At 43.1% G+C, this 72089-nt stretch overlaps 2 protein-coding genes across 3 annotated transcripts; both read left to right on the top strand.

Annotated features, from left to right (window-relative positions):
* The first annotated feature begins 20503 nt into the window (after positions 1-20503).
* On the top strand, positions 20504-43503 carry MSRB2 (methionine sulfoxide reductase B2). 2 transcript variants are annotated; one of them, XM_030761785.2, is made up of 6 exons: positions 20504-21032; positions 30626-30726; positions 35968-36044; positions 41718-41865; positions 41950-42228; positions 42751-43503. In XM_030761785.2, the coding sequence occupies exons 1-6, from the start codon at positions 20768-20770 to the stop codon at positions 42853-42855; spliced, it is 975 nt and encodes a 324-aa protein (XP_030617645.2). In that variant the 5' UTR covers positions 20504-20767; the 3' UTR covers positions 42856-43503. The 2 variants fall into 2 exon arrangements, with proteins under 2 accessions (XP_030617645.2, XP_022436196.1); XM_022580488.3 differs by lacking the exon at positions 41950-42228 and having other exon boundaries at positions 20863-21032.
* Positions 43504-57278: 13775 nt separating this feature from the next.
* LOC111177953 (cytochrome c oxidase subunit 6C) lies at positions 57279-58381 on the top strand. Its single transcript, XM_022580206.2, has one exon. The coding sequence runs from the start codon at positions 57331-57333 to the stop codon at positions 57556-57558; it is 228 nt and encodes a 75-aa protein (XP_022435914.1). The 5' UTR covers positions 57279-57330; the 3' UTR covers positions 57559-58381.
* Positions 58382-72089: the final 13708 nt, after the last annotated feature.

The following is a 72089-nucleotide window of genomic DNA, read 5'->3' as shown; positions in this document are numbered from 1 at the left end:
GAATCCGCCTGCCAATGCAAAGGACACGGGTTCGAGCCCTGGTCCAGGAAGATCCCACGTGCTGCAGAGCAACTAAGCCCGTGCGCCACAACTACTGAGCCTGCACTCTAGAGCCCGTGAGCCACAACTACTGAGCTCGTGTGCCACAACTACTGAAGCCCGCGCGCCTAGAGCCCATGCTCTGCAACAGGAGAAGCCACCGCGATGAGAAGCCTGCACTCAGCAACGAAGAGTAGCCCCTGCTCGCCGCAACTAGAGAAAGCCCGTGCGCATCGACGAAGACCGAACGCAGCCATAAATAAATAAATAATTTGCAAGAAAAAAATATATTATTAAAATTAAAAAAAAAGAAAGAGGGACTTCCCTGGTGGCACAGTGGTTAAGACTCTGCGTTCCCAATGCTGGGGGCCTGGGTTCAATCCCTGGTCCGGGAACTAGACCCCACATGCGTGCTGCAACTAAGAGTTCGCATGCCATAACTAAGGAGCTGGCGAGCTGCAACTAAGGAGGCCATGTGCCGCAACTAAGGAGCTGGCAAGCCACAACTAAGACCTGACGCAACCAAATAAATAAATAAATTTTTTTAAAAAAAAAGAAAGAAGTAATTTGCCAGACAAGATCTGGTTGTTTGTCACCTGTCAGAATGGCTATCATCAAAAAGAACAGAAATAACACGTGTTGGAGAGGAGGTGGAGAAAAGGGAACCCTCGCACACTGTTAGTGGGAATGTAAATTGGTGCAACTACTGTGGAAAACAGTATGGAGGTTTCTCAAAAACCTAAGACTAGAACTATGATATGACTCAGCAATTCCACTTCTGAAAAAAACAAAAACACTATTTCGAAAAGATACATGCACCCCAGTGTTGTAGCAGCATTATTTACAGTAGCCAAGGTATGGAAGCAACCTAAGTGTCCCTCAACAGAAGACATGAATGGATAAAAAAAGATGTGAGATATATAGATAGATAGATAGATAGATAGATAGATAGATACACACAATAGAATACTACTCAGTCATAAAAAAAATGAAATGTTGCTATTTGCAGCAACATGGATGGACGTGGAGGGCATTATGCTAAGTGAAATAAGTCGGACAGAGAAAGACAAATACTGTATGGTATCACTTATATGTGGAATCTAAAAAAATACAACAAAGTAGTGAATATAACAAAAAAGAAGCAGACTCACAGATATAAAGAACTAGTGGTCACCAGTGGGGAGAGGGGAGGGGGGAGGGGCAATATAGGGGTAGGGGATTAGGAGGCACAAACTATTATGTATAAAATAAGCTACAAATAAAATAAGGATATATTATACAACACAGGGAATATAGCCAATATTTTATAATGACTATAAATGGAGTATAACCTCTAAAAATTGCGAACCACTATATAGTACACCTGTAACTTACAAAATACTTTACAGCAACCATACTTCAATTTTTAAAAAAAAGATTTTGTTCTTTATCGCTGATGTGCCCTTGGTCATGCTTGGGGAATTAGCTGTGGGATGTGCCCACATTTAGGCATCTCTCCAGAATACTGGCTACAAACCACTTTAAAAGAAAAGTAATCCTTTATGTTCCATTCATTAACTACTACTACTTTGCATTGGCCAAACCTGGACATACTCCAGTGCACGAAGGGAAAGTGAGTTCACTGCTCTCATAGCAGGATTCGATTACAAGCACTTGTTCTCACTCTAGACTCAGAGCAGTGGTCTCAAACTTCAGTGGCATCAGAATCACCTGTGATCTGGCGATTACTGGGCCTCACTCTCAAAGTTCCTCATTCAGTAGTTTTTGGGTAAAACGTGAGCATCTGCATTTGCAACAGGCTCCAGGTTGTACTGATTCTGCTGGTCTGGGGCCACCCTTTGGAAACCACTGACCTAGAACCAGAAGAAATCTCCCACTTAGGCTAGGCTGACTCTCTCCCAATATATGGAAACACAGCAGATGCTACTCACTTCTGAAAAGTTAACTACCATTTTGACTTATAAATGAAGGAGACAGGCAGTTTTGAGAATTTCTAAATTAAAGTCTTTTCGTTAATAACCCATGGGGATTTCAATTTTAATCTTCTTCATGCCCTGGAAAGACTGTCATTAGAAACAAGGAAAACACTACATTCAGAAATGGGTCACAGCTGCCACCACACTGAGGGCATCTGAGCCAAATAAAGGTACACAACTACTTTTTCCCCTATTCTTCACATCAAATATATCCGAAGAATACTGATATATTCTATAGCAGTAGAATCTCTAAGATGTCTAGGACTAAGAAGGAAAAGTAAAGAGTTAAGATCTAAATGCAACAATTCAAGAGCAAGGAAAGAGATTCAGAAGCACCCAACAGCTTTATCATTTTTTAAACTGCCCATTTTAGCACAGGATTTTTAAATTGGAAAAGAGATAGCAAATTCTACCTATAACTGCATCACAGTGACTCTTCATTCACTCCTTGGCCCTCAGCTTTGCAGATTTGTAGATTGATGATGTAAATGGGCTATTGTTTAATTATATGCATAACTAATGAGTAACTATATGCTCAGGGTGCAGCTTTAGCTGAGTCCTTTGTATCAGGAAGATGCGTTCAACCATGAACTCTGCAGTCAGGGTTCTGAAGGTTTGGCAACCTCAGCAAAGAGCTTAGCCCCAATCCATGTTCATTCATTGATAATTTCCATTGGCATAGTTAATGATGGTGACAATATACCAAAGACCACCTCTATAACTGCCTAGATGGGACCCGGTGATTGGATTGTTTAAAAAAAATGACAGAATGAACACATCCAAATTCAGCTGGAGGCGTAAGTTCCAGTGTGTTAAAAATTCTGTCAAACTATTCAATACTTCACAGTGAAACGTTATATTGTTTCACATATTTAATTACATCGTTGCTATATTCACATGGTGAGACTGGGTTTTTAGGGAGGAATGGCCATGTTTGCCTTGAGTTTCAAGACTGTATGTCATGGGCTAGTGAGATTATGAAGTCTGGGGTCCTGCTCTTCAGAACTGAGAGGAGGAAGAGGAAAGAAGAAATCGTAAGAGCATGGCGCTCCGAGCTGGGCGTTTTCACAGGTGCAGGCAGGAACTGGGAGCAGAAGATGGAAGGGCATGGAAATCCACAGATGAAACAACTCTGGGTGTTCCTTCCCCACGTAAGGTGGTTATTTGGAAAGGCCAGACTTACACCTCTTCCCAGCAGGAATTTTCTCAGTATTGAAGGGAACAATGCTTCCTGTCTGAACCCAAGGAACATGAGCCCATCTCTAGGCACCCCCAGCAGTTTATACAGCACTCAATAAAAAGCAGTTGTTATAATGAAACTTTTGCCAGGAACTGATGCTCCAGTGCTTTGCAACATAGCTGAATATAGCTGGATATTCATCCAAGTTCAATAGATGGGGTAGATGTTGTTTTCCAGGACTCAGAATGATGGCGCTGGGGCTTCCCTGGTAGCGCAGTGGTTAAGAATCCACCTGCCAATGCAGGGGACACGGGTTCGAGCCCTGGTCCGGGAAGATCCCACATGCCACGGAGCAACCAAGCCTGTGTGCCACAACTACTGAGCCTGTGCTCTAGAGCCTGTGAGCCACAACTACTGAGCCCATGTGCCACAACTACTGAGCCCGCACTCTAGAACCCGTGCTCCACAACAAGAGAAGCCACCACAATGAGAAGCCTGCGCACCGCAACGAAGAGTAGCCCCCACTCGCCACAACTAGAGAAAGCCCGTGCACAGCAACGAAGACCCAATGCAGCCAAAAATAAATTAATCAAAAAAAAAAAAGAACGATGGCTCTGCCTCCAGAAACCTAAAGCTGTCAAATGCCACAAATTTGCTTTTTGTTGTTGTTGATATATTTATAACCTACCTTGTTCCACAAATAATTTGAAGAGGCATATGCATGCCACCTTAAAATACGAAAGTGTGAATAAAAAAGGTGAGGAATAATATAGATAGAATGGAAAGACATGATCAGAAGGCCTCATGCAATCTCCAAAATTGAAGACTAGGCCAGAAATTGGGCTCTGAGCTTTTCAGCAGCCAAAATAATTACAATAATAATAGAAATGCAAAATTCATATTGTCTATCAAAAGGAAACATAACAATTCAACTGAAGAAAGGCTTTTTCCCAATTCTTGGGTTGAAAGTACATTCCTATAGGAGATGGCCTGGTCATGGTGCATTAACCTCACCCTTCCAGTCAAGCCCATCAGGGAAAGGACACTGGAACTGATGTCAGAAAACCTGCGTCTGAGTGGCTGTTCCAGTTGATCTTGGGTTAGTCACTTGCCTCTTATAAAGCAGCAAAACATACTCCACAGCTGGCATGAGAATTAAGATCTTGAGATAAACAAAAATCACAAAGTGCTGTTCAAGAAGAAAACATTTTAAAATCATGTTTCTTTATTACTCTTTTAGTTTCCCTTGCCATACGGTCAAGCATACCCCACACACATCCTCCTGGGTCTATGAGGTCCACAGGTGCATCTCTGGATTCAAAACCAGCCTACATCCTGGAGAGCTGATTTACTTCGGGGGCTTGCTCTCCATAATCAGTAACTGTGAACAGTTCCTGATTTATTACAGCCCTTCTCAAGTTCAATCTCTTGACCAGCAAGTCAGAGATTAATCTGAAAAAACTGTTCTGTGTTCATTTGTCACAGTTTCTACTTTTTGCCCAGCTCACTCCATCGTCCTTTCTCACCATTCTTTCTTCACGGTGAAGAACTAACACACATCCCAGGAAGCCTCTGCACTTACATAAAATCTAAGGCAGAACATTGGCAATGACTACAATTTTATTTTGTATATTCATTTCTTTAAAAGTCATTACCCTTTGTTCCTAAAGTCACAAAAGAGATGACATCAATTGCTTAATTTGAAAGATTCAATATAATGAAAGATTGTCTTTAATCCCAAATTCTCAAATACCAAAGATAAAATACGAACTATAGAAAAAGTGTTACAAAGCCAAGATGAAAATTTTACCAAATGACCATTAAAACAGAGGCTCAGACTTTTAACTAGTATGCTAACATTATGGGAATTTGTCTATTTTTACTTTGGTATTGGTGGTGGTGACTGGACCTCTTAAGATGATAAAATCTCTTTACTCAAAGCAAAGGAACTCATACAAAAGGAGAATGGTTATCCATTTCTTGTTATGTAATTTTTTAACAGTTCTGCTTCCTCTTTCTCATGACATATGGGGACAGGTCCTCCAGGTGAGAGAGATTCAATGGCTCAAATTTGTAAGATGCATGAGTGCATTTTATCTATGAGGTCACCATGTGGAAAACTGCTGTTTCAAGGCACTAATCACAGGTGAATGAATAAAAGTGGTACTTTCTTCATACTTAAAGAGATAAGATGTCTTCTAATTAAGGAATTTATTTCATTTATGACAATATCCATCCCAGAGTCCAGTAATTTCCCTGTATTTTATTTTTTAAGACAAGGGATGAAATAAGAAGTATATTAATACTTTATCTGAAAAAAATGTTGGTAACTCATAAATTAATTTTCTAGATAGAGTAACCTTGCTTCTTTAAAATCCCAAACTTAGAAAGAAATCTGCCACCTTGGATGGCAATCTTTCTAAAATGAATTATATATGTAAATGATTTACTAAGGAATTTCAATTCTTTGAGAATGTAAAGGCAGCATTTTCCCCTCAGTCCCGACTTTCAGTGGTGCTATGTCAAATGAGTTTTTCCATTCTCCTAATGATGTCTTAGGCAGAATCTATAATTTCTGGTTACTATCAGTTATTAGAACCTAGCTAAATTCAAAGCTCCCTCTGTACCGACACAGGCTAGGTTTGGGGGCCAAGAGCCAGGAGTGGGGTCTGGGCCATGGTTTGCTTATTCATTCTTTCTCCCACCCTAGCATGTTGATTTGGTAGATGATGGAGGGGGATGCTGGGTCCAGCTGCTCTCCGGTAGGAAGGTAGAGGAAGGACAAGGGAAGTACCATTGAAACACTGTGCTCACAGCACTTAATAAGCAGCAGTTGTTATGATAATAAAATGTTTTTCAGGAACTGATGTTTGAATGTATACAGCTGGATATTTATCCAAGTGCAAGTGAACAGATGGGTTTGACATGCTGTTTTATAGAACTCAGAACGGCGGCCCTCTGGCTTGCCTTTGGTTTGGTCTAATAGTTGGTGACTTAGACTGATGGGGTAGACTCCTCATAGGTGGCTTCTCCCCTTTAGTTGGGTGGTGTTCAGCTCCATCTCAGCCCCCTCTGTCACTGAAGACCACTCAGAGCAATAGTCTAAGCTCCCTCTCTGCCTCTCTAGTAGTCCACACATCCAACCCTTTCTCAGGATGGACCACACCATCATTTGACTTGGGGGTCTCCTGGGAAGCCCCACAGCTCTTACCCTTTCTCTGGGTTCCATACTCCTTCATGTGGAGCCATGGGTATGACTAGGATACTTTTCCCTTCTCTCAGGGGGCAGAGAGAGTTTGGTTGGGGTGGAGCTGTATCCTACTTCTTCCAGGCCACTACCACGGTTCAAGACTTGCTGGTACAGAGTACTCCACTGGGCACTCCTGACCAAAAACTGACGACAGCTCCCTTGTGCTTGTATGCCCCCAATTCCAGAGAATTCACATCAAGTACTCTTAAGAATTCTCTCACCACCCTCTGCTCTAACTTGTTAAGCCTCCAGCCAGGGGATCAGAAGCAAGTCTCTTGCAAGTACTGCAATTTCTATAAGTAATTATCCTGGGGAAAAGGAGAGAATTAAGTTAAAGAAAAGATAAAGGAGTCAGAGTTTGCTTAAGTCCTCTTCTGGAATACGTTTGACTGGATCAAGAAGTGGAATAGAACTACAGTCCTCAGGGAAAGAACTAGAATGTTGTTTCACTTCTCTTAGAAAGAGTAACTCCTAAAAAGTTCACTATACAGAAGAAAAAGAGACACTTGTGATCTTCAGATTTCCACTATTTATCATAAGGTACGTGCTGTGGTTTTCTCTTTCATTGTCTCTTAGCCCTAGAGAAAAGTTCTTTATGCATCATGTCGTATGACACAGGAAAATATTGCCTAATGGCCCAAAGAGAACCTTCAACTACCTTGACTTGTCAGGCATTAGTATGTCAGGATTGATGGAGTGTTCCTCAGGGGGAAATTAATGAATATGCATTCGTGACTAAAGCTGTTCATTAGTTCTCTCTCTCTCTCTCTCTCTCTCTCTCTCTCTCTCTCTCTGTGTGTGTGTGGTGGTGGTTTAAAAACTCTGACTTATACAGTTTGGTCAATGACTCAAGTCAAGTTAGAAAGCTAAATAACAGAACTTTCCACTGAAGAGATGGCCCAACAAACCAAAGTTAATGCAAGCATTTTATATCAACTACTAAATATATATACCTCTCTCAGTATAGGGTGGCACCCCAAAAATGTTGCTGACATTATTAGTCCACATGGATACTCTTATCTTATACTTTCTTAAAGAAAAAGGCTTTTTACTCTTGTATGTATGTACTAGGAAAATTTTACTTCCATGAGTAAATATCCACAACTTTGGTGGATTAAAGTATTAACCAATGTATTGCCTTTTGGAGATTAATTAAATACCGGTTAGTATGTTGATATTATTTGCTGGCAATCTCATTAACCTCAGATATCCCATCTGAAAGCTTAATGTTCTTTGTTTATATGTAATGTGACACATCTGCAGAATACAGGTAGAAATTCAGATGTGATCACATCTCAGGTTTTATTCTTTATCGTAACAGTAGAATTCTGTAGAATTCTGCTGAAGCCAAACTTTGGCTGCAAAGGACTTCTGACCACCTAATCAGAAGATATGATTTCCAACACATATTAACCTAGATGTAAATTTGTACAGTAAACTAGAAATTTAATGCCAGCAAAAGGATTTTTCGTGCAGCAGGTCCAACCAATGGTTTTTCTTTTTTATCGAAGTACAGGTGATTTACAATATTATAATAGTTTCAGGTGTACAACATAGTAATTCAATATTTTTACAACTAGTGGGGTTTGATGAGGGTTTTCCTTCATGCCTGTAATGCTCATTACTCCTTCAACTTGACTTCTTCAAGACCTGTTTCAAGTCTCACCTCTTCTACGAAATGGAAATTAGAAATTCAAAATTGGAAGCTGTAATAATCATGGTTATGATAAAACTTTATCCACAACTAAACAGTAATCTTAAAATAATGCAGGGCAGAGGGCAGAGCTAAGGCTGGAAACTGGAGTGAAGCTGAATTTAAGGCACTTCCCGTTGAGTGGAAACTGAAATATACTATTAAATGGGTGTAAATCTTCACAACCTTCTGGTTTGCAAGGCAAGTGAAAGCATACAGGGTTAGTGTTGTTTGCAAAATCCTAAATCAGAATCAGTCCCACAGTCTCACACAGTTAATAAGAATAGATACTTGACTGCTATTATATCCAATCCCCCTTGTGGAAGCAGTATGAGAGCACAATGGTTAAGAAGAGCACAGGAAGTAGAGCCAGGCATTCAGACCATCAAATTCCCACACCCCTCCCCCCCCACCACTGGCTGTAGAGCCTGCAGCACATCACTTCTATCTGTGAACTTCAATTTCTTCATCTATGAAAGAGGGGCAGGAATGATATCCATTTCCTACAGAAGTCAGTTAACGACTAATGCCTCATCCTTGGGGAAGTTAAACGAGATAGCATGTACAGGGACGGGTAGAGTGCTTGGTTCTGTGTCTGTTTGCTGTGCTACTCTTGCTTTGAATGTTTTCCTTCCAGCTTCCAAATTCTCTCTCCATACCTACTTCAATCTCACTGCTATAAAACTATCCCTGACTTTCCCAGCTTCTCCACAAGGATGTTTCCATTCATGTGGGTTGGTTGACTGCCCAGTTTGGTTAGAGGCATCATGAAGACAGAAATACTATCAAGTCCTTTATTTTATGACTTTTCACAAGCACTTACTAAAGACTTGTTGACTTAAGTCCTTAAACGAGGTAGCAGTTATAGTATTGAGCGTCTACACACGATGCCTCTTAAATCATAATGTGAACACATAAAGTTCTAGAAAATTATAAATACTAAGGAATCAAGAAGTAAATGATTTTTATTCAAGGGAAGATTATTTATTTACAAAGGCATAAAAATAGATGACACCCTGTGTGGATAATTATGAGATTTGTGTGAACTTGGCTTTCAGAGAAATGGTGTGTGATGTTCTGCTTTTTAATTTTCAATTCAGTTATCCGAAAGCCCAGACAGATCTGGGTAAGCAGAGAGAAGCAAGATAAAATGTAGTGAAAATAGCCTGCAATGGCCTGCTTATTCAGCTGTGAAGATATGCAGTAAAATGGATACTTTAAATAAAATGTATGCATTCGTTATAACAAAAATGAGTATGTTCAATTAAAACATGGGCCTTTAAAACACTACACCAAGAATTAAGAAGGTTAAAAAGCATCAAGATAGTCAAGACAAAATAGATATGATCATCTGAGTCATTTCTATTTCATCATGGCTGTCTACAGAGTTCTCCAGTGAATAGAACTTATTGAAAATCAGATCTACCTCTGATAAGACAAGGGAACCAGAATAGGTCAATCTTTCATTTGCATAGTGAAACATAAAAGAGTCTACACTATAAAAACACAATCTGTCAGTCTGCTTTTGATCCCACAGAAGAAGAGGAAAGAAGGAGACTGAGGCAGAAAAAAACATTAGAAGACATAATGGCTGAAAAATGTGGAAAATTTTCAACCCAATGGTTCAAGAATCTCAACAAACATCAAGTAGAATAAACATAGCGATAACTACATCTAGGCACATCACTGTCAAAATGCTGAACGCCAAACCTTAACATCAGCTGATGGGGATGGCAGGAGGATTACATTAGAGGTAGGAGAATAAAAATTACCACTGACTTCTCATAAGACCCAATGAAGCCAGAGTAAACAGGATGACATTTTTACTGTGCTGGTGTTTAGTGAGGGGGGCTGGAGGGACTGTCAACCTAAAATTCTATAACTAGCAGAAATATCTTTCAAAAATGAAGGGGGGGAGGGATAAATTAGGAGTCTGGGATTAGCAGATACAATTACTATATATAAAATATTTAGATAAACAACAAGGTCCTCCTGTATAGCATAGGGAACTATATTCAATATCTTGTAATAAACTATAACGGAAAAGAATATGAAAATATATATACGTATAACCAGATCACTTTGCTTTACACTAGAAACAAACACAACATTGTAAATTATACTTCAACTTTTTTAAATTCTTAAAAAAAAAAGAAATCTAATTCTTCAAAAAAAATGAAGGTGAAAAAAGATTTAAAAAAGAAAAAGTGATTTTGTTGCCAGCAGGTCTGTACTACAATAAATATTAAAGAATGTTCTTCAGGCTGAGGGAACTAATATCAGTTGGAAACTCAAATCTACACAAAGGAATGAAGAACACCAGAAATGATACATTTAGAAACTTTTTTTGGTTGTTTTTAAAATTTTTACTTACAGGTTAATTGACCATTTAGAGCAAAAATAAAACAATGTGCTGTGGAGTTTATAGTTTATGCTGAAGATGTATAACAACAATAGCACAAAGTGAAAGGGTAGTAAGTGGATGTGTATGGTTTAAGATTTTATCTGGGAGGGACTTCCCTGGTGGTGCAGTGATTAAGAATCTGCCTGCCAATACAGGGGACATGGGTTCAAGCCCTGGTCTGGGAAGGTCCCACATACCGCGGAGCAACTAAGCCTGTGCACCACAACTACTAGGCCTGCGCTCTAGAGTCCGTGAGCCACAGCAACAAAGACCCAATGCAGCCAAAAATAAATTAATTAATTTTTTTAAAAAATGATTTTATCTGGGAATTGGTATAATGGGCTGTGATAAGTTAAGGATGTATGTGGTAATCCCTAGGGCAACCATTAAAAAAATAAATAAAACAAAGAGGTATAACTTAAAAAGCCAACAGAAAGGGGAAAATGGAATACCAAAAAACTCAATCCAAAAAAATTCACGGACAAAAACAGATGGAGCAATTAGAAAACAAAAGCAAATAATGCCCCAGGCCAAGTGTAATGGTTCTTGGGGGTAGCTCAGTTTCTGTGGGAAAAGACCTTACAAATCTGTTATATTCACTAAATCACATAAGCATAGCTGCACACAAAATCAATCGTGATATCTATGATTACTTATACATATTAAATTAGTATGAATGGGTCCTTAATAATTCCCACTGACTATATTGCACTCAAGAGAAATTTTTAGGACCTTGTTTCCTAGCAGTTTCAACAAGAAGCTTGGAAATCTGCCTTGTGTCAGATAATACATCTTAGAACTAAGAACAATTTCCCCAATCATCGAGGTATTTCTGATTCTATGACTGGGAGTTCCAGTGGTTGCTTGAGACAAAAGGCTTTGGGTATCACCTTTTATTTAAGCTGCCAGGCTTAGCGATTCTGATGTTCCAGCCTCCTGAAGGGAGCAGAGGAAGATATTAAACTTGGGAGCCAAACAGACCTGCAGCTAGGGTGTTGAACAGTCGCCTGCATGAACTCAGGTCACCCAGCAGTGGCGCTGGAAAGACAATGGGCCAGGTGCAAATGTCCTCAGTGAATGTGGGAGAGTGACCTGAAGGTTGACAGATGGCAGGACTGAGGACCAGGTCACGGGTGTTGTAGACATAAGTAACGTGAGCCTCACAGCAGGGGCTTGTTTATGGTAGAAAGAGTTCCAGAGGGCACATTGGAAGAGCTTATGTGGAAGGGGAGCCAGGGGAGGGAGGGGGAGTCTGGGTACAGTGAAATCAGATTGTGGGAGATGATGGGTGAATGGAGGAAGCATTCTGTTCCAATGAGGGAACAGAATTCTCTGTTCCTTCTGATTTTCCTTCTGCATTTCTCACATTCTTTAGAAACTGCCCTTCTGCCTGAGCTGTGCTAAGGGGAGCCCAACACGTTCTTTTGTTGTTGTTTACAGCAGAGCAAGACAAAGCGGGCAGGCCACATCCAACGGGACAAAACTGAGACCCATGTGTGGGCTCGCTCCAGGTTGGGAGATATCATTTCTACAGCTCTTCTCTGTCAAAACACTTAGAGGGCTTCTGGTTTCATATAACGAGGCAAATTCTTCCGTTACAGATAATGTCTTGGATTTAATCCCGTCACTGCTATCGTAATGTGAACACGAACAACTTAACATCCACATGCTTTGTAATCTCCAACTATAAACCGTGGAATAGGAGAATGACAATGTTCCCAACTGGTGGGGAGTCTCATGACACAAAGTCATTACAAACACTTGTGTGTCATGTGTGATAAAACAGAATTAGAAATCCATTTCTCCAGCTTTTAAAAACAATGTGTAATGAAGTCAATGCACCATTTTACAATGACTAATAAAATCTAATTTAAATACACACTTTAGTAATTTATAAAATTGACAGAAATGCCAAGGACTTACTAAGCTTTTTTTTACTTTAGTCCAAACACACGAACACTGTTTTCTTGTTCTCTCATGACCTGTTGATAGTCATAAACGCCAAGCTATTACCTACATCAAAAATGCTGTACGTTTCTTAAAGTGTCCGGAGGTGATTTTTTACTCCATCATCTTGGTAGTGTATCTAAAGAGGCATTAAATACAAGGATTATCCTCTCCTTCATCTGCTTTGTAACTCTGAATTCCTTGTTTTTCCGGTGGAATTTAAGAAGCTTCATTTTTTTAACCTCGCAATAGCCATCAGATTAAAGAAAAGCATATATTCAACACCTAATTTTTTTTGAGTAGAACTTTCTTTTTGGTACTGCAGTATAACTTGGACTTTTATGATTTGTTGAAGGTGCTCTCGGTTTCCATTGCAGAGCTGTCCCTATGACAAGCTCTGGAAACATCTTGTTTCAGATTGCCCCAGACTAGAGGCCAATCAAGCAGGAAAAGGCGAGCCCAGCTATGTGATTACTTCCCATATCCAATATTTTGATGCTTTCGTTTTGCTTTAAGTGTGGCCAATTCCAAATGCCTCTGGACTCATGAGCAAAATCAAAATAAATACACACACTGACGCAGAACAGTGGGCAACCTCTCTCACACTCAGATATAACACAACTCAATCAGACTCAGCTGTCTTCATGGCAAAGGTCCTCAAAGAAGGGCTCTGCACAAAGCTTTTGAGGTTGAGAAACCCAGAGCTATGTGGAATAATTTGCTCTTACTTTTTTTTCCATGGTTCTGATTTTTAAGTGTAGGGGATTATCCATTGCCTGTAGCTCATTAATCATTGTAGCTTTTTTTTTTCTGGCTGTGTTGGGTCTTCGTTGCTGTGCGCGGGCTTTCTCTAGTTGTGAGCGGGGGCTACTCTTCGTTGCGGCGTGTGGGCTTCTCATTGCGGTGGCTTCTCTTGTTGCAGAGCACGAGCTCTAGGCTCGCAGGCTTCAGTAGTTGTGGCATGCAGGCTCAGTAGTTGTGGCTCAAGTGCTTAGTTGCTCCGTGGCATGTGGGATCTCCCTGGACCAGGGCTCGAACCCATGTACCCTGCATTGGCAGGCGGATTCTTAACCACTGTGCCACCAGGGAAGCCCCTCATGGTACCTATTTGATTATGAAAAGTGCAATCCAAAAGACAGTACTCTGAGGACTTGGCAGAGAAGTTCTATGCCCATCCCTGAAATATGTCAGAACACCCTGCACTCTGCCAACTGTGATTACACTTGGCATTAATTGAAGATGCTGAGAGCTATAAGCCTTCCTGAGTTTAGCCACCTGGAGCAGATTAAAATCTGGGTCCTGCTGGTGAGGAGCTTTGAGGGATTGGGAATACAAGGCTGTTTTAATCTTTTCCAAGTCAGGCTGTTTAGAAATATCCATACATCAAATGTTCATGGATCTCATATAATTTCCTTCTCGCAGGAGAATTCAATCACCAGTAACACTAAGTGGGATTAACTTGTGGTGGAGAGCCATCTGGAGAGAGTGAATTCACCTTCCCCTGTAATTATGTTCAGAGATTTACCACCATGGTTTTGAAAAAGTTGCTGAAGGTGCTCAAAGCTACAAATGATGTTTCCTCTGAAAGCCTTGTTCAGTTGACCCAGTGAAATTAAAACGCAACTGAAGGAAAATCTAGTCCTTCCTTTGTGCTTTAATATTCCTCCGCCGCAGGAGGGTGATACCAGGATTGCAAGGACTGGCTTGAGGTCTTGCAAAGATATGACGAAAAGCCAGTGGAAACTGTCCTGAAACTGTATTGCCTAGATAGAAAGGCTCATGAAAAGGAAAGTGAGCAGAGGGAGGGACTAACAGGGAAATTACTATGAGTCAGAATTCAGCTCTCTGGATCATGCTAGAGATAAGGCCTGCTCCCTTGAAGAACCCAGAAACAAATATAGATTAGTCTTAGAAAGTAGAGGATCCAGAGAAGCACAGAAGGCAGAGAAAGCCTTTATATTTTAATGGGAGAAAATGAATTAGCATAGTCTGAGGATAGAGAGAAGATGGCCCAGGAGGTCAAAGGCCAACCTCAAGTTCCCTGGGCCAACCCACGTCATCTGAAATGATGCCAGTCTTCAGAGCCATAAGAATGTCAGTCCTCTGGAAGAGGAGCTGAACCTCAGTGAAAAAAGTAAGTGCCAGCCATACCAATCTGACCTCAAAACCTCTGTGATATGGGGGCAAAATCAGATCAGGAAAATAACAGATTATTTAAAAATTGGTTTTATTAAATACTTACTATCTTCACTATTAAAATTACTGACAAACTAGATACATAGTATCTTCTTCAATTTGTAAGTCTATTATGATACAAACAATAGTGAAGCCATTAAAATTATGATACACTGATTGATTTTGAACAATATCCATAAGCCTCTAGACTCATTTGGTGAGGCTAGCATAAGTTTCATATTTAAACCAGGCAATGGCACCATGAGAAAGGAAAATTATAAAGTCAACTCAGTTTTGAATATAAATGTGAAAATCATAAACTAAATATTGGCAAACTGTCTAAAAATGTGTAAAAAAATACATAATGACTAAGTTGGGTTGATCTCAAGATTTCAGTGATGGCTTAACATTAGTAGAAAGTCTATTAATGTAATGCTCTACACTAACATAGTGAAAGAGAAAGGACATACGGTCATCTCACTAGATACTGGAAAGCCAACAAATAAATTTCAACACTCATTCATGACAAAAACTCTTAGTAAACTAGGAATGGGAGGGAACATCTACATCCTCGTAAAGATTACCAAAAATCTACAATAAATATCATGCATACTGGAGAAATGTTAGAAGCATTTCCTTTAGAGTCAGGAACAAAAAAAGGATGCCTGCTTTCACTACATCTATTCGAAGTTTATGGGAAGTCCAAGTCAGCACAATAAGAAATAAAAGATATAAGGACTGAAAAGAAAGAAAGATGATCTAATGATAAGATTTTTTTCATAAAAAATTCAAGAAACTCTTCAAGAAAAACTGTGGAATATAAGAGGAGAATTTGTCAAGATTACTGGATAAAGTATCAATGTACTAAAATAGCATTCAAATAGACAAGCAACGAATAATTAGAAATTAGAACATGAAATGAAACACACACAATAGCAACAAAAGTTACAAGTTTTCTACCAATAAATCTAACAAAAGATGGGCAACTCCTTTCTCAATAATAACATAAAACTGAAGAAAAATATAAAATAAAACCTAAATAAATGAAAAGCTACATTACTTTAATAAATATTATCAAAAATAGAAATTGCTCTTTAACTTGTAAATTCAATAATTCAACGCAATTTCAACCAACACTTCAATAGAGGCTTGTTTTTCTTCTTCTCCTTTTTTGGCCACGCTGCATGGCATGGGGGACCTTAGTTCCCTGACCAGGGATTGAACCCATGCCCCCTGCAGTGGAAGCACGGAGTCTCAACCACTGGACAGCCAGGGAAGTCCCATCAATAGAGTTGTTTTTATGCAACTAAATTTCACATGTAAGGTGAAATTTATTTCATTTAGATGAATGAAGAGCCAAGAAAAGCCAATACATTATTGAAGAAGGGAGAATTATATTTGCCAGATAGTAAGGTTTAATATAAAATTATAGTATTAAAACAGTGTGGTTTTGGTACAGGGATAGACAAAGAGGCTAATGGAACAGAGCAGACTTTTAAATAAATAGTTTAATATATGAACATTTAATAAATGGTTCTGACAACTGTCTCTCCATGTAGAAAAAGACAAAATTAGACCCTTACCTCAAACTATACACAAAAATTAATTTCAGGGGGACTAAAAACTTAAAAGTGAAAATAAAAACTGTAAGCTTTAGAAAATAACACAAGAGAATATCATTATTATGTAAAATCCATTAAAAGAAATAAAATAGATTTTAAAAATCCATACAGGTAAAATGTTAAAACAGGGCTTCCCTGGTGGAACAGTGGTTAAGAATCCACCTGCCAGTGCAGGGGACACGGGTTCGAGCCCTGGTCCGGGAAGATCCCACATGCCGCGGAGCAACTAAGCCCGTGCACCACAACTACTGAGCCTGCACTCTAGAGCCCATGAACCACAACCACGGAAGTTCGTGAGCCTAGAGCCCATGCTCCGCAACAAGAGAAGCCACTGCAATGAGAAGCCCGTGCACCGCAACGAAGAGTAGCTCCCGCTCACCACAGCTAGAAAAACCCTGCACACAGCGACGAAAGACAGAACACAGCCAAAAATAAATAAAAACCAAAAAATTTTTAAATGAATAAAATCTATCTTTAAAAAATTAAGTGGGGCTTCCCTGGTGGTGCAGTGGTTGAGAGTCCGCCTGCCGATGCAGGGGACACGGGTTTGTGCCCCAGTCCGGGAAGATCCCACATGCCGCGGAGCGGCTGGGCCCGTGAGCCATGGCCGCTGAGCCTGCGCGTCCGGAGCCTGTGCTCCGCAACGGAAGAGGCCACAACAGTGAGAGGCATGCGTACCACAAAAAAAAATAATAATAATAAATGAAATAAAATAAAATGTTAAAACAAAATATTGAGTAAGAAAAGCAAGTTGGAAAGAATGCATACATTTTGATGATAATAGTATGTACTGTTTGTACAAAATTATAAACACACACATATGGGAACAAACACAGTAAAAGAACATAAGCAAACTGTAAGGGTAGATAAATCTGACTACTTAAAAATTAAAACTTCTGTACAAAAGATATCATGAGCAAAGTAAAAATCAAATTCACATAATGGGAGAAAATAATGAAAACCCATACAATCATCAAATAATTGGTATGCATAATAATAAAGAATTCCAACACAGCTGTAACAAAAAGAGAAACAATCTAAAAGAAAAAGAGACACGAATGCATACAATTCACAAAAAGTGTAAATTGGTGGCTATTAAGCATCTGAAAAGATTCTCAACCCCATTAACAATCAGGGAAATGAAAATTAGAAATCAATGAAACCTTATTTTGCATCCATCATATTGGCAAGAATTAGTAAATCTCATAACATCAAATATTGGTGAAGATGTGGGGAAATGGACTCATGCACATTGTAGGTACCACCACTTTGAAGAGCAACTGATGAAGTCCTAGGAAAGCTGAAGATGCATTATTCTTTGATCCAGTAGTTCCACTTCTACATGTCTATTCTAAAGTAAACTTGGGTGAACAAGGAGGTTTGTACAAAGTCGTTCATTTGTAGAATGGTAACATGGTTTGTAACAGCTGAAGAATGAAAACATCCTACTGTCTCTAAGTAGAATAATGGATATCCTCAGGTTTGTCAATACAATGCATTCTACACAGCAGTTAACATGAATGAAGTAGATCTAAACTTGTCTGTCTATCTATCTACGGCAATAAATCTTTAAAAACCAAAATACTGAATAATAAAATCAAGTTGTAAAAACATACAGATTTTAAAACACACTAAACAACACCTAAACTGTTTTAGGATACAGTCATCTGTATCCTATCAGTGATTCCCCCCAGGTGACATTTGGCAATGTCACAACTGGAGGAGGATGCTACTGGCATCTAGTGGGTAGAAGCCAGAAATGCTGCTAAACATCCTGCAAAGCATTACCTAACCATCCCCCCACCCTCAATACATATAAAGAATTATCTGACTCCAAATGTCTAAAGGACTGAGTTTGAGAAATCTTGCTCTAGAGCCATCCTATCCAAATTATATAAATGAGAATGCGGGATTGAGGCAGGAGTGTTATTCTTCAAAAAAAAAGAAAGAGTATATAGTTCAGGGAAAGGGGAAGTAATTAAAACATATCAACTACAGTATGTGTGAAAAAGATTGAAAGAATACACATCAAAATATTCTCAGTAATGATTTCTGAGATAGTGTTCAAGAATTGTGTTGTGGGGCTTCCCTGGTGGCGCAGTGGTTGAGAGTCCACCTGCCGATGCAGGGGATACGGGTTCGTGCCCCGGTCAGGGAGGATCCCACATGCCGTGGAGCGGCTGGGCCTGTGAGCCATGGCCGCTGAGCCTGCGCATCCCGAGCCTGTGCTCCGCAACGGGAGAGGCCACAACAGTGAGAGGCCCGCGTACAGAAAAAAAAAAAAAAAAAAGAATTGTGTTGTGTATACTTCTATTTTCTAATTTATCTAAAAGGAATACGAAGCATTGGTGAAATTAAAAATCATTTGGAGAGAAAAATACAAAAAAACATCTTTCATCAAAAAAGTTTTCTTCTAAAATTTTATGCTTCAGGTCAGTTTCATAGCGCATATTTTTACGTTATTTTTCTTAAGTATTAACTATTTTGTGTTCTACTTTTTCCCATTGGCATTATTTCATATAGATCATTACATAAATCCAGATAATCTTTATATTTGAAGTTTTAATGGCTATATGATGTTTCATTGTATTACTTTGTCAAGAGTTACTTAGCCATTTCCTAGCTGCTAATGATTTTGGATCCTTCTATTATTATGAAAAGTATAAACATCTTTGCAAAAATTGAGTGTTTCTCTTTATTGAATTCTTTCCCTGGGATTTGCTCCCAGGAGCAGATTTGCCACATGGAAGGATATAATGAATTCTGTGATGCTTGGTACATGTTGTCAGATTTCTTTCCAGAAAAATTATTCCATTATTTCTACAAGCAATGCATGAGTATACTTGAGTCTCCAAAGCACTGTTAACTTCGGTTTTAAAAAAAAAAACCTATCATTAATTTAACATGTAGGAGGTAGTATACTGGACTCTTTTAATTTCCAATTCTTTAATTATTAGGGAAGCTAAATATTTTCCCAAGTGATTGTACACTATTTGTAGTTTCCCTTGTGCAAACCATCTCCTCATATCCTTTAACCATCTGTCCAGTCAGACTTGAGTATTGTCCAAATAGATAATATTAATTTTCCTTAAATTCATAATAGTAAATGTTTGTAGGTTATTACAGTGTTCCCCCTGTTGTTTTCCTATTTATTTATCCAATTTGGGACTGTGATGGTTAATTTTACAGGTCAACTTGACTGGGCCACCAGATACTCAGATAACTGGTTAAACGTTATTTGGAGGTATCTGTGAGGGTGTTTCTGGAAGAGAGGAGCATTGGTGGATTCTGTAAAGCTGGTGGTCCTCCCCAGAATGGAAGGGGAAACAACCACTTTGGAAAACATTTTGGTAGTTTTAAAAAGTTACACTTACCTTATGACCTAGCCACTCCATTTCCAGTTATTTACCCAAGAGAAAGAAATCACATGTCCATATAAAAATGAGGCAGGCTGGGACCTGGGACCCTTTGCTGTAGTGCTTGCACCTGGACAAACTTTCTCCTCCAGAAACAAAATACAAAGAAACTATAAGGGAGTAAAATTAACTGTGAGTTGGGGCAAATTATGAACAACACATACAAAAAGACCAAAAATACAACTGCCACTTCTGAGGAGCTGGAAGCAAAACCAGGGTCCTGCACAGGCATCCTGCGCACAGCACCACCAAAGGGGTGGCCAGACCACCCAAGCCACCCCTCCAGCACAGCCCCTGGACCCGCCACCTACCCTCACCCCATGTAAGGAAAAAGCTTGCCCTGCCCCGGGAAGCGAGCAAGGGAACCTGTTACTTGTTTTCGCTCCCTCAAGTTGCAGTATGAGTGCCAATAAAGCCTTGCGTGAATTTCTTGTCTGGCCTCTTATCAATTTCTATTGACTGAGGAGTCCAAGAACTCTGGTCGGTGACACACAGATTTGCACTGAAATGTTGCCAGCAGGTTTACTTCTAATAAGGAAAAATTGGGAATGATAATGTCTATCAACAGGTGACTAGGTAAACACATTGTTGTATATCTATAAATGGAATAGTACTCAGCACCAACAAGGAATGAACAGTTGTTACATGCAAGAACAGGAAGGGCTGTCAAAATAGTTATTCTGAGTGAAAGAAGCCAGACAAAATAAAAAATGGTTCCACTTATGTGCAACTCAAGAAAAAGCAAACTAATCTATAGTTCCATTTAGAAACAATTCTAGAAAATGCAAACAAACTAAAACAGATCAGTGGGGTGGGGGAAGAGGGTGTGGGGAGTAGAGTGGGAATGGGTGCTGTGGGGTGGGACCAGGGGAAGAGCCTGCAAGGAGAGAGGCAGGTTTGGGGGAGCAGCACAGGGAGGTAAGCGGTACATGGGCCGAGGGGGCCAAAGAAGGCCCAGCGGAGACGGTAGGGGCAGGAGCAAGAAGCGGTTAGGAGAAGGAAAGCGGGAAGGGCAAGAGTGGGGTAAGGAGCAGAGCGCGGTGCGGTGCTTGGAGACCGGACAGGATGGGAGGTGGGAGGAGGCCGGGCGGAGTGGAGCATCGAAGACGTGGGCGGGTCCTGCGGGCGTGGGCGGGTCCTGTGGACGTGGGCGGGTCCTGCGGACGTGGGCGGGTCCTGCGGCCTGGGCCCCAAAGGGTCGTGTACAGCGTCATGGCGCGCTTCCTCTGCGCGCTTAGGAGCCTTCCCTTCCGAGAAGTGCCCGGGTGGGCGGTCCGGGGCCGAGCGAACCGGGGCGGCCTCGGCGCGAGTACCGGACCTGAGGACGCAGGTAGGAGGCGGGCCTCGCAGGCCCCGCCGCCACTTCCCAGCTTTCGGTTTCCCTTCACTTGCCAGGACTTGGGAGCCCGACAGCTGGTTCTGGACTTGGCGCTTACTTTCTCGGAAAGCTCCTTCGGGACGCCCCTGCCCGCCCACCTCCTGCCTTCTGCGACAGCTGGTTGTATATTATTAGGGGCGGGGGGGGGGTCACTGAACCCTATGAGGATTTGTGTAAAGGTACAGATCCTCTCTCCAAACGTGCACACACTTCTTTTTTTTTTTGCATAAAATGTTACGCTCTAGAGCCGGGCCTCAAGGTGTTGGGTCAGCAGCCCACCCCGCGCGCTCTCTGCTGCAGTGGCCCCTGCTCTGTTACACTGTCCACCTTCTCCAGTTATGTATGCTGCTTTTCGCGTCTGAGAAGCAGGCGGTTCAGACTTTGCATGCCTGTGGATCTGCTCCCTGACCTGCTCTATTTCTGTGTTTCCAGGACCCAGGGAAACGTGTGGACTAATACCATACCTCCTTTAACCTGATAACCATCGTTAGTCAATGGCTGTGATACAGACTAGGGAAAAGTGTGTCTATTTTCTACAAAATGCCTTTGGCTGCTCTGTGGGACTGGGGCACGTTTACATTTCATCCTTTAGTACGGAATCACTTGTGGAGACATGCGTTAGCTGGCACTGTATTTCAGGCCTATTTCAGGGGAATCTAGTGCCTCGTGTACATTGGCTTTATGGGCAGATGCCTAGCCATCCAGTCTCTGAATCCATTTGTTATGTGTCCACTGAAGACTTTTAAAGCTACCTATCTGTGCTGAAAATGTACCCAGTCACTTGGAATTCTTTTTATCCCCTGAAGTTTTCAAAATGATGTGTTAAATAAAAGCCCTGGCAGTGTGCAGTGGGAGCTGATCCAACATGACTTGGGGCCATGGCCTTCAGAACCTCTTGGTGTCTCTAGTCAGCCAATCTGATTTATTTGTTCTGTGCCTACTGTGTGCCAAGCATTGGTTTCCTGAGAACCACAGGTGATGGAAACATCACAGCTGTGGGCTGGAGCTCTTCTCATTCCCGTTTATAGGGTGGCGGTTTCAGCAGAAATTTGTCCCATGTTTGTACTTGGTGCTGTCAAAAACAGCCTAATGAATTGCCCTGGAATCTGAGGTTCTTCAGCAACGTTAAAATTTGGCCAGGGCTTCCCTGGTGGCACAGTGGTTGAGAGTCCGCCTGCCGATGCAGGGGACATGGGTTCGTGCCCCGGTCCGGGAAGATCCCACATGCCGCGGAGCAGCTGGGCCCGTAAGCCATGGCCGCTGAGCCTGCGCGTCCGGAGCCTGTGCTCCGCAACAGGAGAGGCCACAACAGTGAGAGGCCCGCGTACCGCAAAAAAAAAAAAAAAAAAAATTTGGCCAGACACCGATACAGGAACTGCTAACTTATCAGACACCCTCTCCTGGGAATTCCTTCTAAGGAAATAATTCTAAAGAAGAACAAAGTTATATGTGCACAGATGTCTTTAACAGAACTACTCTTAAGAACTAGAAACTGGCTCTAACCCAAACATCCATCAGTTAAGGAATGCTTAAGTAAACCATGAAAGTTCAATTCAACAGCTAGTAGGCAACCACTGAGAATGATGGGCAGGTAATAGTTCTGTGGTTAAGGGGTTTTCAGAGTCGACAGTGTCAATCACTGACCCTGTGTCTTTGGGCACGTCTTGAACTTGGTACGCTGAAGCCTGTTTTTTTCTTCTGTAAGGATAGTGATAATGGTAGGGTTGTTTTACAGAATAAATGAAAAACAAACCTAAAAATGTTTTATCACAATATTGGTACTTAGTAGGCATACAGTAAGCATTAGTTATAATTACATAAAAAATGGAAAGGTTAAAAGTGCAGCTGCATTCAACCCTGTGTTGTGGACTTGGGGCCTTGTTTATATATTGGCCTAGTTATCCATGTTGTGGGGAGGACTAGTGAGACATAAACAAGTACAGAGGTTTGCTGACGGGGAAACATTTTATAGGCTATACATTTTATCACTTATAGCCAATTATCACACAAGCATTGTACATGTGCTTTTAGCAGTAAACTTAAAGCCAGCAGTGACACACCTCATAAGTCATTATACTCTGTGATAACTAGGCAATTTTTTCCATCCCAAGCACTGGGGTCAAATATGTGGTTGAAAGCAAAACAGTAACTTTCCACTAGAATTCTTCAAATTTCTTACCCAGTTCAGCAGTATGATCTGAAAGTTATCGTATGTTTTCCATATAATTTAACATACTAAATAATCCTAGTTACTTTAATATTTCTTCTGAGATGTCTAGGGGCCCTTTGGAATACTCGAAGTTAGCTTGAGAAAGAAACTTACTGTTATCAAAAGCACCTCAATATTCCTGAAAAATTTTGTTCTCTTAACAGGGAGAAAGAAAACCTAATTCCAGTTTTGTACCAGCTTACTATTAATAACAAAGTTCATTTACCTAATTAAATCCAATCTAATCTTTTTTTTTTTTTTTGGCTGCATTGGGTCTTTGTTGCTGTGCGTGGGCTTTCTCTAGTTTCAGCGAGCGGGGGCTACTCTTTGCTGCAATGCGCGACCTTCTCATTGCAGTGGCTTCTTTTGTGGCAGAGCAGGGGCTCTAGGCGCGCAGGCTTCAGTAGTTGTGGCACACAGGCTCCAGAGCGCACGCTCAGTAGTTGTGGTGCACAGGCTTAGTTGCTCCGCGGCATGTGGGATCTTCCCGGACCAGGGCTTAAACCGTGTCCCCTGCATTGGCAGACGGATTCTTAACCACTGCGCTACCAGGGAAGCCTGCAATCTAATTTTTTTTTTTTTTTTTTTTTTTTTTGTGGTACGCGGGCCTCTCACTGTTGTGGCCTCTCCCGTTGCGGAGCACAGGCTCCGGACGTGCAGGCTCAGCAGCCATGGCTCACGGACCTAGCAGCTCCGCAGCATGTGGGATCTTCCCGGACCGGGGCACGAACCCGTGTTCCCTGCATCGGCAGGCGGACTCTCAACCACTGCGCCACCAGGGAAGCCCCCGCAATCTAATCTTAATCACTCCTTCAATGTACAAAATTCTTTTCTCAAAATTCCCTTTTTTCGCAAACCTTTTATCACTTTTTGTATCCATATGATTTGTCCCTTTTCTTTGCCCATCCAAAAACAACCAACTGTAGGACAAATTATTATCCTCATTTTTCCTCAACAAATATATCTCCATTCTTTATACTTTCTCTCGCCGACAACACATATCCTACTTGCTTTCCACACTGAAATGCTTCCCTTATCATTTTTAGTAGCTTTAATTACATATTACAATTTTTAACCCTTAAAAGCCTTAACAAAACCAAGAAACAAGTAATTGAACTGTTATACCAGCATTTACTGATTGGCAAACTTAAGAACATAAGAACATACTCCATAACCTCTAAAAACTTACATTTTTCTCATAGCATAATTTCTCTTTAATGTGGTACAAGATGTGTGTTTAATAAACCCAAACATCTTTTGAAGTTTTACTATTTAACCCAAGGCTGAAGTCTCAGGCAAAGTGGGCTGTGTTTGTATTTCAAGGACATGATAAGAGTTAACATCAAGCTTTCTCCTATGCATATTTTGGTTCTCTCAGGGTCAGAATTCTGAAAACAGTATTTTATCAAGTCAGCTTTCTCTAACTGCATATGCAAAAAGAATCGGTTTTGGAATTTCAAAAGAGTTTCATCTTATCCATTCTTTTCCAAAGTATAAAGAATACTGTTGTCATATATTGTTTAAAAAATTATCTTCCTTTTTCTTTAGTCGTAATCTCATAGCTAAAATTTTTCTAATGAATTGAACCTGACCTTACCATTTTACAAAAGACAGCAAAGATACCAATCACACAAATGAAATACACACTCACATACCAGAAGACACAACTGTCACAATCCTCCAAGACAGTGACCCATGTGGAGTCCCAAACACTTCCCCAACACAAAGGGTCCTCGACAGTAGACACACGGCAGAACCAACTGGCAAAATGCCCAAATGACACACTCAGTGCTCACAAACAGCCCTCAATGTCAGACACGTCAGAACCAATTGGCAAAATACGCAGATAGCACTTCGTGCTCAAAAGAGAAGTTTGGCCGGCTGCACACCCGTGGACTTACTCGGTCATCGAGCTCGTCAGTTTGTCCAGCATGTTTCCGTTCCACCAAGGAAAATCGTGCGCTGACAGCCAGTGCCGAGCAGGGGAGAAACAGGGAGGATCCCCCAAACACACGGTTTCGGCAGCTGCTAGGAGCGTCCCCCCAAACCCCCTTCCCGGGGCCAGCGAGCCTCGAGCAGCGGCTCCTCACAGCCATCCCGGCGCGTCATCATGGCGGCTCAGCTCGGGAAAACCGCGGGAGCAGATATCGCGAGAGTGCAGCAGCCCCAGGTTGGGAGCCAGAAACTGTAACCGAAAATGGGGTCGGGCTCGCCGCTCTAAAGCCAATAAAGAGGCCAGGTTGGTGGGAAGGAAAGTTTGCTTTATTTCAGAGGCCGGCAGCCTGGCGGGGGAGGGGGCAGAGGCCTGTCCAAAGGCCGACTCCCCCCACTGACAATCAGTGGGCAAGAGCTTTTATAGATGCTGGGAGCGGGCTACACGCAGAAACAGCGCAGTCAGCTCTGACAGTCATCTTGACGTTGGCCATCGGTGGTCTGATCAGCGTCATCTTGATTGTTTTAAGTGCAGTTAATCTTCAGTTCCAGGGTCAATTTGTTCCATTTCTTTAAGGCCAGCTCTCAGAATTGTGACTGCTTATGTCGTGGCTATAGCCTGGTCATCATGTAACTTCTTCCACCTTGCGGGGTTTCAGTATCTGTAAGACAACTCACAGGGTATGGCTCAGAATATTACCTATAGCCCTTGAGGAGGAACTAAAAGTCCTTGACTTTGCTTAATGACCAACCTATTATTATTTGGTCTTGTTGGACTGTTTTCCTTTGTTTCTGCATTTTCTCACTTCTCTGATTAAACTTATTCTTTGGCTAAAGTTTTTCCACAGACAAAAGGCAGCCTGAGGACATGGGGGGCAAGCACCATAGGGTCCTGCTCCATTTCACTAGCACACTGCATTCTTGTGGTTTCCTTCCCACCTCTCTGCTTGTCCCCATTTCTTCAACGTGTATATTGTGGAGAGCCTCAGAGTCCAGTCCTCAGGCCTCTCTCTCTGTTCTGTCTACACTCACTGACTTGGGGATCTTCCAGTCCAAGATAAATAACATCTAAAGGCTGAGGAGTCAAAAAGTTATATTTTCATCCTAGACCTCTCTTGGAACTCTAAATCCATATATCCAACTGCCTAGTTGACATCTCCACTTGAATATCTGATTGGCATTTTTAAAGTTAACAAATTCAAAACTAAGTTCCCAAACCTACTCCTCCTGTAGTCTTCCCCCATCTCTCAGAGCCCAGAAGCTGTGGAGTATGACCCTTGGCCCTTTGCTTTCTCTTACCTCCACATCTGACCCATCGGCAGATCCCCCGGCTCTACCATCAGACTGTGTCCAGCGTCTCACTACTTAGCCACTCTCCTGCTGCCACCCTGATCCAGGTTTCCACCTCTCAGCCAGATTAAAGTAGCCTCTGTAATGGTTCCCCTGCTTCAGACTTCACCCTGCTTCAAATATTTTTTTAGTATATCTACCACTGATCCTTTTAAAATATGATAGATCATGTTATGCCTCAGCTAACCTTCCAATGACTTCCAGACTCACTCAGAATATAAGCCAGTGTCCTTACAACAGCCTTCAGGGCCCTAAATGATCTGGCCCCCATCATCTGTCTGCTGCCACTTCTACTAACCTTCCCTGCTGACTCCACCTCCGTTGCTCTGGCCTCCTTGCTGTTCATCAGATGCGCCAGCCACACCCAGCCTGGTGCTTCTCTTGCCTGCAGTGCGCTTCTTCTAGGTATTCATGTTGTGTGTTTGTTCATTTCCTTCAACTCTTTGCTGAAATGTCGCCTTCTTTATAAGGCCTTCCCTCATTATTTTAAATTGTGTGTGTGCATATGCACACATAAATACGTACACAAACATCCTCACACTAATATCCTTTGTGATTTTTGAAAAAATCATCTAAAGTTTTACATTCTTAGTTACTTTACCTCAACTCCATAAGGGCGGTGACTCTTGTCTGTTTTCTTTACGTCTGTATCCCCAGCATCTAGAATAGTGTCTGGCATATAGTAGGTGCTCTATAAATATGACCAAATGAATGAAGAAATGAATATCAAATGCCAAGGCACTGATAAATAGGGGTACACTGAACAAAGACACAGTTTTTTCAGACTTTCAGCTTCTAGTTGAATGAGACATCCAGACAAATTAACCTGCGATTGTCGTGTCTATCATGGAAGCACTGAGGGCCGTGAGAACCCAGAGGAGGAGCTTGCAACCCAGACTTAGGGGGTCAGGGAATATTTCTTGGAGAAGATAACATGTAAACTGAGACCAGAGATTGGAGACTTCGGTTTCTGTCCTGGCACGTAAGGATCTTAGAAGTCTTCACTCCATCTTAACAACAAGTAAAAAGCTAAACAAACTATGATGTCTTCTGGGGGAACTCAGAGGACCACAGTTGAGAGGGCCTGGAGCATAGTAGAAGGGAGAAGTTGGAAGTGGTAAGCAGGGCCAACCATGAAGAGCCTTGGAAGTCACATCAAGGAGTTTGGAATTTATCTTGAGGGTATTATGTCACATTGAACAGTTTTGGGCAGTGAGGAAAAAGAAGTGGTTGGAATAGGGGAGGGCATACAAATTAGAAAAAAATCTGTAATATTCTGTGCTGGAGGTAATGGTGGCCTGATCCAAGGTAGTTGCAGAGGGGTGAGAATGAGCAGATCCTAGAGTTATTTAGGAAGTAGAACCAACGGGCTTGGCGCAAGGGCAAGGGAAGAGTCATGGATGGTGGCCTGGCTTTCTGGTTTGAAACATGGAGTTGATGAGCTGGAGCACATGAGAGGAGGACCAGATTTGGGTTGGGGTGGAGGAGATACATGAAATTCTCTTGTTTGGGACGGGCTTAGTGGAGATATCCAGGTGTGGATTGTGTATGGATCCAGTACTCAGCAGAGAGATCTAGGATGGAGGGAAAAAACAGGTTGGGCGTCTCATCATGTAGATGGTACTTTAAGGATAAAATCTCCCAGGGTGGGGGAGGGGGTGTGGAGGAATGATAGAAGAAAGCCTAAGACAGACAGACTCCTCTAAAGAACACCAGTATTCAAGGATGGCTAGAGGAAGGGGAACTGAGAAAGGTTGCTGAGAGGGAGGAACTGGAGAGATGGGAGGATTTGGTGTCATGCAAGCTGAGGGAGTAGACTGTACCAGGAAGAGAGAATGTCTAGTGTCACTTCTATGGAGAAGTAGATGGGATGAGGATGAAGTGTTCCTGGGTGTCCCTAAGAAGTCCTGGTGAGCTCTCTGAGAGCAGACTCAGTGCAGCGCGTCCCACCCACAGACACATGATGTCAGCTGGCCCCACCGTCAGTGATGCTAACCTTGCTTACTTGGTTGAGGTGGTGATTTCTAGACTTTTCCATTGTAAAGGTACATTTTCTTACTTGTAAAATTGATAATTTGAGGGATCATATTTTGAAAATGTGTAACTATTCCATTCTTCAACAGTCTTTTCACCCAAGGGTTTTAGAATTCCCTGATGATTCTTGCTTGAATCCGTCTATTATTTTAGTGATTGCAAAAATGGTGATTTTAAAAATTTCATCATTCCTTCTCCCTTTATTACTTGGCATTCTGCATAATAACTCTGAAAGTCACTAAGCAGTAATAATGATCACATGAATACATTTTGCTTTGCTCCCCAGGAGCTGAGTTCCTGAAAAATTTGTGTGTAACTGAGCAATATTTCCATAGGAGTATTTCAGAGGTATATTTCCACTGGAAAAAAGAAATCCCCGTGGCCTTATAAAAAGTATTCAAGAAAGGACACCTTCTAATATATTTAACAGATAAAAACCCTTAAATAAAATGTAGACAACCATAGCAGTCAATAATATATACCACTGAAAATACCATGTTGTGCAGTGTTGTGAACTCGTGATGAAGATACAAGTCTTCTCTTGCTGAAGGATTATTTACGACTCTCTTTTTTGTAACCAAAAATGAAATTCAGCTACGATTTTCTGACATGTTTGTTATGTGGGTGGTGACATCACAGGTAGTTAACATTTCATCGTCAGTGCTGTGGTCAAGTCACTAACCCTTTGGGCCTTATCTTCTCCTTTGTAAGTTGAGGTGTAAGCAGATGGTAAGGTCCTCTCATATTCTTAACGCTGGATGATTAAAACGTTTATTTATTATAATATACATTAGGCTTCCTACTTCTCTTTGGCTAAAGTTATTATGTTTACACTCACTGGAAAAAAAAGTTGTAAAAAAGAAGCTGGGGCTTCCCCAGTGATGCAGTGGTTGAGAGTCCTCCTGCCGATGCAGGGGACACGGGTTCGTGCCCTGGTCCGGGAAGATCCCACATGCCGCCGAGCGGCTGGGCCCGTGAGCCATGGCCGCTGAGCCTGCGTGTCCGGAGCCTGTGCTCCACAACGGGAGAGGCCACAACAGTGAGAGGCCCGCGTACCGCAAAAAAAAAAAAAAAAAAAAAAAAAGAAGCTGAAGGGAGCAGAAGAAAGGAAGACAAAAGTGGAAAAAAACCATGAAGCATGATAATAGATTATGGTAGGTCTCAGTTTCCCGTTCAGGAGTATGTGCTATAGGAGTCTCTTATTTTTTCCACACAAAAGAATTTTTAATGAGACCTCCCTTGACAAACAAAATCAGAGATATCTTTATAAACCAGCAAGGAGGAGGGGTTTAATAACCCACTGGCTCCATGATCTTTTCTCTCCAATCACTCAGCTACTCCCAGCTTTATCCTGACAGGAAACACTCCTTTGAACGTAGTAATAGAAGAAAGATGAATTTCTACCCTTAGTAACCCAAGGAGAATTTATTCTACCTTATTTCGTATTTCAGCTGCCTCTTATCTTCTGTGCCCCAGCAGGACTGGAAAACTGGCTCTCTACTTATTACTCATTTCTTATTAAACTAATGAGTCAGTTACAGTATTTTGTACCTGAGCTTTCTGGTCTCTGTGAAGAAGGAAGGGGTGGAAGGGGGAGGGGAAGGGATGGCGTGTTTTGCTGGGAGATGGTGCACTTTAGGAGAGAGGCTAGGGAAGAAAAGGTCATTGTGCCTTACTGGTTTTTTTCCAAGCAAAATATATTTTAATAATATAGAAAATATAAAAGTCCTTAACTTGATCACAGACATCATTTGAAAGTCAGTAGCACCCATCTTATAATTTGCAATTTGTCAACCATTGCTATTAAAGTAAATAAATTCTTATACAGTCGTTATTTTGAGATCCCGAACAATGCAATGAAATACGAAAAACAATTAAAAATATAAATATTTGTAGTAAAGGCATGACTGTAATTCTTTGGGTAGATAACTAAATTTTCTTAGACAAATCCAAGGAAGTCAACCTCAGCATTCTGGGCCTTGCTGTCTTAATTTTTTTTAATCCCTATTTAACGACACAGGGTCCCTTACAAAGCGGAAGCCAGTTCTCTCCAAGAGTGAGTGGCAGAAGAAGCTGACTCCAGAGCAGTTCCATGTCACGAGAGAAAAAGGGACGGAACCGGTAAGCTACACCGACTGACAGTTTCTGAGTAGGTGTGTTGGGAGCAGGGCAGGACGGGTTGGAATCGATCTCGCTACGAAACCTGACTCATCACCTGCTCTGCGAATCTGGTGCCTTTCATTGCTCTGCTTCTTCGGCCATGAATATCTACCCAGTTGTGCAAACCAGAATCCTTCCTCTGGACACACTGCCCTCCGTCGCCTCGCCCACCCATTCTGCCTCCTAAAGAACCTTCCCATACTCGGCTTCCCTCCGCTGCTCTCACCTGCAGGCTGGTCCAGGCTCCCCCCAGCCCTGGCTTGCGTGCATTTGCCTCCAGCTGCTCTCCTCACAGCTGCCCTCCTCACAGCTGCCATTCTCTTTTGGAAACAGATCTGACCACATCACCCCCTGCTTGAAATTCTTCAGCGGCTTCCCACTGCTTTCAAAGTAAAAGAAAAGTTGAAAAGTGGCTAATGAGGCCGTAAAGGCTCTAGCCCCTACCTCCACCCCCTGTCCTCAGATCTGGCCACATTTCCCCCTGGTCGCTGCACTCCGGCCACACTATCCTCTTTCAGCTCTCAGACCCTGGGCTTCCCCTCCATTCGGGCCTTTACACCCTGTGTCCTCCCCCACCACCAACAACCCGACCCATTCAAACCTACCTTCCAGCTCTCAGCTGCACTCTCACTCCCACAGGGAAGCCTTTCCTCAGCCCCGATGGGTTTGCTTTTACCAGTACTTTCTCTTCTTAGCACTTGCCATCCTTGGTATATACCCCAGCACATAGCATGGTGCCTGCAGATAACAGGCGCTCAAAAACTAAACCGTGGTGACTGTCACATGACTGCAGGCCATGAGAAGGACACATTATTGAAGCTGCCTTCAGTAATCTCAGCTTTCTTTCATTTCCTGAGAGAACAGCCCTCAGTGGCTCCTCATTATAGTATGCACCCTGTTTGCTGTGCTGCATAGTCCCAAATATGACCACTGGAGTATAGTTACTGAACCAGGTTATTAGATATTTTCATTGGTGAAGCAGACCCCACGGAGGGGACCACAGTGCAGCGGTTTCAAAAGCTGTATAATATTTATATCTTTGAATTTAGCAGTCCCTGCAAAATTCAGGTAAGCTGTCCATGTGCTATGACCGTGTAACCGTGGTCTCACCCTCAACTTCGCCACCGATGCTAAAGCCGTTAGACAGGCCAGCAGATCCCAATAGATTCTGGTGAAATACTGGTATTTTTGAAAACTTCCTGTGGGTGGGATTTTAATAAAGGCTTCACTGGGAAAGAGACTACATTAGCCATAGTGCAGATAGCACAGGGGAGCCACACGTGATTCCCTGTGCAGTTGTGTGCATTCCCATAGCATTGTAAGCCGGCCCTATTCTGAGGGACAGAGCCACGCAGGGTGTGGAGCTGGAGACGGCAGCCTGGAGATGAGCTGCCAGATGTTTAGGAGAATAAATATGTGGGATTTTCAAACAAATGGTATAATATACTCTGTGCATTTGGCCGTTTGACAAAATGAGCATCATCTATTATTTTAAGTAATGCTATAAATCCCTTTCAGTTGATCCATTTCCACAGTTAACTTTTTAGAACGTTGCAGAACTATAAGCCTTAGTTAGCTCCATGAGGGTCAGGAAAGAGAAGTAAAACACCTCAGCTTTCTATTTGGTGACTCAAAATTAAAATTCAGTTGCGCATGCTTTTTATTGGACAGCAGTAATTTGCTAGCACTCTGCTAGGTACGACGAAGGGGTTTACAGCCTGGTCAAGCAATAACTAAAAGTCAAATATCAATAGAAGGTAGGTTTTATGCAGGTCATTCTTTGCCTTCCAGATCCGCTATCCACATGCCTCACTCTGCTCTGAGTTCTGGGAAGACTAACCAGCTCCCTTGCCCTCTGACTCCTGATTGGGTTGGCCCCTGGGAGATGCCAGCAAGATCAGAGGGCACAGTGGAGAAACAGGCATCCAGGGTCCCCCTAGGACTGTGTTCCTCCCACGCAGGTTGCAGCTTCTGCAGGCAGCCCTCCCCTCCAGCTGCAGCCTCACGGGTCCTGCCCGCTCTGTGTCCCACAGGCCAGTAGCGTGTTCTCAGTCACTGGCCCGGGGGTGCTTCACCTTCCCTGTTGGTCTCCATCGGCCCTGTCCCCACCTTTGTAAATAGTGCTGTGTGAAATTATCTGCAAATCATTCCTTTTGAGTGCGTCATCTGTTTCCAACAGGTATGTATTCATAGTATGGAAAAGATAAAAGAAGAGAGAACTCGCATTGGTGCAGACAGACTGTGTTAGCACGGGCTGCTGTAGCAGGATGCCACAGACTGGGCTGCTTAAACAACATTCATTCATTTCTCAGGGTTCTGGAGGCTGAGAAATCCCAGATCAAGGTGCCAGCCAATTCAGTTCCTGATAAGGACTCTCGTCCTGGTTTGCAGATGGCCACCTTCTTGCCATGTCCTCACGTGGTGGAGAAAGAGGTCAGCTCTCTCGTGTCTCTTCTTATAAGGGCACTAATCCCATTCTTGAGGGCTCCACCCTCATGTCCTCATCACCTCCCAAAGGCCCCAACCCCTAACACCATCACATTGCGGGTCAGGGCTTAAACTTGAATTTGGTGGGGGCAGTACACAAATACTCAGTCCTTAGGACAGACTTTGAAAACCCAGGGGAAGGCATATCTTGAAAGTCATTATGTCTCTGACTCTGATAGTCACACATTTCAGTTCTCTCTTCTAAATAATTCTTGAATCTATTCTAGTCTTTTTATTTCCACTGCTCCTGCCAGTTAAATCTAGGCTTGAACTGGTGGCCGTTTGACTGTCCTTTGCCTCCAGTGTCTTCCTGCCCCGACTCCAATCCATTCTTCATGTGCATGTCAAGTACTCCTTCTGTTGATAAAAACCAGTTCTGATCGTGTGCACACCCACTTTAAAAGTTTCCAACGGCTTTCCATTTTCAGTGGGATGGCACAAAAACTCTTTAGCGTGGTCTGACAAAGCCACTATGATCTGGCCCTCCCCACCTTTGCAGCAACCTCTTCTCCCTTCTCCACCTTGCCCTGTTCTGTCACGTGGGCCCAGCCCAGGCTGCTTGTCTGTCTGAAATACTCTTCCATTTCTTCATCTGATTAACTTTTACTCATCCTTCAGAACTCAGTTTAGTGTCTTGGCATTTCCTGTAGTAAACACCGATCAGCCATGCAATGAAAAATAATGATGATAGAAGATTAAAGAAAAAGAAAACCCTGATCTCAGACATCTCAGACGTTACCTGGTCCAGAAAGCCTTGGTGAAAACTCCCCTAGTAGTAAAGGGCCTAGTGCTATCCTCACTCCCTACTAACCTCTCCATCAGAGCTCCTGTCATGTGGTGTGACAGCTGCCAGCTCACGTGTCTCTTCCCAACTTGGTAGCAGATTCCAAGTGCAGGAACTGTGGGTTGGTTTGGTTTCATTTTGTTTTTCCATCTCTGCAGCCTTAGTACCCAGTCCAGCATTGGATACACACTAGGTTTTCAAGTAAATACTGGAATGAACAAGCGAGAAGCCCTAAATAAGTGATAGGACTTGTATAAAACTGGGGAGGAAGGGTGAGAGGGCAGACAGAGGAAATCAGGTGAGGAGGCGGAGGAGAGATGTCATTTCATAAAATACGTCGGCTAAAGATTCTTTTATGTTTGATTTTTTTTTTTTAACTTACTGTGCTACCAGTTCCCTGTCACTTCCTCTGCCCAACTGTCCCTGCAATGACAGAATTTAATTTTGAATATTATCAGGCTGTCCAGATCGCATGAGTAGGCTTCTCTAGATCACCTTCAGGTCTGGGTAGCCCTATGGCATGTGTGTCTCATCAGCCCAGGTGGGCGGGATGCGAAACTTCCTTTTCATTCCAGATGCCCATTCGTGCCAGCGTTGGGTACAGGCCTTCGAGGGGACGGGCCAGAAAAAGACCAGCTCACCACTGTTCGGATGTCTGCAGCCAAGTTCAGGGTTTTTAAAGAGGGAAAACATCCAAGTGTGCTGAGATGGTGGGCTCAGTAGGTTAATTTGAAATTGTCCATTATGCAGCTCCCTGAAAATGTGCTGTTAATCCTACCACGAGGAATGTGAATGTTTGACCTGTGGACTTGTCGAGGTGGGACGTCTCGAGAGGACCAAGGGGGCTGCTTGTTTCCTGAGTCAGCTCTGGGACTCAGTGACCCACCCTGTGCCTCAGCTTCTCTCCATAAAATGGGACGGCGTCTGCCACTAGCCACTGCTTGTAGATTTTCACACTAGGCTCATTCAAGAGTTTCTTTTTTTTTTTTTTTTTTGCAGTACGCGGGCCTCTCACTGTTGTGGCCTCTCCCGTTGTGGAGCACAGGCTCCGGATGCGCGGGCTCAGCGGCCATGGCTCACGGGCCCGGCCACTCCGCGGCATGTGGGATCCTCCTGGACCGGGGCACGAACCTGTGTCCCCTGCATCGGCAGGCGAACTCTCAACCACTGCACCACCAGGGAAGCCCAAGAGTTTCTTTTTTTTAACATTCCTTTGACAGGAGATGACGAAAGGAACTGGGCAAAAATAGTCTTTTTTTTTTTTTTCAAACAATGAGATCAGTTTACAAAATAACATTAAAAAAAATTACTCTTGGCTCATTCATTGCCTCAAGTCTCCTTGTGTTCCTCTCGGAACCTGCAAACTCCTTAAGCCACAATTAACATGGTAATTTCATCTAAGTAGTAACTTAGGCCCTGCGAGTATCTAGCTCATTATTTAGCATTTATTAAGTATGCAGTGTCCTAAACACCACGTGAAGCATATTAAAGGCACAAGCTAATCTCACTGAGCTTTGCTTTTTATGATCTATATCCTGTCTTTAATTGGAGATTTCAAAGTGTTTTAGACAGTGGACTAGATTCTTGTTGTATTAACTCTTTTGAAATGGTGACTGAGATCTTACACAATCCAGAGGTGCGGTTCTCTTGCTTTTTCACAGGCTTTGATGTTCTTGGGTGAAACGTGCTATATAAATACAAAGCATTATTAATGTCATAATTTGAATATTTGGCACAATAAAGGCCGGTCGTAAACAAGCCTGTAGGCTTCTTCACTGGGCGCACTGTAATTTTCTCTCCAGTGATATTTGCACTTTGTCAAATTAGTACAAAAATTCCTTTATTGGGAGACTTAATCTTGGATCTGGATCTGCTGTATTGTGTCCTGCTGGCTGAGAAACCTGAAGGTGATGTAACTCATTTACTTTCAGCCTTTCAGTGGGATCTACCTGAATAACAAGGAATCAGGAATGTATCACTGTGTGTGCTGTGACAGCCCGCTTTTCAGGTGAGATAAAGATCAAAAGGTACCGAAGGAGAGTAAGCCTCTAAATTCATACAGCTCTGTCTTCTGGGGCCCTGGATAAATACCCATGATGTTTTTAATTGCCCTTCTCATTTGGCCTGGTTGCTATAAGGAGGGCTGTTCATTTAAGATTCTTGCTTATCTTGATTATTTCTAGTGTTTAGAGCATTAACTTCTTAGCCTATATTCTTTCTTTCTGTATCCCCAAGAAACAGCTAAAAACAAAACAAACTTGGTGGGCACCTTAAGATAAAGCTATTAGAGTTTTTTTCCTGGGAAAGTATTTAAATAAATCTAAACCATAATGGTATTTGCTTGGCCATGTGATTAAAACTGTATCTCTCCCAGGGAGAAATGGGTTTATAATTTAATTTAGGAAATGTAGAACTTTATGAGGATAGATTCCCCACAGTGCTTGATGGTAGTGAATACCATGCTCTCTTCTATGTAGCTAAAAGTAAATTTAATTGTCCCTTGATTTCAAAGCCTCTTTTAAGTCAATCAGGATCTGAAATCTCTCAACAAAGCCTTTTTTGTTTAGACATGCAGGAAACAGTCTAAAAAAAGTAGATTCGATGAAGAAGAAAGGAAAACATCTTTGAAGTCCTGTTTTTCAGAACTTCAAAGATGTTTTCCTTTCTTTTGCATCAACCCTAAATTGGTTTAGAATAAAATATAAATCAAGCCAGGTCTGTGAATCTTCCATTAGGCAGTGCTTCATTATGTGCTTTGGGCTTTGAGCAGACCTGGGCTTTCCTAGGCTGCTAATGTGGGCTGAATTTGGAAAGCCAGACCCCGCCTGCAAGGATGAGGAACAATTAGGATTGATTTTCCTTCACGCTCACGGAAGGGCAGACCTTTGTCCGGATTCATTCACTCTGTCGGTGGCTGGTGAGGAGATAGCAGAGATGGCAGTCAGGGGAATTCCCTGGCAGTCCAGTGGTTAGGACTCCTTGCTCTCACTGCCAAGGGCCCGGGTTCAATCCCTGGTCGGGGAGCTAAGATCCCACAAGCCTTGTGGCACGGCAAAAAAAATAATAATAATAAATAATAAAATAAATCTTTAGAAAAAAAGAAAGGTGGCAGTCAGGCTGAGATGGCCTGGGGGAAGCTAGGAACAGTAAAATGGATGCATATTTCTGAACCATTAGTTATTCTTTGACCTTTGGTTCTATTAAAAGGGAGAAGTGGGACCTTGAGATGGCCACTCTGCTTTTAGCCAAAGAACCGTGTTGTAAAAGTATAAAGAACGGCCTTGTGACTATGTCGTAAACAGCCAGATGTTCTGTTTCCATCTTTTGACTGTGAAGGCAAAAGATGTGAGGTCATCTTTCAAGAGCATGTTCCTTCCTACATCTGAGTCTTTGTTTTTAACTTCATTGGCGTTCCAGTTTCTGTACCTGTAAAGATGACACTCTCTTCCTACCCAATGCCCAGCCAGGTTCTGTCAGTAAATCACAGAATGTTGGGGGCAGGTAGGGACCGGAGAGACCAGAGCAAAAAACTCTGTCTAGTAGAACTTTCTGTGATGATGGAAATGTTCTGTACCTGTTCCATCCACTTCAGTGGCCACCACCATTCACACATGGCTGTTGAGCACTTGAAATGTGGCTGATGCGGCTGAAAAACTGAATTTTTAATTTGATTTCATTTTAAATAATTTTAAATAATTTAAACTTGAAAGGCCACATGTGACCAGTAGCCACTGTATTAGCACAGTGCTCGTCCAAATTAAGGAAGCTGAGGACCATCCCCAAAGCAGCCAAGACTAATGAGAATACCAGCCAGTTCCCCAAAAGCCCTTTCATCAAGTGGCCAGTTTAAGGACCTACCAACCTGTTTGTTTCTTTTCAATCATTTAGTTTTAGTTGCAGTTTCCATTTTCATTTCTTAAGGACTTTTGAGTTTGTTCCATTTTTTTTCCTCCCACTGCTGCTGCTGCTGCAGCTGAGACTGAGAAAAATAAGAATATATTCATAAGAATCTTTTATGTTCTAGAACGTACTCTTCTTTTTTTTTTTTTTTCCTCTGGTACGCGGGCCTCTCACTGTAGTGGCCTCTCCCGTTGCGGAGCACAGGCTCAGGACGCACAGGCTCAGCGGCCATGGCTCACGGGCCCAGCCGCTCCGCGGCATGTGGGATCTTCCCGGACCGGGGCACGAACCCGCGTCCCCTGCATCGGCAGGCAGACTCTCAACCACTGCGCCACCAGGGAAGCCCCAGAACATACTCTTCTTAAAGATGATGCATTTATTTATAGGAGAGACAGTGTAGTACAGTGGTTAAGTCTGTAGATGTACATCCTGGCTTCACTGCTGTGTGACCTCAGGCAAGTTTCTTAACCTCTCTGTGCCTCAGTTTCCCCACCTGTAACATGAGCATGCTAGTAGTACTGAATTCATAAAGTTGTTGGGAGGATTAACTGAGTTATGAGTTAATACATATGAAAGCACTAGAGCAATGCCTCACACATGCCAAGCACTGGATACATGTTAGCAATGAGACATTCTTAGAGACAGATCCTTCTTAGGGCCATATACATGAATGTGTCTTTGATAATGAGGAACTCTTGAGAATTTTTTCTAATTAATGAGAATCTATAAATGAAGACTATATTCCTGACAGTGCTTCCCATTCAGGAGGGTGGATAGCTGTAGAGATTCTTGTTTGACCTCTCATTTTCCCTCTCTCTCTGTCCCCAGTCTCCAGCCTCAGTAATAGACAGCAGGAGTAGAAAAGAAATAAACATTCCTTCAAATGCTTGTACAGAGTGAAAACCAGGTGAAAAGTCAACCAAAACTAAACAGTTAAGGAATCAAGTGGATGAGGGATCACTGTCTCTTGGCTGCTGGGCCCCTTGCTGCCTGCACACTTCCCTTCAGGCCAAACCAGTATGGTGCACATTCTGGGGGAGACAACTCAGAGACATTTAGTCCAGGGTTTCCAAGTCAAGAGCGCTCTAGGGATTTTATCACTCCCCCGGGGACTCCAGGCTGTTGCTTCCTTAACCTTGGAATTTTGTGACTTTGCCCCTCCCCTGCTTCCTCTATTCCCCTCCCTTCTCCTCCCCCTGCCCCCCAACACTGATTCTGAAAGTGTTTATTAAAATCTACTGTGAGATCACATGTTTCATGGTCATAAATCTTAGAATAGAAGGAAACTGAGAGCCTGATGTTAGTTCCCTTTTTACAGAATATCCTGACATTCTAGGTGTTAATAGGAGCTTAGTAACCTTGTTAACCTTTTGTGAGCTCCCATTCCTTCAAAGGAATGGAAATTCTCCTACCATGAGGGTTGTCAGTTATCACCAAGTGCCTCTGCTGCTGTTTGGGGGGCTGTGGAATTTCCAGAAACTAAGATAAAAACAAAGCAAATAAACATATAACAAAACTAAACAAAAGAAGCACCTCTAAGAGTACATGACTAAAGATGGTCCAGAATGGTTTTAGCTTCTCCAGGGAGGGCCTTACAATCTGCTAATCATTTAAATATGTATGTTGGAATTTCTAATTCACCTTAATATTTAAGTTTTCACTCTTAAATGATACATGATGGGCCTCTCATATTACCTGGTAAAATCTCCCGATTCTGTTAATTGCATCAATAAAACTTTTATTGTTTCCCATCAAATGTTTTAAATGACTTTTTATTAGTCTTAGATTCATTCATTAAAAAAATTATTATATTCATAATTCTCTATCAAAATTCCTTTAATGATCACTAGTTTATATATAATGTTCAGTGTGGAAAAGCTATGATTAAAAGATATTTAAAGTGTTTTTCCCTGGACCAAAGTAGCTCGGATGAATATTTTTGAACCCTTGGAAAACAAAAAGGGTTGCAGAGAACCCAATCTGAATGTGCAGACACTTCTGATTGGACCCACAGCTGCTCAAATTTCATGGATACCTGTTACTACTAATAATAATGATATTTAAAAAATAATAGCTACTGGCTTAAGTACCACGTGTCTGACACTATGCTAAAAACAGTAAAGTAGAAAGCATCTCAGTTAATCCTCTCAGTAACCCCATGAAATAACAATGCCACTACGATTCCGAAGATCAGGACACAGAGGCTTTACAAGATTAAATAACTTGCCAAGGTTGCATAGACATAACAGACAGAGCATGGCTTCACACCCGAGTCTCTCGGAAGTCAACCTCAGAGCTATACCTGAGTTCCTGGGATCTTTTCAGGGCTCTTCGAGGTGCTCCCTTTTGCAACTGCGTATCCACGAGACCACATCCTCTTCCTACACTTCAGTCGAAACAGCACTGCAGCAGACTGAATGCACGAGCACATATAGTCAATTGTCATTTTTTTTAAGCTACACATTAAAGAGATTTACAAAGTTATAAAACAGTGCAACTCTTCCCACTAAATGTTTGTTTCAGTTTCGAAAATAGAATTATTGTTGTAAAAATAGGTTACGTTAGCATGTAATGAATTTATTATTTTTAAAAATAATTTAATGCATATATTTTTAAATTCTCACTTATAATTTCCAATTTGTTAAGTATCGATAGACAAAACTCATGTAAACAAAAGTTCTCAGAGATCCTCAGTAATTTTGTAGTACAGAGGGGTCCCAAGACCAGAACATTTGAGTCTCTGTCTTGCACTAGACTCTTTCTGCTGGGGTTCGTGCTCTAAACTGAGCTTCCTTCTGTGCTCCTAGTCTAGGGATTTGATTATTTGCCACTTTTCCCCCCTCTTTACTCAGTTTTTGGTGTTTGGGGGGTTTTTTTTGAAGAATTTACAATTCATTTCTTGTCTCTCCTCCTCAGATAGAGAGAGCCATTTCCCTGCCATTTAAAATGTTTTCCTAGTGTGATTTAAGGGAGTCGTCTTTCAAAGCACTTAGAGCGAGTCTCTGATGAGTAGATTTGCCTGTTGCCCTCCTCCTCTTGCCGGCTCCTCTGCCACCACCATCACCCGCCCCCAGCATCATTCGTCCCTGTGGCGCTTTGCCGGGAAGGTCACTGCACTGCGGTGATGACTCTGGGTGCCCAGGCTTATCTATCACCGCTTGCCCCACAGCACAGCTCCTTAAACCCTCAGAGCATCTCTATAACGTAGATATGATTATCCACATGTTACAGATGAGAAAACTGAGGCTTGGAGAGAATAAGCAGCCTGTCCAATTTCACACAGCTAAGAAGTGACAGAGGCAGCTCTTGAACCCCTGAAGGCAGTCAGGCTTTGAATTTCGATAACCCGAAGTTCCGGTGGCTGAAGACGGCTGTTTCATCAGTTCTCACGCTTCTCTGATACGCTAAACTCACAATGCCCTCCTTCGACCACTATTATTTCATTTCGATTTCCCCCTTTCCTACGTTTAGAACACAGGGATTTGATCTGTTTCCTAACGTGCAGCAGTTCACAAAGCTCCTCATGTTTTTAGTCCTTGAGAGGGATGCCTTCGACATTAAAGGAACAAGAAATCTTTGACCTGATGAGACGGCGTCTTTAATAGTGGAGATGCAGTGGGCAGATTCCTGTGGAACCAGTGGTTCACGGCACTGGCCTTGGGATCTGGCAGAGGAGAAGGGAATCGAATCGTGCTTGGTAGAAAAATGATTCGGGGCATAAAATGCTCTTTGTATGGTAATAGCAGCCTTCACAGCTGTAGTGTCATGATGTCTAACACAGCTCTGAGAAAAAGTACTGCTCGGGCACTGGATGGCCTTCGTTTTCTGAGGCTCACAGGACGTCTGGCTCTGATGAGAGTAACACAGGGATCCTGCGACGTGTGGACACCTCGTTGGGACCAGCTCGCACAGAGGTCATCTGCAAGCAGGTGGGTGTCTTTGTTTTCTCTGATTTGCTTTCCCCAATGCCGCCCCAAATGCCACAGAGAGCTCTCTTGTCCTTGCATATCTAGTGTCATGGCCGGGAGCACTTTTGTCACGGAAGCACCCTGGGTTTCTCCCATGCTGCTGGTCCCTATCTCCCATCACTCTGGGCACTGCAGACCCGAGAAGGAGCCTCTCCTGGTTCAAGCCTTGCAGAGATGGGAGCAGAGCAAGGATCTGAAAGAGAGAGCTGGCCCTTTACATTCTGTTGCACAGAGACAATCAGCAGGAAGGCCAAGCATAGCTGGCGTCCCTATGCCCCCTTCTCACTCTGCAGCGTGTCAGCAGCCGGCGGAGCAGCGCTGCAGGTGACATTAGCGCGTTATTCCTCCTGTGAGCTTGGTAGAAGACAGTGGCTTAAATCCAGACAGCATATTCACTTTGATATCCTTGGGTGCTCAAATGTTCTGGTTTTGTAAGCAGATAAATGTAGCTTAGTCTTGTCTTCAATAAAGAACAATAATAATACACTGGCTACAAGATTACCGAGTACTCACCCAGGAACTGTTAGTGCTTTAAATGTTTCGTATCAATGAATCATCACAACATCTCTATTACGTAGGTATAATTATCATCCCCATTTTATAGATGAGTAAATCAAGGCCGAAGTTAAATCACTTGCTCACATTCTCACTGATAAAGGAGAGAGATATTCACCACTACTGTGCTCTGCATCCTTTCATTTCTTAATCAAGCTCTGGTATAATAGACTTTTTCCCCACACCAGTGTCAAAAACTCGAGTGGGGCGGCCATGTGGGATTCATGTGTCTGGTTTTACATAAAGAGCCTTGTCCCAGTTGAGGAATGACAGAGGCTTCTCTCCTTGCAGTGCGAAGCTCACCTTGGCCATGTGTTTCCTGATGGACCTGGGCCTACTGGTCAGAGGTTTTGCATCAACAGTGTGGCACTCAAGTTCAAACCAAGCAAACACTGACTACCTCCAAGAGTCCCCTTCCCTCGCCACTCCCTCATTTCCAAACTCAATTTTCATAATTTATGTGAATAGCTAGTTTTATTACCTACTAAACCAGGCTAAGTTTGCTGCTATCACCAAGCAAGTCACACCTTCTCTAACTTACTACCTGGAGTCAGCCAACCCTGGCTCTGGCTTTGACTGGAATTTCACAAAATGACAGAGGGGCAACCATTTCCATTAAATCGACTTCGGTGGGCTTTGCTTGGACCAGAGGGCATGACTCTTTGGGGACATTTGGAGGCTGATGGACAAACCAAAGAATTTACAAAACCACCCTGAACGTTCCATTGCAGTTAAGTTCTTCATGGACATATATAGGTGAGAGATCAAGTGAAAAGAGGAAAGAAAATATGGGGTTAGACTAATTCACAGTCCCAGCATGGAAAGAAGCAACGAGGAGGAGGGTTGTGGATGAGCTGTGCTTTGGGGGATCCACGGGATGCATGATATTTTTTTCAAAACTTTAGACTCTCTTGAACTTTCCAGTTCCAGCTTCTCTACGTGCAACTTAAGTTTCGATGGGAGTTTGCTAGATTTCAGTGATGATGAATACAAGTGGCTACAAAGTTAAACTTTAATTTAGTTCAAATAAAATATTTACTAAAATCTGTTTGCTTTTTGTCTAAGTCTGTGAATTTGCTCTTTTATAAAAATGACTAAATCAAATGCCAAAAAATAATTAGGTCATGTGGTAGTAGGTGTTTGGTTACACCAATGCTGATAGCAACTCAAGTGTTTTTTTTACACATTGAGAGTCTTGAATAATTTGTTACTGAAAGTGTTTAAATCATTTTCTTTGAGACTTTATGGACAGAAAGGAGACTTAAGTATTCTATTTTTATTACTGAGTTATGCATTATGAACTCTTCTTCTAGTGCTTACCCTGGAAATCACAACATCCATCCTTATTACAGTCATACTAAAATTATTAATTTTTTCTACTTTTCCAAGAACGTTAACCTTAGAACACTTTAACTTCATTAACATTCTCCCATATTTTGTGTTACTATTGTCATGTATTTAATTTAATTTTATACACATATAAACCCCACAAATCATTGTTAGTGTATATGTTGATATTCATTTATCTTTACCTACATATTTGCTGTTTCTTTTGCTCTTTATTTCTTCCTGAAATCCCATGTTTCCTTGTGGGATTTTTTTTTCTTCTGCTTGAAGAACTCTTTTGCTTTTAGTGCATGATTTCTCATGGTGAATCTTCCCAGTTTCTATTGGTAAGAAAATGTATTTATTTGCCTTTCATTTTTTTTAAGCTTTATTGAGGTACAATTGATATATTTAAAAATTGCACACATTTAATGTATACCTTTGGGTCTCCTTTTATTTTTGAAGAATCCTTTTCCCTGGACGTAGAATTCTAATTTGGAGAAATTTTATTTGGACATTTTACAGTTTCATTCAATTGTCTTATGGCTTCTATAGTTTCTCCTGAGAAATCAGCTGTCAGTGCAATTGTTGCTCCTCTGAAGGTAATGTGTTCCCCTCCCCCACAACTGTTTTTATGATTTTCTCTTTTTATTTGAGTTTCAGCAGTTTGTAATGTGCCCTGGTGTGGTTGTCTTTGTATTTATTGTGCTTGGGGTTCACAGAGCTCTTTGAATCTTAGGTTGATACTTTCATCAGTTTTGTTATTATCTCTTTCTTTTTCTCCCTAGACTCTCTCCTTTTGAATTACACAAATTTTAGACCATTAATTGCATCCCACATATCTCTAAGGCTCTTTTCTGTATCTTCCCGTTCTTTTAAATATCTGTATTTCTGCGTGGATATTTTCTGTCAACCTCTTCTCTAATTTACTAGCCTTATCCTTTTGCTTGTCTAGTCTGCTGTTAAGCACATCTCATGCATTCTTAATTTTAAGTGTTGTACTTTTGTAGTCCTAAAATAACCATTTGATTCTTTTTTATGGATTCCAGTTCTCTGTTAAAGTTCTCCGTCTTCAACAGGCAAAAAGAAAATTCTATGAGGCCTTTCCTCCTGAAACAGTTTGAACTTTTAATCTCTGCTCACAAAACTGATGAAAAACAGTGCTCTGCATTTCAGAGGCTTTCCACTTAGGGTTTTCGCACCCTGACCTACACAGATCCCATATTCATCTAATGTGCTAAGATGAAAACTAGCCATTTACTTAGGGTCCCCAAGTCTCTGTTATAAATGCTCTGCTCATTTCTGTGTCCCCTAGTAGATGCCCTTTGTGGGTACAAAGCCTAAATTCTCAGGCTCTTGGCAGAGTTTAGAATTGGCAAATGATCCCAGGATAAAAGGAGCTCTGTGGGGTTCTTCCCTCTCTGGAGTTGTGGCAGACAGAATAATGGCTCCCCAGAGATGTCCATATCCTAATCCCCAGACCTGTAAATACATTACTTTCATGGTAAAAGGGTCTTTGCAGATGTGAATGAATTAAAGACCTTGATACGGGGAGATAGATTATCCTGGATTCTCTGGATGGGTCCATTCTAATCACATGAGTCTTTAGAAGTAAACCTTTCCTGGCTGGGGTCAGGGAGAGATGTGATGATGGAAGAAGGGTCGGAGAGATGCCACATTGCTGGCTTTGAAGATGGAAGTAGGTAGGACCATGAGCCCAAGAATGTGAATAGCTTCTAGGAGCTGGAAAAGACAAGAAAATGGATTCTCCCCTAGAGCCTCAGAAAGGAACACAGCCCTGCCGACATGTTCTTTATCCCAGTGAGACTCTTTTCAGACTTCCATGTAACCGCAAGGTAATAAATGTGTTGTCTTAAGCCACCCAGTTTGTGGTTGGTTGTTCACAGCAGCAATAGAAAACTAGTACAGGAATCTTAGCCCCTTTATTTCTTGTTACCTCAGAACCTTTCTGTTGTCTACAGAGATAATAATTTGTAATTACTTAATAATTTATAAATTAATAAATGTAATACATATTTATAAATTAATAAATAATTTCTGTATTTTGCCTAGCTCTCGTTGTCCCGGATGGGAGTGCTGGTATGCTGCTAGCTATCCATTGCTCCTGGATAATAGCTCACAGTTTTAGTATCCGAAGGCTTTTAACTTTGCCCTCACAAATGTCCCTGTGGGAAAGACAAAGACAGTATGTTTTTTTGCTATTTTGTATTTGGAGTGGAAGCTCAGGAAGGTTGAGTGAATTATTCCAAATCAGATAATGCTTAAGAAGCCAAGTCAAGCCTACAACACAGGTCTCTAGACAACACGGCCAGTCCTTCTTTCATTATTATAATGTCTGTGACCCACAATCAGAATCAAGAACTCCTATATTTTAAATTATTTACATACAGTTACTTTAAGTGAAAAATTTGCTGAATGTTAATAATTTCAAACAATCATGTAACCTCTACCACAATCAAGATACAGAACAATTCCCTTACCCTAAAATTAATTAATCCCTCCCCCACCCTGACCCCAGCCAACTACTGGTATTTCTGTCACTAGAGCATTGCCTTGTCTAGCCTTCTATATAAATGGAAATATATAGCATGCATCCATCTGTATTTGAAGCGTTTCACTTGGCCTAACAGTTTTAAGATTCATCCATGTTATATTGTGATTTTTTCCTTTTTGTTGCTGAGCAGTATACCATAGTCTATCCATGGGTAAACAATTTATCTATTCACCAACTAACAGACATTTGGGTTGCTTCCACTTTTGGCTGTTACAAATAGTGCTGCTATGAACATTTACATACACACTGCTGTGTAGACTTACGTTTTGATTTCTCTGGGAGTGAAATATATATTTAACTTCATAAGGTACTGTGTATGTTTTCCAAAGTGGCTGTTCTATTTTGTATTCCCAACAGCAACAAATGAACATCCAGTTGCTCCACATCCTTGTCAACACTTCCTCTATTTTTCCCCTACAGATGGCCAGTTGCCCCAGCACCATTTGTTGAAGACTTCCTTGAACGTCCTTGACATTTTTACAAAAATTAATTTACCATATAAGTGTGGGTCTATTTCTGGACCCTCTGTTCCATTGATATGTCTATCCTTATGGCATTATGTTGATTAATAATTGCTTTATAGCAAGTCATAAAATCAGATCAATATGGGTTTCCAGCTTTGTTCTTCAAAATTGTTTTGGCTATGCTGGTTCTTTTGCATTTCCATATAAATTTTTAAATTATCTTGAATTATATTAGATCAGTTAGGGGAGATTGACATCATAATAACGTTTGGTCCCCCAGTCCATGAGCCTGGTATATCGCTCCATTTATTTAAGTCTTCTTTAATTTTTCTTTAAATATTTTTTAGCTTTAAGTGTGTGATTCTTATTTTGTTAAATTTATCCCAAAGTATTTTAATTTTCTTAATGCTATTATAAATTGAGTTGTTTAAATTGTTTCTTGGTGTTATATAGAAATACAATTAGCTTTTGTATTTTGACCTCGTATACTGCAACCTTGCTAAATTGACTTTCTTAGCTTTTCTCTGAATTCCCTAGTGTTTTCTGCATTCACAATCATATTGTCAACAAATAAGACAGTTTTACTTCTTCCTTTCCAATCTGCCTTTTATTTCTTTTTCCTGCTTTATTCACTACCTGGGCCTTACAGTACAAAGTTAAATCAACATAGTGAGAGTGGGTATTTTTGCTTTGCCTTGTTTCTAATTTTAGACAGAAAACATGAAGTCTTTCACCATTGAATATAATGTTAGCTGTAGATTTTTCATAGATGACATTAATCAGATGAGGAAGACTCCTATTCCTAGTTGTTGAGAGATTTTATCATGAGTGTTGATTTTTATCAGATTTTTTTCTGCATCTATTGAAATAATTATGTGGTTCTCCTATATTTTATTAATGTGGTGAATTACATTGGTTGATTTTCTAATGTTAAACCAACCTTGCGTTCTGAGATGAACCTTACTTGAACATGATGTATAGTAGTATCCTTTTTGAATCCTGTTGGGTTTTATTTTCTAATATTTTGTTGAGAATTTTTGCATCTCTGTTCATGAGTGATATTGCTCCGCATTTCCCTTGTGATGTCTTTGATTTTGTAATCAAGGTAATGTTAGCATCATAAAATGAGCTGGGAAATGCTCCCTCTTCTATTTTCTGAAAAAGTTTTTTTCAGACTGGTATTATTTCTTCCTTAAATGTTTGATGGAATTTACCAGTGAAGCCATCTGGATCTGAAGTTTTCTACGTGGGGAGGTTCTTAATTGTGGATTCAAGTTCCTTAATTTATATAGGTCTGTCAAGTTTTCTTAAGCCAGTTTTGGTAAATTGTTTCTTTTAAGGAGTGTGTTTATTTCATCTAGATTGTCACATTTGTAGGCATTAGATTGTTCATAATAGTCTCTTATTATCCTTTTAGTGTCTGAAGGGCATGTGGTGAGGCTCCTTCTTTCATTCCTAATACTGGGAATTTGTGTCTTCCATTTTCTTGATCACTCTAGCTAGAAGTTCTTTAGTTTTCTTGGATTTATTTCAAAGGGTAGGTTTGGGGTTTACTGATTTTCTCTGTTATTTTCTGTTTTCAGTTTTATTGATTTCTACTCTTTATTCTTCTTTGGGTATAATTTATTCTTTTTGTAGTTTCTTAAAGTAGAAGCTTAGATCATTGAGTTTTAGACCTTTTTTTCTTTTCCCACATAGGCATTTAAAATTCTAAATTTTCCTGTATACCCTATTTTGCCTACATCTCACAAATTTTGATATGTGTATTTTCACTGTCATATTTATACGATATACTATCAACATATTTTCTAGTGTTGCCATGACACCGCCCACCCTGACCCCACCACCACCCCTGAGTGCACCACAGGCTTCCCTTAGCCCGAGGCTAAAATCTGGGCAGATGAGACCAGCTGCTGTGGCTCCCTTGTGCCTTCTTCAAGCAGAGCTTGCATTCTTCACTGGAGGTCATTTGCTTCTTTTTACTCTCCAGTACTTTCAGGTAGTTGCTGTGTGTATTATGTTCAGTTTTCTGGTTGTTTTCTGCAGAAGCACAGTCATCCGTGCTTTGTATTTGAAGCATTTCACATTTCAGATGTATATACTGGCCTTATAGAACATAGAAATATGTAACAGGTGGTCTTTAACAGAGGAATTTATATTGTGATTTCCTTGATACCTAATAGCCTTTTTAAATGTTTTTCTCATAAATTCCTAGGGAACAGGTTCCAGCAGCTCAGACGCCTTTCTGCTGGTTCTCATAAAGTGGGCTTCTCTGGGTGGAGCAGGCTGGGCTTCAGTTGAATGCAGGTGCCTTTGTCTCTATCTTCCTTCTTTTTCTGGTCATTCTCCTTCACGTGTTTCGGAAAAGCTGTCTCAGGTCTGGGAGTGCTTAATGTGCTCAGAATGTACATTGATTCTCTCGGCAAAAATCTTGCCCTTGTTGGTTTTCAACGACACCAAAGGCATGCCGATGGGAGCAGTGGTGGGGCATGCGTTTTTAACCGTGCCCTTCCCTCGACATCTGCAGCATCACCTTTCTGGCAAATTCGCATGTACGTGGCCAAAGTAACAACTCCAGGCTTTCTAAAGGCCTAGAGAACATATAACAGGTTCCTCTTCTCTTTCTCTTATGCCTATAATTTTGGTGAATTACTGGAAGAAGGAGGTTCCAGCCAAAGCCCTTTTTTTTTTTTTTTTTTTTTAAACATCTTTATTGGGGTATAATTGCTTTACAATTGTGTGTTAGTTTCTGCTTTATAATAAAGTGAATCAGTTATACATATACATATGTTCCCATATGTCTTCCCTCTTGCGTCTCCCTCCCTCCCACTCTCCCTATCCCACCCCTCCAGGCTGTCACAAAGCACCGAGCTAATATCCCTGTGCCTTGCGGCTGCTTCCCCCTAGCTATCTACCTTACTACGCCAAAGCCCTTTTAACTCCTCTTGTGGTATGTGATGAATCAAGATATTTTGTGCTGGATACTGGCTCTGAATACAACTTATGTGCTGTATTCTGGCTCCTAAACTTTTGTGGGTTTTAAAATATATTCATTACATTACAGGCAGTTGAGATCATGTTGCAAAAATGTAAATCACCATTAATAGCTGGTTATTATCATATTATAAAAAATATAAATCATTATTAAGGACCACAGATTCCATTTGCTGGATGTTATGGTGTGGGTTAAAAAATGAATCCCTGGTGCCAGTTTCATTAGCCTGTCAGTTGGGTTCTAATATTTTATTTTTTAATCCCTGTATAACAGTTTGAGGAATTGTATTTATTCTAGAAAAGAAAGAATTCCAGGAAGAATAGTTGTATATTTATATGGTGGCCATTTTTCCTTGATATTAGATGTTGATTTCCATTTTTGTTTTTCTGTTTCAGAGGGCCCACTCTGCTTGTCTCTGCTCCTTTTCTTTTTCTTTGCACCTCTCACAGCTTAGAGAAATTGAAGTTGCTCTAATTGTCAGCGACTATGATTCAGGCTCCTGGGTTCTCATAGCATCTCAGATATAATCTCCCAGACTAAGAGGGTGGGAAAGACCCATTCAGAAAATAATGACTAATCAGACAGGATTCTTCACCCCATTCATTGCCTACCTTTGGAGCACTCTTTCTCAAGGCGATTTGCCTAATTTCAGGCGTGTTTGCCACATCGTTACATTTCCACTGACTGTATTTTCTTTTAAGAAGGACCTTTCCTAAAAAACAGAAGCATCGATTGCTGCACTAGTCTACCCTGCCTTCCGGAGGCCTCTGCCACTCACTCCAACCAAGTACTGTGTGAGCGTTCTCAACACTGAAGCACCGAGTGATGCATGGAGAGGGATAATAGCCATTTAATAGAAAATGGTTTTCATCTGCTCTCCAGGCATGTCTTTCTTTGGCCACAGGAGAGAACCTCAATCATTTTTTATTGAATTAACAACCTTATAGATTAACCTCATATCCAGGAACCTCATGCCTACCATCAAATCAGCACACATACACACAGTGTAAAAAATAAAGGAGATATAGTCAGAAAGAAGTTGAAACCGTGACTTGTTTGAATAACTACAGAGAGTTATGACTGATGAAGTGATCACTGGATTATGTATGGGTGGATTGGAGCACCTCTGCTTCTCTTTGTTCACAACAACAGCAAGCAAAAAACAAAACACCCCATAATTGTTTTGAATTATATCTTAAGATCTAGAAGGAATGTCAAATGACTATAGCAAAGAGATTGAATTATATACTTGTATTAAAAAATAAAATATTAAATAACATATAGACTGCAGTGCTGCAGTGCCATTCTGACACAAACCATCCAGAGTTGCACCCTCTCCACAGGTTTGGGGCATGATCCCCAGCAAGACTGCCCTCGTGTCAGATGCCAGGCACATTTTGAGGGTCCCTAGGCCACTTCTGACCAACTGGCTACAATCCAGCAGTGCTCTTACGACCCCCTCAGCTTCAGTAATTCACTAGAATGACTCACAGAACTCAGGAAAGTGCTATGCTTATTATTACAGTTTTACTCTAAACGATACAAATCAAGACCAGTCAGTGAAGAGACACATAGGGTGAGGTCCCAACACAGAGCTTTGGCGCCCTCTCCCTGTGGAGCCAGGATGCACCACCGTCCCGGCACAGCCACCAGGAGGCTCACCCAAGCCTCAGCATTCAGAGTTTTTATTAGGGTTTCATTACCTAGCATGATTGATTGCATTGCTCACGTGACTGAACTCAGTCTCTATTCCCCCTTCCCTACCTGGAGGTCAGGAGGTTGGGCTGGCTGATACCTCGTGGCTCAAAGCTGAAATCCTCTAATCACATGGTTGGTCTTTCCAGCAAGAGCAGCTCCCACCTGAGTCACCTCCTTAGTATAAACTCAGGTATAGTCCGGTGCGCATTATGGATAACAAAGACTCAGACATCCCTCGGGAATTTCCAACTGTTTAGAGGCTCCATCCCAGGAACCCAGGACAAAGACCAGACAGGTTCTTTATTACATGACTTTTAGGAAGTAACACTACATATAAAAAATTATAGGGTGTTTTTAATACTATATTCATAGCCTTAAATGCTTTTTTTATTTATAAGTGAAAATAAAGGAAGTTAAAGATTCATTTAAAGAAGTTAGAAAAAAAGAATAAGGTGTTCTTAAGGAAAATAGAATAAAGAAATGACAAATTAAAAAGGAGATATTAATGAATTAGGAGAGAAATATAGTAAGAGTAAAACATCAAAGAAATGGGTCTCTGAAAAACAACAGTATAAAACAAACTTCTAGTAGTTAATCTAGAAGAAAAGAATATCTGAACTAAACTTAGATATGAAATGCAGGGTATAAAAACAGATACAGGAAATTTAAAAATTGTTAACACATGCTCTTATAGAGCTCAACTGAAAAAGATGGGAGAAGTGTATGATTTTTGCAGAAAATATTAAGTGATCAAAATTACTATAATAAAATCTGTAATACCCAAATAGACTAATGTGCATAGAGGACTAGAAATTATTCATAGTTACCTACAAAAATGACTCTGGGCCTGGAGAGTTTCATGAGCGAGTTCTTTCAAACCTCCAGTAATTCCTGTGCCATGACATAGTTCCTGGGTTGGTGGGATGAGGGAAGGGGGAGAGAAAGTCAATTTAATACTTGGTAAAATAACGTAACAATGAACATCAAATCCCATCCAAGGTAGAGGATAACACAAAAGAAGGAGATCTATAAACCAATTTCACCCAAGAAAATAGATGTGAAAACATTAAGCAAATCTCTAACAAAATAATTTCATTGGGATATTAAAAGAATCATTCGGGGCTTCCCTGGTGGCGCAGTGGTTGAGAGTCCGCCTGCCGATGCAGGGGACACGGGTTCGTGCCCCGGTCCGGGAAGATCCCCCATGCCGCGGAGCGGCTGGGCCCGTGAGCCATGGTCGCTGAGCCTGCGCGTCCGGAGCCTGTGCTCCGCAACAGGAGAGGCCACAGCAGTGAGAGGCCTGTGTACCGCAAAAGAAAAAAAACAAGAATCATTCGGCTTTTACTCTGGTCAGTATGAAAAATTAAGATTCTTTGGAGGTCACTCCAGTTCAAGACAAAACAAAAATAGAACCTGCATGAAACACTCCTGTTTCCAATTACATTGCTTGGCCTGCAGGACCTAAGAGAAATGGTCAAGGCATGTTGTGGGCAGTGGAGGTGGGACTCTGATAGGAAGTGAGACAGGAAGCATTCAGAAAAGGCTGGGTCGCCTGGGGGTGGAGGGGGGTTAAGCCAACATCACTCATCCATTCAGTCATTTATTTAACAAATATTTAAGGGGTACCTGCCCTATGCTGGGCTCTTTCCTAGGTACCAGAGACCCAGCTGTCAACAGCACGATATCTCAGCCCTGTCCTCATTTGGAGCATCCATTCTAGTAGGGGAGACTGGCAACAGAATCAGTTAATAAATACAATAAAATTTCAGGTGGTGCTAAGTGCTATGGAGAAAAATTAAGTCTGGAAAGAGGATAGGACACGATGGGTGGGTTACAGTTTTAGATAGGGTGATCAGGGATGCCTCACTAAGAAGGTACCATGGAAAGACCTGGAGATGAGGGAAGCTATTCCAGGCAGCAGGAACTGCACACTGTAAAGGTTACGTGGAGGGGTGTGTTCTTTAGAAACTGAGGAGACCTGTGTGGCAGAAGAGGAACCAAAGAAGAATGACATAGGGTCTGAATACACAGTGGCCGTCTGTTCTTTCCAATATGGTGTGTTAAGTGGAGATGAACTGGGGACGCCACCCCGTATCCTTTAAGTCTTTAAGGTGGTACTAATTCCCCTAATCTTTCCCCAAAGGGACACAGAGCCCTGTGCTGTAGTCACTGTACACTGGAGAGAAGAAAACCTCTAACTTTGAGGTCTGTTGGATACGGTATCTGAGCTGTCACTGATTCCAGGGACCCCAAAAGCACCGTGGTCACAGTGGGATACACAGAGCACGTGGGCCTGGCCCAGATTCATTCACTAGGGGATCACTGAGCCCATAGGTCAGTTAGCCGGCCCCCGGGTACTTAGGACGCGTATACCTCCCAGCCGGCAGGACCCCATCTGTGGAGCAAGGACAATCGTGATACAAAGGTTCAAGCAGAAGCCTCACACTGTGCCCCCCAGCGCACCCCAACCAAGACAGTGAACCAGAAGCACGACTACATCCCAGGGAAATGACAGAGGTTAGTTACATTTGGAAACAAGTAATTAGAATAAAAAACAGCAGCGAAGCCGAGGATGCAGGGCTGCTTTTTGTAGCTCCTTCTTGCTGCTCTCTGACTTTCTTCTTGGTTCGTGTATGTTCCTCTGAACCATGGTTTCCTTTGGAGCGATGGAAGGATCTTAATAGTTCCGTTGGCTAGAATTGGACTTAGGAAAGGGTGGAGCAGACAGGTCCCATTGCCACCTGCGTACACATCTTGTTCTGAATCATGAAGTTAGGCTTGACTAAAAAACTGAGTTTAAAATGTGACCCATAGGGCTTCCCTGGTGGCGCAGTGGTTGAGAATCTGCCTGCCAATGCAGAGGACATGGGTTCGAGCCCTGTTCTGGGAAGACCCCACATGCCACGGAGCAACTGGGCCCGTGAGCCACAACTACTGAGCCTGCGTGTCTGCAGCCTGTGCTCCGCAACGAGAGGCCACGACAGCGAGAGGCCCGCGCACTGCGATGAAGAGTAGCCCCCGCTCGCCGCAACTAGAGAGAGCCCTCGCACAGAAACGAAGACCCAACACAGCCAAAAATATAAATAAATAAATAAAATTGAACTATCAATTCAAAAAAAATGTGACCCATAGGCACTCATGCCTTAAAAAGGTATAGACCTCAGTCTGAAGGCTGGTTGATGACTCTGGAGGGCTTCTTCCTGTATGTTGGAGCTCACCATTGCTCTGAGGGGTTTAAGAAAGCCTGTCCGTAGGAATAGCCCAAGGATGTTTCTCAAGGGTTATCATGGCTTGATTCTGCCCTGGCATAGGCCGTAAACAGCATTATCTATCCCCCATGATGCAAGGACAATCTGAACACATTATATCACCAGTGACCTTGAGTTTCCCAGGTCTGTCAACCCACTGACATTGTAAGGTGCCCCGTGAGACATCACTGGAGCCTCAGGACTCCAGGAAAAGGCCATTTTCTCAATAGACCAGCAAGAGAGGAATTCATCAAAGAACCGGTATTCTGCAGGCTTGCCGTCCATATCGGTCCAATTTCCTGTCCTCATACTTGCTGACCTTTCTCCCATATTAAAACTCACTATAGAGGGGCCCCCAAGTCTAGTTCTGGGGAACAGGGATGGGAGACAAAGAGACTTCTGCTCATTTCATCTGAACTGGGGGCATCCTGCAAGGCTGCCTCCCTGCCTGGGCCAGGGAGGGACGTTTTTCTCAATGAAGCTACCCAAGCCTGGGTCCTGGAGTCTCCCCTGAGAGTGATGAACAAAAGAGTAATTCCTGTTGCATTTAGATGCTGATTATGGGGGAGGGGTGGTAAGATGAGGGTGGAGCGTGATATTCTTAGTAATCCGAGTATTTGACTGATTGGTAACTGTTTAGAGCTTGTTTCTTTCTAGCGCGTACCCCTTGAAATCATTTTCTTTGTAAATGTTAAAAGCCAGATGAAAAAAACAAAACTAACCTTGATTACCCTTCTTTGTACTTCAATCAGCAACATGTCATCCTGTGAATAAACTGTAATTCCTTCACTGTGCCTGTGAGGAGAACATTTAGGCCACATTAAAAAAAAAAAAAAAAAAAACCTTGGTAGGTGTCTCAAGAACAATTAGCAATTAAAAGCATCTATATTCTACACATTACTCCATAAGCACTGCTGCTAGATTGATTTCAGCCTCGGGCACTGCTTTGCTCGGGATCACCATCTTCACCGATTGCCAGCTCTTGGAGTCGCTGGAGGCATCTCAAGTGTTGAGGAAGCTCTTGGTGTTCGTGAAATCTCTTAGTGCATCGTTAACTTCAGAACTGGACTTGATGCCTATTCCTGGCGTGCTTCTGGGGGTCACCAGCACTCCCCCTCCAATCTCCATTGCCAGGGACTAATGATAAGAAACCAACTGCCGGGGCGAGTGCTGGCGGAGAGCCTGGGACACCTGTGCTCTCCCTGGACGCCGGCCACAGCCTTCAATGAGCTTTGCCTACAGATAACATCCTATTATCAGGACTGACTGTTCCCAGAGTAACAGACTCCAAACACCATAAAATGCCACAGAGAGAAGAGAATGAAAAGGTGCTGGGTCCAACCCCTGTGCATTTTACCGTTAAACAGACTGAATCCCAGAGAGACTGAAGTAGCTCATGCCGATAGCGACACCCGAGGTTCCTGAGTCCTCACGCCAGCCTCTTCCCTAGGCGGTCTTCACCGGTGGAAATTGGGTTAGGTGGCTTCTCTACAATGTTAAATTTGTACAACAGTTCAGGTACAATCCTGATTTCAGGCAGAGGAATGGACTTGAGGACTTTTCAAGGCCACAGTCAGGACCAGGAGTCTCTGAGCGCTGCAAAAACTGTGCTCCGCCTTCAGCAGCGTTCCACGTTAAGTGGGTGGCCATCCTACATCGCCTCAGACCCACCCATCTCCCCGGCGCCCGATTGGGGCCGAGACCTGCAGCAGAGCCAAGGCTGTACAAGGTGGGAGAGGGCCCGCACTAGCCAGGAGACACTCACCTGCAGACCCCAAGAGGCAGCCGATGCTGAAATTTCACATCTAGGTGCCTCTCTGGCCTCATCCTTGTCCCTATGGGTACCCCAAACGATGTAAGAAGAGGGGGACGGAAATGGCAAGGGGCAGGGTGACCTGCACAGGGGGTAGGCACTGAGGAGAGTCACCAAGATGAGGTGCAATGGAGCAGAAACATCCTCAGCAGGAATGGAGCCTACCTCACCTGGGCCCGGGGTCTGAGTCAGGAGTGGAAGGATGAGCCCCTTTGAGAGGCCCTGGGGTGACCATTTCCACTGAGCCTAAGACATGTGTCATCCCCAGATCCTAGGCTAAAGCGAGGTTCCAGGATGGGAATGACTGCAGGGGCAGAGCTGCTCCCTGGGGTCTCCTTCCCGGGCCAGAGACCCTCGGGCAATCCACAAGCAGGTGGGATGGGCAAGGGCAGCCTGAGGGGCCCCTGTCACCATGACGCGTGGTGACATGGTGACCAAACCACCTCCAAAATGACTTCAGTGGATTCAGTGAAACCTAGACCATGGTTCAGTCTCAGTTCAGCGATGCTTCCAGAATGTCTGCACAAAAAGTCACATTGTTTTGCCATAGACAGGAAGCCACCAGGAACCCAGGGACCCCCTCAGTGGTCTGCACTTAACAAAAGTGGCTCCGACCTAAAACCAAATACATGATAGCTTATGACGCCGAATAACCAATTGTAGAAGATGGAGCAGTAAAAATAGTAAAAGAAAAAAAAACAGCAGATTTCTCCAAGGACGTCGTTGTTGAGCTGTCAAGGAGAAGAACTACCATGGCTTCCAGTTCTTTGACAAAACCTCAGATGCGTGGCCTTCTGGCCAAGCGTCTGCGATTTCATATTGTTGGAGCATTCGTTGTCTCCTTGGGCGTTGCAGCTTTCTATAAGTTTGCTGTGGCTGAACCAAGAAAGAAGACATATGCAGATTTCTACAGAAATTATGATTCCGTAAAAGATTTTGAGGAGATGAGGAAGGCTGGTATCTTTCAGAGTGCAAAGTGATTTTGGAATATAAAGAATTTCTTTGGGTTGAGCTCCATGGAAGTTTGTCACTTACCTGTGTTCCTGAACTATGGACTACTAATATCTGGACTAAGGAATAGTTTCTCATGATAAATAAACGATTAACAACAACAACAAAAAAAAAAAACAGCAGTAAATAGTAAATGCAAACAAAAAATTTCTAGCAACCCTTTATGGGCCTTTAAGCATTTTTTTCACTTACCGTGATTTGTTTCTGAAAAATGTAGGAGTGTTTGGTTGAGATTCATAATGTTTACGAGTCCTGTGAATTTCATGTATTTTTTAAGAAAATTGTTTCCCAAGTGCGGCATGTTTTTCCTAATTCTGCTTGCTTAACAGTGTTTTCCATGAATTTAAAATTTCCTCTCTGGTTCTAAGTAAATCTCTGAAAGAATATTGATCAAAATGAAACTTTTGAATCGCTAGTATTCTTTTTTTTTTTTTTTTTTTTCCGTTACGCGGGCCTCTCACTGTTGTGGCCTCTCCCGTTGCGGAGCACAGGCTCCGGACACGCAGGCTCAGCATCCATGGCTCACAGGCCCAGCCGCTCCGCGGCACATGGGATCCTCGCGGACCGGGGCACGAACCCGCGTCCCCGGGCACGAACCCGCGTCCCCTGCATCGGCAGGCTGACTCTCAACCACTGCGCCACCAGGGAAGCCCTGAATCACTAGTATTCGTAATTGTTAATGTTGGTGCACTTCAGAGTGATCTGTATTTAAATGTACTTTCCAGTAATTTTGTCCACTTTGTCAGTTGTTTTGCCTTTTAAACTGATGTAAGTTGGTTTTCAATCAGTAATTCCTGCCTTCCTGTTATAAGCCAGAGCCAGCTACTTGTGTATTCTGCCATGTGCTCGTGAGATGCGTGGAGGTGCCTGTGGGACAGGACGTTTGGGGCTGACCAGATGCTGTGAATGGAGATGATGCTCTAACCCATGTTTCCGTATCTGCTTGCGTCATCCATATGCACGTATGCGTTTGCGTTATAGAGTAGAGGAAGGCCTCCTGGATGGAGTTTGAACCATCCAAGGAAGGATCCCTTTTCGTGAAAATCTCCATAAGATTCTGGACAAGAATCAGCGGCCAAAAGCAGACTGAGGTCTTCTGGAGATACTTTAGGAGAATAGTAGAAGTTAGGGGAGGGGTCAGGAGATAGTCCAGCACAGTGTTGGGGGCAGCCCTTCCACCAGCCTCTTCCGGTGTCCTAGCACTGTCTCGTGGTCAGGTGGGGTAGGGGAGGGGAAGTGGTCAGCACTGGTGTCCTCACAGCAGCCACCACTGATGCATCATCGCGCCCCCGGACCCTGCACCGGCAGGAGCTGCATGGCAGAGGCGGGAACAGGCCGGCAGCCAGCTTGGTGACTGCAGCAAAGAGGCTGGTTGGTGGCTGCCTTCAAGGTCCCCTTTGGAGACTCCCCAGAACAACTGGGAGACATAAGGATAGCTATGTCCCTTTTAAGGTATATTTAGGGAACCTCAAATTATTATAATTTGGGCATTAAAAGTTAATGAGACTTAATATTGTAGCCACAGGCTAGTGAAGCCTGGATGTAGCCCTTGTACCTGTGATGACTATAATGCTAAACTAAAGAGAATATTATCTAGACGAAACATTTCTTACCTCTTTATTCTAATTTCAGTGGTAAAAAAAAATGACATTAGCAAATTAGCAACTTCACTGAGATAGTATTTCTCACCTCTGAGATTGGCAAAGTCCAAAAATGCAGTAACATACTCTGTCGGTGAGACTGTGGAGAAACAGTTGGGGAATACAAAACAGCACAACCCCGTACGGGGCAATTTGGTGATATCTACCAGAAACCGTACGTTTATCCTTTGACCCAGCAATTTGACTTCTAGGAATTGACCCTAAGGCTGTATTGGCAAAAATAAGAAAAAGAGAATGTACAAGGATTTTCACTGCAGCGCCTTTGTAAAAGCAAAAGACTGGAAACAATCTAAATGCACATCAGTCAGGTGACGGTTGCATAAGCTATGATGCAGCCGCACGACGAGTACGGTCCAATTAAAAACCGGAATGAAGACTGTCTCCACTGCCAGCACGAAATGACCTCCAGGCTATATAACAGTGGGGAGGACTGTGTGCAGTATGCTACTTTCATCTACCAAAGATGGCAACTTCTCCAAATAAACTTTCCTTTGTAGATTGGTGTCAGAAACCATGAAAATATTTTCCATAATTAGGAAACAAAATTAAATTAAAAAAAATCAGTCCCCAAATAAGAATAAAGTGAAACAATGAACCTAACTCTCTATCATGTTAGTGGCATTGCCATAGGGAGAGGAACAATTGTAAGTAATTTTAAAACATGGTAATCTGACTGTCTCTCCATAATGGGCTATTACCTAGGACAAAAAGAACTGCCAAAGAAAAAATTAAGCTATTTTCATATCATAGTGTTGGCAGATGAGCAATTATGTTAGTGTCATTGGGAACTGGGATTTTCGGTGTGGAAGAAAGGAGAAACCAATGGATGATAGATAAGGTGACATAAAAAGCCTATAGTTTTCGATCTGAGTTGGAAATTCAAGTATGTAATCATATAAAACTCATTTTATCTTAAAAAAGTAATAATTTCCTAACCCTGTCCATGAAGAGGCCTAAAAACAAGGAGCATTCCAATGATAGGAGGCAAGCAAGGCCCCAGCGTCCCTGGTCAGTTATGTATCCTGGATCAAACATCCCAGATCGATCTTCCAGTGAAGATCTTGGCAGTGAAACTACTGCCGCAGCAGAAATGGCAGAGCCAGCCCGGCAGAGGCAAGAAGGCTGTTTTCATCAGCACCAGGTTTGCCCCCGTCTCAGTGATCATCCCGGCTGGGCCCCATCACTGTGATCCCAGCCAGATGCTGGATTCCTGGGCCACTTGAAAGATAAGACCCTAACACAGGAAGCAGCAACCAGGAGTTGGGGACATCAAAACCAGTCAGCTCGTAAAAAGTCGCAGAGGGGCCCTGACAGAACACAGCTGCTGGCCCACGGCCGGTGTGGGGACATCAGCAGCGCAAGTCACAGGACGCCCGGCCTCAAGGGGCTGGAGCAGAGGTCGTTCTGTCCCCCCCGGCGTCAGCGTCAGGAAGGGCTTCTCCCCCGCCCCCTGGCTGCCTTCGAACTCCCGGAGACCTCCCAAGACCACTTTAAGAAAGTATCAGGGGGCTTCCCTGGTGGCGCAGTGGTTAAGAATCCTCCTGCCAATGCAGGGGCCACGGGTTCGAGCCCTGGTCCGGGAAGATCCCACATGCCGCGGAGCAACAACTACTGAGCCACAACTACTGAGCCCGTGAGCCACAACTACTGAAGCTCACACGCCCGTGCTCCGCAACGAAGAGTAGCCCCCGCTCGCCGCAACTAGAGAAAGCCCACATGCAGCGACGAAGACCCAACGCAGCCAAAAATAAATAAATACATTTATAAAAAGAAAAAAAGGAAAGTATCAGGCTGTGCGGTAAATCACAGGAGCCACAAGCCCTCTGCTCCTTCCCCCGTGGACATGGCGGTTGTGGCGGGGGCGAGGGCTCACCCTCCATCCCGGGAATCTGAGCCTAAGGGACACAGGGACTTACATGGCAGAGGCGATGCCCAAAACGTGACTTGCAACTTGTAACTTCCGCCAGAAGCAGCCGGCAGATTTCTGCCTGGGTCTTGACCACTCGCTCCGGGGTGGGGGGAGGGGAGGGGAAGGGCGACTGCCATGTCGACAGCCCCCCACCACCACCGCCCCGAGATTGCCAGGTGGGGAGAGGCCTCTCTAAGGAACCCAACGGTCCCAGCCTCACAGCTGTCCCAACGTGCACTAGCCATGAGGGGGAGCCCCCAGACCACGTGGCGCCGACCCTCAATGACCTTAGTCACCTCCCCACCTGCCCGAATTCATGGCCCACAAAACACATACGATAAATCGGGGGGGGGGGGAATCGGCTCAGCAGCCAAGGTCACCAGAACAGGTAGCGTCCACTACAGCTGAGCACACCCACCTCCTACCACCTACCAGGGCCACTCCCGGTAAATATCTAACCAAGTCGTCTCTGCCTGCACCGAGAGGCACATACAAGAAAGGCCATAGCAGCGCCATATTCATGACAGTGGCAAACTGGAATCAACGTAAGAAAGGCAAGACGAGAATTATCCATGGGCTGGATGGGACTGGGTGGAACCAGAAAGAATAAGGGAAAGGATGGCAGCAGAGAAGCCTGGATTGGCTGTTTGTGGCCTGATTGTGGGGGGGGGGGTCCCAGTTAGATGGTTGTACAGTGCTGAGTATGACACCCATTGTCACAGCTAAATACCCACTGGAAGGGGGGGCACCACCTCCCACCTCCCCCACCAGCATATGTGAGCTAGTCTTCCCCTAACCAGCCCACTCTACTTGTATTTGCTCTGATCATTAGTGTTCCTGGCCTTGTACCTGGTGATGAGAAAGAAGGGAAGGAAGGGGGGGAGGGAGGGAGGGAGGGAAAAAGGAAGCACTAGGTCTCTTTCATTTAAGAAACAGGCATTTAGGAGCTTCCCTGGTGGTGCAGCGGTTGAGAGTCTGCTTGCTAATGCAGGGGACACGGGTTCGAGCCCTGGTCTGGGAGGATCCCACATGCTGCGGAGCAACTAGGCCCGTGAGCCACAACTACTGAGCCTGCGTGTCTGGGGCCTGTGCTCCGCAACAAGAGAGGCCGCGACAGTGAGAGGCCCGCGCACCACGATGAAGAGTGGCCCCCGCTTGCCACAACTAGAGAAAGCCCTCGCACAGAAACGAAGACCCAACACAGCAAAAATAAATTAATTAATAAACTCCTACCCCCAACATCCTCTTTAAAAAAAAAAAAAAGAAACAGGCATTTAAACAGATGATTTCAATACAAGACGGTGAGTGCTGTATTCCAGGTTTGCTTGTGTTAGTCCCTAGATTTCTCCTTGAATACACCACCTGTCTTCTAGAAAGGAAACTCCGTGAGAGCAAGGACAGTGTTCTACTGACTTTTCAATTGCCACAGCATCCAGGCCCTTGTGCATGGTAGGTACGTCAAACCCATTTTCTTTTAACTCATTTTTAAAAAACTGAATGGCTGAATTAAGCCAGAGCTAGCTGCGCTTGTAAGGTCACCCACGAGGTTGCCTGGAGATGATGTGAACCCTCCTCCCCTGCAGTCAGGTGAGAGGAGATGCGTGTGGGGCTGATATGAGAACACCTAGCCTCCGGTTTGCTCTGGGTCAGTGGACTGAAGCCAAGGTCTGTGGACAGCTAGATGTAGCCAAGGACAAACACCCCTTCCCCAGCATCCCATGACACGGCCATCACAATGGGCTCCAGGCACAATGGTCCCATCTAACAATATAGCATCATAGAAAAGTGGGCAGGAAATGGCCCCCAGTCCTGGGGGCTGAGGAGGGAGTTCAGGGGACCCACAGGTGGAAGGAAATACCCAGGTAGTGAGCGGTGTCTTATCTGACCCGCTTTTGTCCTCCAGGGGTCAGGCTCTCTGGACCCCTGTGATCTATATCCCACTGACCAGCTGAAGTTCAGAAACCACACATGCACGCAAACACGATGAACAGGATGCAAATTGTGCATGAACTTCACTGATTTTTATCATTAAATATCTTTTATCAACCAATTTATAAAGGTACAACTAATATGGAGGGGGGGTTCCCCTGGAACTCTAAAAGGCTCAGAAACAGCTCTGTGTAGGCGCAGATTCTGATTTTTCCAAATGAAGAAAAAAAAAACTCACATGTAGGACTTATCTGAGCCAATAGAGGGCGTCACTCACCTTTACAAGTCCCTTGAACACTTTTTTTTGTGGGGAGGGGGTTGAGGGTGGCAAGACCCTGAGATGTACTGAATCTGAATGGGCTTTTTGCTGTAGACTAAGGCAGTAGGATGTGGGTGGGATTGGTAACTAGAAAACTGACATACGAATATTGCTAAAACGCCCTGTCTCTTTTGCATGGAATAGAGCTGAATCAATTTTCTCTCTTCCATTAAGCTCTTCCTCTTGCTAGATTGACCTAAGGGCATTAGCCAATTCTCCCACCCTTGGCATATAGCTGAGAGTTTCGGTTGGTAGTTGCACTGCATCTTTCCATTGTCCAAACGAGTGTGTTTGTTGTGGGTAACCGGGTTATACGTGGGGGAATGAGTAATTCTGGAAAGGTCCACTAGAGGGAGCCAAATGACTGCTTTAGAACCATTCACTGCCCGTTGGGATTCCTCTTTGGGAAGCTGCCTCCTAATACCTCTTGGCCACCGTCCTCCTTCCCCTTTAAAAATCAGAAGTAATCATAGCAGCAGAACTATATATTCTGTATTTTCTTACTTAGCTACCCACAGACTTTAAACAAACAAGTAATGCCGCTGTGGTGACATATTCAACAATGTGAAGATTCTCTGCCTTCTCAATAGGGAGTAGAATAATTAGAGAAATCTTGCCTTAGAAAGACCATTAACTGGATGCACAATGAGAAATAAATCCTCAAGTATATTGGGGGGCTAGGGGATGGGAGAATGGTTTATAAGTATAAACAATTACCAGGTTAAGCTGATCACTTTTCATATATTTTCAACTAACATTTTAAGCATCTGTTTTAAAGGGGACTTGGCAGTGATTTTTTTTCTTCTTATGCTGTGATAGGGGTTGGCTCTGCATTAAGAATCACCTAGACAAATACATCTTTCCTGCTTCTGTTCTGCTTGAGACCTAGGAGACTGTTCATCGAGGTCAACAGCATCCTCCTGTTGGCATTGGCCGTGACTAGGCATTCTGTAGCCAGGAACTGCTGGGAAAATGGTGCCTCTGAATTTCAACCAGCTTCTTAAAATACTCCCCCCCCCCTTCCACTTCCCTGGTGGCGCAGTGGTTAAGAATTCATCTGCCAATGCAGGGGACACAGGTTCGAGCCCTGGTCCAGGAGGATCCCACATGCTGCAGAGCAACTAAGCCACTGCAGTGAGAAGCCAGTGCGCCGCAACAAAGAGCAGCCCCCGCTGACCACAACTAGAGAAAGCCTGCGCGCAGCAACGAAGACCCAACGCAGCCAAAAAAAAAACTCTCCCTCCTTCTTGGTACCCACCCTTAAACCTTTTTAACGCACAGCCAGGGGCTAGTGGGTCCTTCTGAGATCCCACACACTTTGTAACAAATTATAGCTCCAATTCCATTATATAATTATTTTAAATCTGAATTCCTTATTAAACTGTCAAAGCTTTGAGGAAAGAATTTTGTCTGGATTTTCTCGAGAAAATTTTAGCCCCGGAACCCAGCAGAGTGCAAGGCACACAGGAGTTCATCAATTTTTATGGAATAAATAATATCCTCGTGAACAAGGTGTAAAATAATGAAAGCTAGGAGCAAGCAATGACTTTCCCTGTGCCAGCCTCTCTCTAAGCACTAGATATGTGTGAACTCATTTCATCCTCAGAAATGCCCCATGAAACAGGTAACAGGTACTACTACTACCTACATTTTAAAGTTGAGAAAAGTGACCTCAGATTGACGAGGATTAAGTAACTTGCCCAAGGTCATGAGTGGTATAAGCCGAGACTGGGGTTTGAACCCCAGGATGGTGATGCCACCACCTGGACCCTCAGCCACATTACCATAAAGAACTATGCCCGGGAATTAGAGGTGGTTATGCAGATGTGTACCTGCATACTGACTATACCCTACGGGTGCCAATTAATTCACAGTTAAGGAAAACTTGAATGGAGTATCATGCAACTTACCTCATGTCTTAGGTAGGTCTAAGCTGCTGTAACAAGAAGACTCCCCCCCCGCCCCGCAATTCAATGACTTAAAGATCAAAATATTTATTTGTACCTCATATAATAGCCTGGAGTGAGTGCTCTGGGCCAGCGGGCAGCTCTCTTCATGTGGTCATCCAGGGACCCAGGCTCTTCCATCCCGGGGCCCAGCCATTCCCAAGGGCCTTGTGGTCCTCTGTGCAGTTGGGACTGGCCCTGTCTTTGGAGAGAACTTGGTCACAGAGACACATGTAACTGCTGGGAAATGAGGTCTCACTGGGCAGCCATGTACTTGGTGACAAGTTCACTACCACGGAAAAAAGCAAACTTGATAGGGAATTAGCTGTGCCCACCACACTCAGTGCTCAGGCCTGTGCCAGTCAGCATTTTATTACTCACTTTCATAAGGACAGACGTTATCTGCTCGTGAAATTAGAGGATGACACCGGTACAGAAAAGAGAAAAAATATATTGGATGATAGATGAGGATTTATTTTTTAAACTCATAACCTTAGGAAATGACTTCTTAGATATGACACCAGAAACACAAGCTACAAAAGAAAGAATAGATAAACTGGACATCATCAAAATTTAAAACTTTTGTGTTTCCAAGGACACCATCAAGAAAGTGAAAATGCACAGGAGAAAAATTTTGCAAATTATATATCTGATAAGGGACTTGTGTCTAGAATACATAAAGAGCTATTAGAGCTTGGTTATAAAAAGACAATTAACCCAATTTTTTTAATTGACAAACTATCTAAATAGTTTCTCCAAAGAAGATATACGAATGTCCAACAAGCACATGAAAAGTGCTCAACACCATTAGTCAGCAGGAAAATGCAAGTCAAACCCATGAGACAGCACTCCACACCCACTAGGGTGGCTATAATCAAAAAGACAAATAATAACAAGCGTTGGCGAGGGTGTGGAGAAACGAACCCTCACACACTGCTGGTGGGAACGGAAAATGGTGCAGGCACTTTGGAAACAGCCTGGCAGTTCCTCAAAAGTTTAAAGTTACTTTATTCTGCTCCTAGGTGTACACCCAAGAGAAACAGAAACATACGTCCACACAAAAACTTGTACACAAATGTTCACAGCAGTATCATTCATAATAGCCAAACTGTGAAAACAACCCAAATGTCCATCAACTGATGTGATATAGTTGTATAATGGAGTATTATTTGAAAAAAAAGGAATAATAATATTTTATAATCATTTTATATGGAGTATCATCTATGAAAATAGCAAATCATTACGTTGTAGAGCTGAAACTAATGTAATATTGTAATTCAATTTTTAAAAGTTAAAAATAAATTATATAATGTACTTCCGAATTTTTAAAAAGGAGTAAAGTACTGATACGTCTACAATATGGATGAACCTTGCAAACATTAAGCTAAGAGGAGGAAGCCAGTCACACAGACCACATACTGCATGACTCCAGTTGTACGGCATATCCAGACTAGGCAGATCTCTAGAGACAGAAAGCAGATTCGTGGTTGCCTAGAGCTGGGGAGAGGTGTGACAGTTAAGGGGTGTTGAGTTGCTCTGGAAGATAACGAAAATGTTAAAAGTTGATTGTGGCGATGGATATAGTATAGAGTGAATATATTAAATATACGAAGAGCCACTGAATTGTACACTTTACATGGGCTTGTATGATATGTTCATTATTCCTCAGAAACGCTGTTAAAAAATCATGGGAATTCCCCGGCGGTCCAGTGGTTAGGACTCTGTGCTTCCACTGCAGGGGGCACAGGTTCGATCCCTGGTCAGGGAACTAAGATCCCGCCTGCCTCGTGGGGAGGCCAAAAAAAAAAAAAAAAAAATCATAAGCGGCAAGAACAATGCGCTCCCACTAACAAATGAAATGCATCATCGCGCCATGTAACATCCAGCTCACAGACTCTGAAAACCCTCTGCACAAGGATGGGATGGGGAGAGAGGTGTTGACAGTGACACCAGGGAAAGGGGGAGGGGGGGTCAGGATTGCATTATGAGCAAACAGCATGACGGAGCTCCCAGAACAGTTAACTACTCTGCGGTGGAGGCTATCCTCTCCCAGCAGAACTTCCAGGGGCTGTTTCGAGCTTTAGAGCCTGGGGTGCTCTGCAAAGCAGAGCCCACTCACAGCTCTAAACTCACTACTAGGGAAAACAAGCGAGAAGATGGGAATACTCATGGCGGTTATTGCCAAGGCTTCGATGTCAGAGGAGTCTTCCGTTCTGGCCTCAGGTGGACTGACTCACTGGCGTCAGGCCTGCCTGTGACTCGAATCACCACGCTCGGTGGGCAGAGGCTGCAAAGATCTGAGTGGAGGAGTCCCCGGCATTCAGGGCTGGGGGTCCGCAGCGACAGCCCTATTACCAGGCTCCCTGTGGACGCCAGTGAAAAAGGAAGTTGGGGGATGGGATCAGGGATCAAATGGGTTTGAAACGAAGACAATCATAACAGGTATACTATTTTTAAAAATATCTCCCAGTGATGCTTCTTTAACAGTAAGCCTGTCTCTCTCTCCCTATACTTCCTAAAACGTCCACCTTCCTTTTCTTCATTTACACTCCACTTCTCACCAAAAATAATCTGAGGACAGAATGGAAACTTTGAGTCCCAGGAAGTACTTAATAGCATTGCTCTAAGTTTTGGGGCGTCCTTTGAGCTCACTGGCAGAAAGAAAACAGAAGTGCCTGAATTGTTCTCATTTTCAGGAAGGAGAAAGCATACCACATTTCCAAACTGTAAAAGAGTTACTGACACAACAGCTAAAAGAATTTTCTGACGTGACTCTTTGCTTTAGCGGATAAATGTAGGTGACGGAAAATCATTTTTCAGTAAGGCAGAAAAGGCATTTTATATATTTATGCGTATTGCTCAGACTTGCTGATCTATTATTTCTACCAGAAGCCCACGCATGTCAGAAATGCATTTAAACAGCTTAATTTCTGCTAGAACTCACCCTAAAATAAACAAATGAGCAATTATTTATGTGCCTCTTCTGTTTCAGCACTGGGGTGAATGAAGAGATGCCAGAGAGTAAGAATAGTATTTGCGTTCTAGAAAATTCCTTGAGCCGTAACAGTAACACACAGGAAATAATTTGAACCGTGGAGCAGCACAGACTTAGATGCCGGGGTGGGCGGCAGCTAGGCACCTTACCTTGGACGTATGGGGATTCCAGCAGGAGAGATCAGTGAGAACCACAGTGGTAAATAAAGCTGCGTCAGAATGAAGGTCTGGAAAGCCAGGCTCCAGGGTTCTGACCTGCCTCCTCCATAAAGAGGGCACCAGGCTCACACCCATCCTGGAAAGGCTGGTCCCATGCCAACGAGGCCAGGGAACAGAAACGGCAACACCGCAAGCCTCATTACAGGACAGCCATCCCCCAGAACAGATGCAGCCCCACCCAAACAAGGCAGTATGGGGACAAAGGAGACCTAAATCCCTTGGCCACCCCCGACCCCCGCCCCTCTCAGCCGCGCTGTGGCCTCAATGGGCCAGGTGGCACCTAGGGCCTGTCTGCCATCCGCTGCTGGGAACTGGCATGTTTAATCCGCTCAATTAGAAATGTAACGAGGGCTTCCCTGGTGGCGCAGTGGTTGAGAGTCCGCCTGCCAATGTAGGGGACACGGGTTCGAGCCCTAGTCCGGGAACATCCCACATGCCGTGGGGCAGCTGGGCCCGTGCTCCACAACTACTGTGCCTGCCCTCTAGAGCCCGTGCTCCGCAACGAGAGAAGCCACCGCAGTGAGAAGCCCGCGCACCAAAACGAATAGTAGCCCCCGCTCACCACAGCTAGAGAGAGCCCGCATGCAGCAACGAAGACCCAATGCAGCCATAAATAAATAAATAAATAAAAATAAAATTTAAAAAAAAATGTTAACGACTTCTCGCTTCCATTTGCCAGGCTGCCAGGGAGAAGGTACAGACAGCCAAGTGCGGTCCACGATGCTTAGCAAAAGCTCAGAAAGCACAAGCCCAAAGCTTCCTTCAGAGTGACAAGCATTCTCCGGAAAAGACCCGGATGTGCCCAGCTCTTCTTCCCGCCCCGCGTGGTCCTGCCTGCGGGGGCGTGATGGGCCAAGGACACGGCCTACAACCCTCTTTTCGTCATCTCTAAATCGGTGTAATAATAGATGATGTCCACTTTTGCAAAGATTAAGACAGAGCCTATAAAGGGCTGATGCCTGATGTGTGGCACTTAGCAGTTTCGCAGGAGCTGTTATGACCCCGTTAATTTCTAGTAGTTTTGGTCCCTCCGTCTGCTATTTCTAGTCCCTCCACCGCCGGGAAAAAATCCAGACAAAATGTCTCCTGAGATGCAGGCGAAGAGGGCTCAACCATACGACTCCCCAGCACATCAGTGTCTCAGCAACAAGTCAGGGAGTGGCCTGAAAACACCGGGGGAGTCGAGAGATATTTCAGTAAACCCAGGGACGTTCCTTCCAGGATCGCAATGCACAGTCACGTCATTTCTGACTCCACTTCCTGCACCTCTGCCTCACCTGGGGGAAGCAGAGAGGCAGCTGTTTTTATACTTTCCCAATCAGCCTCCTATACTTTCCCACCTCCACCCAGGGCCTCCTCCCCCTGGGAGTCCCAGGGCATGGCAATCAAGCATGTGTGAGGAAGGCTCTGCAGGAGGCAGAAAAGCAGTCCTTTGAGAACACCCACACCCTAGTCCCTGCGAAGGGCAGCCCCTGTTCCACAGTGGAGGGCGGCTAAGGTAGCAGATGGAATTAGGGCTGATAATCAGCTGACCTTAAGACAGAGAGACGAGACAACAAATGCTGGAGAGGGTGTGGAGAAAAGGGAACCCTCTTACACTGTTGGTGGGAATGTAAATTGATACAGCCACTATGGAGAACAGTTTGGAGGTCCCTTAAAAAACTAAAAATAGAACTACCATATGACCCAGGAATCCCACTACTGGGCATATACCCAGAGAAAACCATAATTCAAAAAGACACATGCACCCCAATGTTCACTGCAGCACTATTTACAATAGCCAGGTCATGGAAGCAACCTAAGTGTCCATCGACAGATGAATGGATAAAGAAGATGTGGTACATATATACGATGGAATATTACTCCACCATAAAAAGGAATGAAATTGGGTCATCTGCAGAGACGTGGATGGACCTAGAGAGTGTCATACAGAGTGAAGTAAGTCAGAAAGAGAAAAACAAATATTGTATATGTGGAATCTAGAAAAGTGGTATAGATGATCTTATTTGCAAAGCAGAAATAGAGACACAGATGTAGAGAACAAACGTATGGATGCCAAGGGGGAAAGGGGTGGTGGTGGGATGAATTGGGAGATTGGGATTCACACAAATACACTATTGATACTATGTATAAAATAGATAACTAATGAGAACCTACTGTAGAGCACAGGGACCTCTACTCAATGCTCTGTGGTGACCTAAATGGGAAGGAAATCCAAAAAAGAGGGGATATAGGTATACGTATAGCTGATTCACTTTGCTGTACAGCAGAAACTAACACAACATTGTAAAGCAACTATACTCCCAACAAAATTAAAAAAAAAAAAAAGAGATGATACTGGAGGGCCCCACGTGACCATGGGGTTCTTAAACATGGAAAAAGGAGGCAGAAGGAAGTGTGACAATGGAAAAAATGGCCAGAGAGCTGCCATGTCACTGACTTTGAAGATGGAGGAACGAGGGCAACAAGCCAAGGAATGTGGGAGCCTCCAGAAGCCAGAAGAGGCAAGGAAACGGGTTCCCGCATAGAGCCTCCAGAAGGAATGCAGCCCTGCTGACACCTTGGTTTAGTCCAGTGAGACCTGTGTCAGACCTTCAACCTACAGATTGTAAGACAGTAAAGTTGTATGTTTTGCGCCACCAAGTTTGTGGTGACTTGAATGACAGCCACAGAGAATGAATACGGTCTTCCCACTCGTCATCTGGCGACATCCATTCTCCCTCCCAAGATGTATTTCTGAGAGAGGTGGTGCGCGCTATCTCCGTGATTTTTCTTGTACTCTGATGGAACATGCCAGCCAAATGCTAAGACCCTATGCCCTGCAAGTATAGGTAAAAATCGTCGTCACGCGTGCGAACCTCCGTGTGAGCCCGCTCCAGGAAGTAAGGATGGCCAAGGAGTTACCGGAGCCCGCAGTTGCGGCGTGTTCAGGGGTTGCCAAGGGCACCCATGTTCTTCCTGATCAACCCTTCCATGCTTCCCAACCTCTTCATCACCACAGACCTCATGGCCCCAGGGTTTAAGAGATTATGCATGAATTCGTTTTCCTCTATTTTTATTCATCAGAGAAACATATGACTTACAACCAAAGCTTGTAATGAGCATGAAGTAGCCAGGGCTCTCACTATGATTTCAGTGAATTCCAGGTGAAAGCAAAGCCAGGAAGCTTTAGAAATCCTGCCCAGTCCAATCCTCAGTAAACGGTTGGCTTCTCTAAGTTTTTATTTAACATTTAAAATACTTGGTGAAGCCGCATTATCACCTCTATGGCTTCCTAAAGGCCCCAGATTGAGAACTACTGAAAAAGATTTCATTTGTGTGATCCATTTAGATCCTGAACTTTACACCTCAGTATCTAACTCCTTTCACCCCAGTGTTATTTCTGAGTGCCTTTCAGCTCTATGAGTTGAAGATTTTTTTCATTGTATTGGTAGGTTTACTTCGAGGTCAGCTTAGATTCTGGTCTGCCGAGTGTATAGCAATGGAGGCATCCATGGTGGGCCTTGGAGACTCCACAATCTGA

The sequence above is a fragment of the Delphinapterus leucas genome, chromosome 2 (assembly GCF_059928025.1).
Source record: "Delphinapterus leucas isolate spDelLeu-1000000601 "Yukka" chromosome 2, BTC_Dleu_Yukka2, whole genome shotgun sequence".
Lineage (NCBI taxonomy): Eukaryota > Metazoa > Chordata > Mammalia > Artiodactyla > Monodontidae > Delphinapterus > Delphinapterus leucas.
The sequence above is the reverse complement of the archived record's forward strand: the minus strand, read 5'-3'. Positions and strand labels throughout refer to the sequence as shown.

What these genes read in the sequence shown, in the direction of transcription:
- MSRB2 (XM_030761785.2), top strand. Translation starts at nt 20,768, where the DNA reads ATGGGAGGTGGGAGGAGGCCGGGCGGAGTGGAGCATCGAAGACGTGGG. An exon ending in CAGAGGTCATCTGCAAGCAG is followed by an intron (nt 41,866 to 41,949) that starts GTGGGTGTCTTT and finishes TTGCATATCTAG; the next exon opens with TGTCATGGCCGGGAGCACTT. An exon ending in CCGGCGGAGCAGCGCTGCAG is followed by an intron (nt 42,229 to 42,750) that starts GTGACATTAGCG and finishes CTCTCCTTGCAG; the next exon opens with TGCGAAGCTCACCTTGGCCA.
- LOC111177953 (XM_022580206.2), top strand. Translation starts at nt 57,331, where the DNA reads ATGGCTTCCAGTTCTTTGACAAAACCTCAGATGCGTGGCCTTCTGGCC.